Source organism: Chelonia mydas, chromosome 2, assembly GCF_015237465.2.
Source record: "Chelonia mydas isolate rCheMyd1 chromosome 2, rCheMyd1.pri.v2, whole genome shotgun sequence".
Lineage (NCBI taxonomy): Eukaryota > Metazoa > Chordata > Testudines > Cheloniidae > Chelonia > Chelonia mydas.
The window spans coordinates 2,950,358-3,018,814 of NC_057850.1; the positions used below are offsets into that span (position 1 = coordinate 2,950,358).

At 59.1% G+C, this 68,457-nt stretch overlaps 2 protein-coding genes across 4 annotated transcripts; one reads left to right on the forward strand and one right to left on the reverse strand.

Moving 5' to 3' along the window:
• The first annotated feature begins 13,842 nt into the window (after positions 1–13,842).
• Positions 13,843–25,959, forward strand: ADCK5 (aarF domain containing kinase 5). Of its 2 annotated transcripts, none has more exons than XM_037891819.2 (15): positions 13,843–13,983; positions 18,032–18,132; positions 19,968–20,117; positions 20,318–20,393; positions 20,949–21,149; positions 21,644–21,784; positions 22,389–22,502; positions 22,816–22,947; positions 23,641–23,724; positions 24,151–24,232; positions 24,492–24,570; positions 24,710–24,801; positions 25,021–25,273; positions 25,451–25,567; positions 25,662–25,959. In XM_037891819.2, the coding sequence occupies exons 1-15, from the start codon at positions 13,966–13,968 to the stop codon at positions 25,765–25,767; spliced, it is 1,746 nt and encodes a 581-aa protein (XP_037747747.1). In that variant the 5' UTR covers positions 13,843–13,965; the 3' UTR covers positions 25,768–25,959. The 2 variants fall into 2 exon arrangements, with proteins under 2 accessions (XP_037747747.1, XP_037747748.1); XM_037891820.2 differs by having other exon boundaries at positions 13,895–13,983; positions 25,053–25,273.
• A 343-nt stretch (positions 25,960–26,302) lies between these two features.
• On the reverse strand, positions 26,303–60,115 carry CPSF1 (cleavage and polyadenylation specific factor 1). 2 transcript variants are annotated; one of them, XM_037891822.2, is made up of 38 exons: positions 59,994–60,115; positions 57,861–58,030; positions 54,028–54,055; positions 53,489–53,622; positions 52,881–52,961; positions 51,857–52,008; positions 50,778–50,924; positions 49,960–50,099; positions 48,765–48,875; positions 47,332–47,425; positions 46,282–46,369; positions 45,189–45,314; positions 44,493–44,544; positions 44,010–44,104; positions 43,360–43,434; positions 42,566–42,646; positions 41,662–41,751; positions 41,198–41,308; positions 40,554–40,695; positions 40,046–40,224; positions 38,608–38,744; positions 37,997–38,171; positions 36,895–37,101; positions 35,982–36,071; positions 34,170–34,313; positions 33,482–33,634; positions 33,140–33,256; positions 32,652–32,742; positions 32,103–32,187; positions 31,613–31,754; positions 30,932–31,084; positions 30,146–30,322; positions 29,868–29,934; positions 29,442–29,489; positions 28,432–28,587; positions 27,523–27,652; positions 26,597–26,735; positions 26,303–26,490 (listed from the first exon to the last, which is right to left on the reverse strand). In XM_037891822.2, exons 2-38 carry the CDS (start codon positions 58,002–58,004, stop codon positions 26,443–26,445), a joined length of 4,329 nt encoding a protein of 1,442 aa, XP_037747750.1. In that variant the 5' UTR covers positions 58,005–58,030; positions 59,994–60,115; the 3' UTR covers positions 26,303–26,442. The 2 variants fall into 2 exon arrangements, with proteins under 2 accessions (XP_037747750.1, XP_043394873.1); XM_043538938.1 differs by having other exon boundaries at positions 57,861–58,015; positions 59,994–60,082.
• Between the last annotated feature and the right edge of the window lie 8,342 nt (positions 60,116–68,457).

A 68,457-nucleotide genomic window follows, 5' to 3' on the forward strand; every position in this document is an offset into this window, starting at 1 on the left:
AGTGAGGTGTGTGGCATGGGGGGACACCGTAGCAGATATTACGCTGGTTAAAGCAAGTCTTGTCAGGGAGGAAGATTATTTACCAAGTAAAAAGAAAAGGAGTACTTGTGGCACCTTAGAGACTAACCAGTTTATTTGAGCATGAGCTTTCGTGAGCTACAGCTCACTTCATCGGATGCATAGCATATCGTGGAAACTGCAGAAGACATTATATACACACAGAGACCATGAAACAAAACTTCCTCCCACCCCACTCTCCTGCTGGTAACAGCTTATCTAAAGTGATCCTCAAGTAGAGCCATTTCCAGCACAAATCCAGGTTTTCTCACCCTTCCCCCCCCCACACACACATACAAACTCACTCTCCTGCTGGTAATAGCCCATCCCTCTTTGAAACCTCTCTTTATAATGCGCATGATAATCAAGGTGGGTCATGCGCATTATAAAGAGGGGTTTCAAAGGGGGATGGGCTGTTGCCAGCAGGAGAGTGAGTTTGTATGTGTGTGTGTGTGGGGGGGGGGGAAGGGTGAGAAAACCTGGATTTGTGCTGGAAATGGCTCTACTTGATGATCACTTTAGATAAGCTGTTGCCAGCGGGGGAGTGGGGTGGGAGGAAGTTTTGTTTCATGGTCTCTGTGTGTATATAACGTCTTCTGCAGTTTCCACGATATGCTATGCATCCGATGAAGTGAGCTGTAGCTCACGAAAGCTCATGCTCAAATAAACTGGTTAGTCTCTAAGGTGCCACAAGTACTCCTTTTCTTTTTACGAATACAGACTAACACGGCTGTTACTCTGAAACCTGTATTTACCAAGTGAAGGTGTAACTGTTGTAGCCCTCTCTTGAGTATTTTGTCAGGGTGCCTTTGGCTAAAATCCACCTTAAATGGAAGGGATTTGAGGGCACCATGATTGTGGGAATGAAAAACACAATCCCTAAGGATCTTATGATTGAAAATGAGATGAAAGCTATGTTCAGTCAAGTTAACATGAACCAGGCACAGGAGAGGATTAATCCTAAGGTTGTGTCTATGGAGAGTTTTTCCAAAAGTTTGTCTTTGGAAAGTAGCTGTTTGGCTGTGAATGAAGTTTCTGAATGTCTATCTGATGTCTCAGAAGTAAATCTGGAATTAGATCAAGCAAAGGGAGAGGAGAACAAGGAGATTTTGGATGAGCCTAGGCAACCTAGTGAGCTGATGGCTTTGTCTAGTCAGCAGTGTGGGAAGGCGAGGAGAGTGGAAGATGAGCGTCCCTGGACCTTACCTGTTACCTGGGTGGAGAATTGTGACAGGGAAGGAAATGTGCCTGTGTCTGTCAGGGGTATTGACTTGCCTGTGGAGGGAGCCACCCCGGTCTCCAAGCAGTTGTCTGTGACCAGCCTTGTGTGCTGGGACAAGGGGAAAGAGATCCCAAGCTGGGTGTCTGGGAAAGGAGAATTTGTCTCCGGCTCTTTGTCTGTGGAGCAGACAGAAGGGGCCTTCCAGCCTGTGATGGTTGAGGGTCGTGCAGTTGTCTCAGAGCTGGTTCTGGATTCAGCTAAAGCCCAGGAAGGGAAGGACCCTAAGTTTGTGTCTGCTCGGGAGAATGGCCCTGTAACTAGGTCGCATCCAGTTAGTGTCTATGCAAAATCCCAGAGACCAGACAATTCTGGTGCTTGTATTTTGCCTGTTGCTAGTGTGTTGTTGGGAAAGGGTGTCGCAACTCTGTCTAGTCAGGGTGAGATCCTAGCCAGGGCACAAGGAGAGCAGAAAGGTGATTTAATTGTGTTACCTACTGATGGTGTTGTTGCCGGCACCCAGTGCCCAGAGGCAAAACACCAGCAGGGGTTCGTTACCCGGTGTGCTTTACTTAATAATCACAACGGGGTGGAGAAGCAGAAAAGTTTATTTGCAGCTGCAAACAAGGTACAGGGAGAATAGAATTTTAAATCCTGCACCCAGAGCAGGTCATTACACACACTTTTATATTTTTTAATGCTACTGCACTGCACATTAGCCAATTAAAACTTTGCATAAATACTTTGCCTTTTTTTTATGGGTTACAACAATGTTTATTTTCTGCAACCTTTAACAAGCATTTTTAGCAACTTAAACAACCAGCACATTTTGTCTGGCCTCTTAACTGTTATTTTTATTATTTTTAATTTGACGTTAGCAAACCTTACACTATAAGGCATTATTTACAACTGCAACGTTGTTTTAAGAGCAAAAGAGCTTACTTAAATCAGCCAGGCCTGAATTTTATTAAGGGGGGTTGAGAAGAAGCCTTTAGGCCTTCAGCAGAGAGACCTCCTTGGCCCTTATGGCTTTCCATCCCCTCAACTTAACTAGTGGCCATGCCCTGGGGTCTCCAACAATTCCCTTTTTTGAGAATACTCATTTTTATTGCTTGAGTCTTCTCATTTTTATTTATTTACTAGCGGGCTATGCATAAAATTAAAATTTTTAAAACTATGCAAAATAAGCATTTTTACACAGAACCACATATAACACAGTAAACATAACATGATTAATACAGGGAAAAAAAACTTAAATAATAGGCTAAACAATCTACTTAGCCACGGGGAAAGGCCCCAACCAGAAAATAGAGAGCCTAGCCAATTTTTTCCAGTTTGCTGATGAATGCTCTTTGCCAGCTGCTTCAGGCGTTGTAAATTAGCTTTTACGGATGGCCCTGCAACTGTTATATTAAAGCAACATATGCCTGCAAACTTTTGGCATAGGTGATCATGGCATAGAAGCAAATAGTTTACAGCCAGCCTGTTTTGTAGCATATTTTGACGTACTTTCCCTAACTCATGTGAGAGTTGGGCCAGGACGGTTGAGGTTAAATTAATGGCCTTAAAGATACCAACTAAGTTAATGGCCTTTGCCACCGTGCAGGCAAGGTGCTTTACTGTGTGATAATTATGCACCACAAGCCCAGGGATACCAACTAAAGAAAAGGCCAGAGCTGCTGCCTCATTTTTTGAGAATAAAGTTACCTTTGACCTACAGGTGGAATTAAGGGGAATAGCATCCCTTTTATGATGGGCAGATAACTGCGGAGGGTATGGAAAAATTAATGGGGCCACGTGACCAAGAGAGCAGGGACCCCCAGAACTATTGGCCGGGACATAGGAATATGCATGTTTGCCACATATAAGGAACCACCCTGCTGGCAATTTCATGTGCCCGTAGGCAAAGGAGATTTTTACACTGTTATTACATTTAAGTTTTTCCCAGTGTGAGTAGCATTTACAAACCTCATACAAGAGGGGGCAAGGGTTGTATTGGCTAGGAAATAAGAAAACATGGAGGCATTTAACTTGTACTGGGCAGATTCAAGGGTATATAAATCAGTGTAAGTAAATGTTTTATTTATGGTTTTTAACAGGGAATAATGCTGAACCAGGGTTGGGGCTGCACATACACCAATAAAACAAGTCTCCATGATTGCACCCACTGAAAATGGATGTGGCAAACAAAACGATGTTGCGTTTACTGCACTCTGGGCCAGTGCCAGCCAGGTATTTATGGGTACAATGCCTGAAACAGCAGTACCGGTTAGGCATATGGCCAAGAGGGGGAATAAAATATACCCTTTTATCCATTTTCCTGTCTTTTCGGCGGGCTGCCGTTTAAATAGTAATTTTCGTTTAAGATTTTTAGTGGAGGGGGCTGAATGCACGGTTTACCTTTTAGCCGGCGGCGGGGTTGACACTGCTTTTAGCCGGGTATAATGAATTTAATTTTTGTGTTCCTTGACCTTTGCTGCCGTGTGGGAGACCAGCAGGACGGTATAGGGTTTTTTCCACTTTTCCTGGAGGGGCTCGTCTTTTTAGGTACGTACGAGCACTGAATCACCAGGCTGCAGGGAGTGGATGGGCGAATTCAAGGGTAGAGGCTGGGAATTCTTAGTATACCTGTGAAGAGATAAAAGAACAGCAGACAGGGCACACATATACTGCGACAGAAACCCATTTTTAATTTTTACTTTTTTCCTGACACAACCAGTGTACCATTTATAGACCATGCCCTTTCAAACATAATTTTAAAGGGACTGAGCCCTAGTTTACCCTTTGAGAGAGCATGGATCCAGACCAGAACTAGGGGCAGGGCATTAGGCCACCGTAGGGAGGCCTCCTGGCATACTTTTGAGAGATGTTGCTTAAGGGTTTGATTGGTTTGCTTCACTACCCCACTGGCTGGCGGTTTTTAGGGTATATGGAGCCTTTAGGGAATTTGTAAGGCGTCTGAGATGCTTTGGACGATTTTTGACTTGAAGGGTGTTTTATTGTTAGATTTTATTCACTGGGGAAGTCCAAAGCAAGGAATAATTTTTTTAACAAACTTGAGAGCCACTGTTTTGGCAGTGCAATTGCGATGTGGAAAGGCTTTTGGCCATTTACTGAATTTATTCACTATAGCAAGGAGATATTTGAATCCTTGGGTCCGGGGAAACTTAGTAAAGTTTATTTGCCACACCCGTCCGGGGCCTGGAGTGGGTTTCAGGGCCACTGGTGGTACTGGATGTCCTGGTCGGGGGTTATTTTTCCACAGACTAGGCATTCCGCCTGTACCCGGGCAGCCAGGGGTCTGAGTCTGGAGGTTATGAAGTACTTTCCCATTAGTTGGATAAGTGCCTCCCTGCCAGCGTGAGTGGTTTGATGTCATTTTTGTAATACTGGCAGAATTAGGCCCTTTGGTAATAGGACTTTCCCTTCCGGGGAATGAAGCCATCCCTTTTTTTTTTTGGAGACCAAGTTTGTCAGCTAGCTGTTATTTTTTTTAGAATACTGAGGGGTTGGGAGCTCCCCCACTGATGGGATCAGGGCATGCATATAGGTGTTCTCAGTCTGAGGGGACATTAGGGTGGCAGCATGCTTTGCCTCTCTATCTGCTCTGGCATTACCCCGGTCACATCTTGATCCTCCCTCTGATGGGCCTTACAGTGTACCACCGCCCCTTCCGAAGGGAGTTGCACGGCCTCTAGCAGCCGGAGAATTTGGGGCCCGTACTTGACTGGGGAGCCTTGGGCTGTCAGCGTTCCCCTCTGCTTCCACAGGCCAGCATGGGCATGCAGCGCACCAAAAGCATATTTGGAATCAGTGAAAATATTGACCCGGGTTTTTTTGGACAGTTTGAGTGCACGGGTCAGGGCCACTAGCTCAGCCAACTGGGCAGAGGTCCCAGCGGGCAAACTTTTAGCTTTCACGGTGTTATTGAGGGTCACAATAGCATAACCCGCCCTTTTTTGCCCTTTATTACCATGCTGCTACCATTAGTGTACCACTTATAATTTGCATTTGGGAGGGGCTCATTCTTTAAGTCCGGGCGGCTAGAATATTGGGCATTTATGATTTTTAAACAGTCATGTTTTTGTTTTTTACTTTTTGGTAAGAGGGTGGCAGGGTTAAGGGATGGACAAGGCTGCAGCGTGACCTTAGGGTTTTTTAAGAGCTCTGCTTGGTATCTTGCCATACGCGCTTGTGTGAGCCAGAGGCCGCCCTTAACATCCAGTAAAGCGCGTACCATGTGTGGTGTAAAAACCTGTATTGTTTTCCCTAGTGTTAGTTTTTCTGCTTTTGCCAGGGTCAGGGCGGTGGCTGCCACTGCCCGCAGGCACGCTGGCCAGCCCTTGGCTACTTGGTTTAGTTGTTTAGAAAAATATGCCAGCGGACGTTTTCATGCTCCTAGCAGCTGTGTGAGTACTCCCAGGGCCACCCCCTTTCGTTCATGTACATACAACTGAAATGGCTTGGAGAGATTTGGCAGACCTAGAGCCGGGGCTTTTATTAGCTTTTTTTTTTAGGATTTTAAATGCCCTGTTAGCCTCTGGGGTCCAATGAAAGGGGTCATGGTTTGCTCCTTTTACCCAGTTGTACAGGGGTTTAGCCCACAGTTTAAACTTTGGGATTTATATTTTACAGAAGCCTGCCATTTCCAGAAATGCTTTGAGCCGCTTGCGATTACTCGGGATAGGAGCTTGGCATATGGCTTCCTTCCTCTCATTTGAAAGCTGGCGTTCCCCCTGCCATATGTAGAACCCGAGGTACTATACCTGCGGGAGAGCAATTTGAGCCTTACTTTGTGCTACCCGATATTTTCGGAGTTTCACAAAATTTAGGAGACTTACGGTGGTTTTAAAGCAGGGAGTTAAGCCCACAGTGGCAATTAACAGATTATCTACATACTGCAAAAAGAGGGCTTTCTTATTATCCCACTCCTCTAGGTCCCTGGCCAGAGCCTGGCCAAAGAGGGTGAGGGAATTTTTAAACTCCTGGGCTAACACTGTTCAGCAAAGTTGCTTTTTAACTTTGTTTCGGTCCTCCCATTCGAAGGAGAAAATTCCCTGTGATGAGGTGTCAACTGGGATGGCAAAAAAAGCATTTTTGAAATTAAGAACTGAAAAATGGGTATACTGTCCCCCTATAGAAGCCAATAGGGTATACGGGTTAGGGACAAGAGGGTGCAGAGTCTTAACCCGTTCATTAACTGCCCTTAGGTCTTGTACCAGCCGGTACGTGCCATCAGGTTTCTGTACGGGTAAAATGGGAGTGTTCCAGGCTGATTGACATTCCCGGAGAATACCGTACGTTAGAAATCGATTTATGGTTTCCTGTAACCCCTTTCTGGCTTCCTTCTTGATTGGATATTGCTTTACCCGCACCGGGCCTTTCCCCGGTATGAGCTGGACATGAATGGGGGTTTGGTGAGTAGCTTTTCCTGGGTCCCTGATGCCCACACAAGGGGATACACTTGAACTTCCCACTGCTCCCATTCTGGGGCTTGCATAGCCGAGGGTTCAACTGCAAGGGCCATAATCCATGCATTTTCAGGGGGTAGGTAAGAATTATTTCATCTTGAGTAAAATGCAGGGTAGCACCTAGGCGACACAGCGGGTCCCGTCCCAGCAACAGTGTTGGGCATTCAGAGAGGTATACCAGCTTATGGGATATGGTTCTGTTTCCCAAAGCATATTTTGCTGGAGCATACACTAGGCACTTGGTATCTTTGCCTGTGGCTCCTGTCACAGTGAGGGAGTCTGCTACTGGCAACTGAAGGGATTGATTTACAGCAGTTTGCGCCGCTCCAGAGTCCACTAAAAAATCTATTTTTTCATTTCCCACCCACATTTTTACTTGGGGTTCCGAGGGTAGGATGATCCGTCTCCCCTGACACCCCTATTCCTGTTCTTCTATTGCCATCATAGAGGTACCCCCCCTTTCCTTCTTGTTTGGGCACTCATTCTTCCAGTGTCCCTCTTGCCGACACAGGGCACACTGATTGCGCCCCAGTCGTCTCTCCCGCGGGCCTGGACGTCCGCGTCCACGGCCCCTTCCTTCTCGTTCACTTCCCTTCGTGCCTGCCTGCACCGCTGCTACCATCAATCTCACTTGCTTCTTTTTCACTTCTTTTAAACTATACACTTGATTTGCTGCTTCTAAAATCTGTGCCATGGTCATACCCATCAAATCCTCCTTTTTCTGTAGCTTTCTCTTAATGTCGGGGGCTGCCCTGCTTGTAAATACTCCTTTAATAATTGCCTCAGTTTGCGGATCATTAGGATCTGCATTGGTATACTGTCGGATCGTGTCTCGAATGCGCTGTAAAAAGGCTCCAGGGCTTTCCTTTGGGTCCTGCACTACCTCATATGGTTTAGTCCAATTATTCTGTCCGACAGCTGCGTGACGGAGTCCATACAGTAGCAGCTCCTTATAGGAGGTGTCATTTGGGTCCCACCTGATTGTCATTTGGGTCCCACCTAGGATCCTTTATGGGAACCTGATCATCTGGGGTCGGAATATTGTTACGGTCCTGGTCATATCGCCTCTTTGCTTCCTCCCTTGCTTTAGCTATGACCTGTTCTCGTTCAACCTCAATCAATAATGTTCGCAGAAGGACATTACAATCATCCCAGTCTGGCTTGTAGCTACTAAGACATCCCTCAAAAACCGATACAAACTTGCTTGGGTTGATAGAAAATTCTCCAGCCTGTGCTTTGAAAGCGGCCAGGTCCATAGGATTAAAAGGTGCATGAGTATAGACCTGCATGGTTAGGCCTGGTCTACCTTCCGCTGCATTCCGAGCAATTTTAGTCTCGGTAAGTAACGGGTATAATCCAGCAGATGGAGCTCGAACCTCACTATGAGCTTCACTAGGAATCTTACTCTGAGCCTCGCTCTGTGTGGGTGTAGGGGCCGAAGGGGGCACACTCTGTGTGGGTGTAGGGGCCGAAGGAGACACCGGATCTGCCATTACATTTGGGGTGGGGATCCGGGGACTGACATTAATTGCTACCGGGCCAATCGGGGTTAAATTACAGCTTTGTAAAATACCGGTACGAGACCACAAGGTCATAAACAAGTAAGCATACGAATGCTCATTCCAATTCCCCATTCGCTGACAGAACAGGAGTAACTGGAGGATTGTATTATGATTTAGTGATTCTCCGGGAGGCCACTGTTCCTGGTCCTCTAATTGGTACTGAGGCCAGTCAACTGTACAAAATCGCTTCAATTTACCTTTAGTCATTGGATCTGATCCAAATACCTTCCAATTTACTAAAATACACTCTAGGGGCGTGCACCGTACCCTACCTCCCGTGCTCTGTTCCTGTCCCATACCTACAGGGTAACTCTGGGCGTCCCCAGGTTCCAACAGAGTACACAATCTGGATTTCAAAAGGTTCCTAACTTATCCAAGGGACTGATTCCTCACCGTCGCCTGCAGCTGCTCCTCCCCTATGTCCAAGGGACCGGTTCCTCACCGTCGCCCACAGCTGCTTCTCCACTATGTGAGTGCGTTGCACCGTTATGCCCTCCGGGTCGATCAAATCGCGTCTCCTCCGAGGCCCCCAATGAACTCACCGGTGCGCGCTGGGCGTTGGTTGTCGCTGCAATCCTCAACCTCCAGAAGGGATCTGGGCAAGGCTAAATAGCAGCCTCGTCGCCCCACGCTGGGCGCCAAAAGCTGTTGCCGGCACCCAGTGCCCAGAGGCAAAATAACAGCAGGGGTTGGTTACCCGGTATGCTTCACTCAATAATCACAATGGGGTGGAGAAGCAGAAAAGTTTATTTGCAGCTGCAAACAAGGTACAGGGAGAATAGAATCTCAAATCCTGCACCCAGAGCAGGTCATTACACACACTTTTATATTTCTTAATGCTACTGCACTACACATTAGCCAATGAAAACTTTGCACAAATACTCTGCCTTCCTTATATGGGTTACAACAATGTTTATTTCCTGCAACCTCTAACAAGCACTCCTAGCAACTTAAACAACCAGCACATTCTGTCTGGCCTTGTAACTGTCTCTCCTATTATCTTTAACTTGGCGTCAGCAAACCTTACACTATAAGGCATTATCTACAACTGCAACATTGTTTTAAGAGCAAAAGAGCTTACTCAAACCAGCCAGGCCTGAATTCTATTAAGGGGGGTTGAGAAGAAGCCCTTAGGCCTTCAGCAGGGAGACCGCCTTGACCCTTCTGGCCTTCCATCCCCTCAACTTAACTAGTGGCCATGCCCTGGGGTCTCCAACAGTGTGGAAACTTGTAGCAAGAAGGAAAAGATTCCTGAACTTGTGTGTGGCAAAGGGAAGGAGAATGCTTCTGACCTTTTGTCTAGTGAGTCTATAAATTTGCCTGAAAGGGGATTGTGTAGGAATCCGCCTGCCAAAGGTGATCATGGATGTAAGTGAGACCCAGAAAGAGTCTGTTGTTGCTCAGGAAAGTGTTCCTCTAGAGCAAGCCCTCGGTGAAGAGGGTAAGGGCAGAATTTCTGAGAGGGGTGAATTGTTGCTTAGAGAAGCTCCCAGGAAAAGAGATCCTCATGGTAGTCTGTGCAAGCAGTTTGCCACAATTGAAGGGTGTAAAAGTGAGTTAATCAAGGAAGTTTCAGTGCCTAACAGCCAGAAATTTTCTGTGGTAAATAGATCCACTGACTTTCCTGTTGAAAGATCCAGTGTGGATAGCTTTGAGAAGGTCTCAGATGGAGTAAGAGCTGTTTAAAAAATTGAACAGCCCTATAACCAAGTGGCTGTGCTTGACCAGTTTGTTGGGGATACAAGGTTGTTGAGAAAGGAATGTCTCCATGCCAATTCTTTGAGTGAGCAGTCTGTGCTTCAGGGTCTAAGGACAGATTTAGTTACTGGTGTTTCAGAGCAGAACACTTTTATGGCTGAATGCTTAAGGATGCAGGGGAGAGCAAGCAAACTGTTACCCTCAGACACTTTGGATTTGTGCGGTATCTCTTTAAGACAGAGTCCAGCCTTGGAATTGGTAGCAGCTGAAAATCTAAAAGCTAGTGTCTGTGTTGATGCAAAGTACCTGGCTGACAAGGAGAAGAAGGACTTGCTAATAGCTGTTAGCACAGAAAGACCAATTCTGCTGAGCAAGAGAAATCAGGGTTTGATCCTTCAGGACAAGGGAAAAGAAGAGAACTTACTTTTGCAAAGGGAAGCCACAGGTTAACTCTAAAACCGGCAAAACCCCAATGGTATTGAGCGAAAAGCGTGGCATGACGAAAATAATTGTAAATGGACACTTGCAATGAATTTGTTGTTATTGCTCATGGTAATTTTGTAACGAATGTGTTGCTAATACCAAGAATTGTAAAAATGTACAATGTGCCTAATCTTTTGGAAAATCCCTTAAACATGTTGAAAGTGATACATAAGAACACACCTTATGTTAAAAGGCCTTGTAATACGGATGGTGCGCTGTTAATGCCTGTAAACAGTATTGGAACTTTTCACAGGAGAAAAGACATTCCAGACTTGATGTGCTGTATGAAAAGGGAAACTGAGGCACGCTACCATATTGCTTTCACGGCTAAATGCCAAGATTCCTGTACTATGGACAACATTAATATCTACATTGACTTGATGTAAATTGGATTCCAAACATTTGCCAGAGCTTGTATGGATAAAGTAGCTATTTTCTTTAGCTCTTGGCAAAATCACACGAGACATACAGGAACCACGCTGCAAGAGCAGATCCAATCCACTGTTGTTCTAACCAAGTTGTATCTTAAGTTTGTAAAGAGATTCAATCATGTTATTGAACATGACTTTGGAAAAGAATTTTTGTTATAGACTAATACGACTTCTAACCCAGTACAAGCTATAATGAGACAGAACCCAGGATGGGGAGCTCTTGTGATGCACTCAGCGATGTTTGTGTCATCCCCTCCTGCATCAATTTTGCATTGAAGGTGTGACGTTATGAGTGTGATATAATATCTCATTGAAAAGTGACAGGCCAGAAAGAGCTAATTAACTCACAGACTGACCTGACCCATGGCTGGACTGTAGAGACTGGTTAGGAAGATGTGTAAATGAACAGAGCTTTGAAATGCAAGTCTGCATTGTTAGAGGAGTAGATGTTTGCTCAGGTCTTCTGATGTCAGCAAACAAGTCTTGTCTGTTGCTATAGCTTTGATTCAAAGATCAAAAAAAAAAAAAGGAATATTGACATTTAGGAATGGTTTCAGAGTAACAGCCGTGTTAGTTTGTATTCGCAAAAAGAAAAGGAGGACTTGTGGCACCTTAGAGACTAACCAGTTTATTTGAGCATGAGCTTTCGTGAGCTACAGCTCACTTCATCGGATGCATACTGTGGAAACTGCAGAAGACATTATATGCACAGAGACCATGAAACAATACCTCCTCCCACCCCACTCTCCTGCTGGTAATAGCTTATCTAAAGTGATCATCAAGTTGGGCCATTTCCAGCACAAATCCAGGTTTTCTCACCCTCCGCCCCCCCACACACAAACTCACTCTCCTGCTGGTAATAGCCCATCCAAAGTGACCACTCTCTTCACAATGTGTATGATAATCAACCTGGATTTGTGCAGGAAATGGCCCACCTTGATTATCATACGCATTGTGAAGAGAGTGGTCACTTTAGATAAGCTATTACCAGCAGGAGAGTGGGTTTGTGGGGGTGGGGGCGGAGGGTGAGAAAACCTGGATTTGTGCTGGAAATGGCCCAACTTGATGATCACTTTAGATAAGCTATTACCAGCAGGAGAGTGGGGTGGGAGGAGGTATTGTTTCATGGTCTCTGTGTGTATATAATCTTTTATATAAGATTTTCAGTAACCATCATCATATCTGACATGTGTGTCTGGATGGAGGTCTGAGGCTGGGCATTTTAAGAGAACTGCATTGCTTGGACTTGTGACTAACCAGTGAGGTGATACAGAAGCTGCTTTGGGCTGGCTTGGTAAATCTAAGTGTTGGGATATCCACCAGCATTTGGGATTTGTTTGCCCCATTTTGTTTGCAGTTCAACCTGATTGACGTCAGCTGGCTCCTGCGGGCACCATCATCACAGTAGGATACACACCGGGGGGCTGGGGCATGTGGGGGGCTGGGTTAGAATACACGCTGGGGCGTGTGGGGGGCTGATGCAGGATACACGCTGGGGCGTGTGGGGAGCTGGGGCGTGCTGGCGTTGTGGTAGGATACACCCCGGGGGGCTGGGCGTGTGGGGAGCTGGGGTACGATACGCACACTGGGGACCTGGGGTACGATACACCCCGGGGGGCTGGGGAGTGGGGGGAGCTGGTGTAGGATATGCCTCAGCCGCCCAGTGTGTGTATCCTACACCAGCTCCCCACATGCCCCAGTGTGTATCGTACCCCAGGCCCCCAGTGTGTGTATCGTACCCTGGCTCCCCACATGCCCCAGCCCCTCAGGGTGTATCCTACCCCGGCCCCACCCATGCCCCAGCCCCCCAGTGTGTATTGTACCCTGGCTCCTCACACACCCCAGCCCCCCAGGGTGTATCCTACCCCGGCCCCGCCCACGCACCGGGGGTCTGGGGCGTGGGTGGGGCCGGGGTAGGATACACCCCGAGAGGCTGGGGCATGTGGGGGGCCGGGGTAGGATACACCCCGAGAGGCTGGGGCATGTGGGGGGCCGGGGTAGGATACACCCCGAGAGGCTGGGGCATGTGGGGGGCCGGGGTAGGATACACCCCGGGGGGCTGGGGCGTGGGTGGGGCCGGGGTAGGATACACACTGGGGGTCTGGGCATGGGTGGGTCCGGGGTACAATACACCCTGGGGGACTGGGGTGTGTGGGGGGCCGGGGTAGGATACACACTGGGGGTCTGGGCGTGGGTGGGGCCGGGGTACAATACACCCTGGGGGACTGGGGTGTGTGGGGGGGCCGGGGTAGGATACACCCTGGGGACTGGGGTGTGTGGGGGGCCGGGGTAGGATACACACTGGGGGTCTGGGCGTGGGTGGGGCCGGGGTACAATACACCCTGGGGGACTGGGGTGTGTGGGGGGCCGGGGTAGGATACACACTGGGGGTCTGGGCATGGGTGGGTCCGGGGTACAATACACCCTGGGGGACTGGGGTGTGTGGGGGGCCAGGGTAGGATACACACTGGGGGTCTGGGCGTGGGTGGGGCCAGGGTACAATACACCCTGGGGACGGGGGCGTGTGGGGGGCCGGGGTAGGATACACCCTGGGGCACTGGGGCGTGTGGGGGGCCGCGGTACGATACACACCCGCACCCTGCAGGGCTCTGGCTGCTCTGTCCCCTCCAGACACAGCCCCACCCACCCTGAGCCTCCGCTGGGCCCAGCCCCCACGAGCAGCCAGAGCCCCGACCTGCGGAACTCCCCGCCACACGGTGCGCGGACACGCCCGCCCCGCCCCGCCCCGTCCAGCTTCAGGGGCGGGGCCACATCAGGGCCCCGCCCATTCTGCCCACCACTGCGACGGGGGCCTGCGGGCCAATCAGCGAGCGCAATGCGGCTTGGGGGCGGGGCCTGAGTCCGCAGGGGCCCGTCAGAGCGGGGCAGGAGAGAGGCGCCGCGATCCGGGCGGGCCAATCGGCGCTCGCGGTGAGCGAGGGGGTGGAGCCTGGGAGCGGGCGGGCCAATCGACGCGGGGCTGAGTGAGGGGGCGGGGTCTCGGCGGCCCGTGGCGGCGGTGGCGGACGGTGACAGCGGCGGTCATGGAGCTGCGGCGGACGGTGAGGAGAACTGCGGGCCCCGCGCCTGGGCGGGGGCTGCCGGGACCGGACCCCGGGGCCTGGGTCCACCCGGCTGCGGGGCGGGGGGCGGCCGGGACTGGGGCTGGCTCCTCCTCCGCCCGCGGGCTGGTTACTGTGTTTACGGTGTCGCCCCCCCCCCCCCCCCCCGCCGTGCATTCCGCGGGCTGGCTATTGTGTGCATTACGGTACCGCCCCGGTGCTTCCTGCGGGCTGGCTATTGTGTGCATTACGGTACCGCCCCGGTGCTTCCCGCGGGCTGGCTACTGTGTGCATTACGGTACCGCCCCGGTGCTTCCCGCGGGCTGGCTATTGTGTGCATTACGGTACCGCCCCGGTGCTTCCCGCGGGCTGGCTATTGGGTGCATTACGGTACCGTCCGTCTCCCCATGCTTCCCGAGCGCTGGTTGGTGGGTCCATTACTGTGTGCATTACGGTACCGCCCCTCCCCCCGCCCTCCCTAGAGTTGGGTATTATGTGGATTTTACGATATTCCCCCCCCCACACACACACACACCTGTGGTTCCTGAGTGCTCGTTGTTATGTGCATTACGGTACCCCCCCCATGGTACACACACACACACCCATGATGCACTCACACACAACCCCCCCCCCCCCCGGTGCCAGGTGCTGCACTGGCCCGGGGCTCCCACAGTCGGAGAGCCCCAAGCTCTGTGCTGCCAGTTTCCCCCCTGCCCCAGACTGGCCGGGCTGGCACAGACGCCCTTGGGAGTCGGTCTCTGCCACGCCGGGTCCCGGCGGGCTTTGACCACGACAGGCAGCCCCTGTGGCTGGCTAGCGTGGCCGGGGCAGGGGAGGCGGATGCCTGCTCCCGGGCCTGGTCTGCCCCAGACGTCGCCCCAGCTGGGACATGGCCCCGGGGACCCTTGCCAGGCAGGGCTGGTGGCTCACTCCTGGGACAAGGGAGGCCGTTTGCGCCCGGGCACCAGATCCGCCCAGTGTGCCTGGCACTGGAAAAACACCCCGAGGCCGATTAGGAAACAGCTTCCTGAAGGCGACTTGCCAAGGCCGGCTGGGGGGCTGTGCTGGGGTGGGGGTGAGGGGGAGGAGAGGGGGCTGCGGCTGCAGCCTTGAACCACCGCCGCCATGGGACTGGCGGGAGGCCCCTTGATCTCATGTTTCCTCGCTCCCCCAAGGACAAGTTGTTAATCCAGCCTGAGGCTGGAAATGGGGAAACAGCCGCCAGCTCCTTGTGAGTGCCCGTGCTGGGCTCCCAGACAGGGACTGGGGTGCCCCATGGTGCTGCCCGGGGCGGCCCAGCTGTGCACAGCCTGGCAGGGAGCAGTCGGGGTGGCAGATCTGCCACCTCTCCTCCCACTAGGTGGCATGAGGGAGGGTGCGAAGGCAGGAGCCAGGGCAGTGTGCCCGCAGCTTGGCCGGGCTTTGGGCAGTCAGCGCCCATGGGGTGAAGCTGGTTTTGCCTGCTGGCTCCTGGGGGCAGGGACTGCCTGGGCTGGGCACTGTGCCAGGGGACCCTACGCCAGGGATGGGCAGCCCCAGGGCCATGTCGGGTTCCCAGATCATTTTATTTGGCCCACCACACCCCAGCGCGGAGCAGCAGTCTGGTGGTGCCAGGGCCTAAGGCCATAAAGGGGTGCTGCGGGGGGAGGCCCCCTCCGTCTGTATCATGTGATGCTGTGGTGAGAGCCAATGGCCAGAGCCAGGCCCAGCCCTGCCGGACAGGCCCCTACCCGACCCCTCCTTCCCCAGCATCACCCACCATCCTGGGGGCATGACCTGACCCCTCCTCCCCCAGCTTCAGCCACCGCCCCTCCCCCGGCTTCGCCCACCCACTCTGGGGACCTGACCTCCCCGCTCCTGGCTTCGCTCACCCATCCACCCCGGGGGCAGGACCCGACCCCCGCCCCCAGCCCAGCTTCACTCCACCCCCCCCCCCGGCGCAGGCCCAACCCCCTCCTGCTCACAGCCCCTGGCCCACCAAAAGGTGGCTCTCTACCACCTGACAGCTGCCCATCTCTGGATGCCATTGAACTGTAGAGAGAAGTAGTGGCCGGCACACCGGTGGAAGGCGCAGTGAGCACCACGTGAATGGGCGTTACGCTCCCGGTATTGATCTAACCCACGTCTGTGGGGAGTTGGGCGTGACGTTCACCGACTGGAACGGCTCTCCCAGTGTCCGGGTCACCCCAGCAGGTGTCCCTGGCACTTTGCCGGCGTTCGAGGGCGGGCAGGCTGTGAAAGCCGGGAGAGGAAGGGGGCTGTTGCCTCGCCCCCGCCCCGGGCTGGCACTCAGCATCTGCCACGGAGACAAGGTGAGGACAGAGCAGGTTCAGGCCCGGGCGGGCACAGTCTGGTGACTGCAATCTGGCTGGGAACCCGGCTGGCTGGAATGCAGGTCCCCGAGGGGACGGGCTGCGAGGTCCGTCTCCTCTGGGAGCGGGTTCTCCTTTCCCGGGCTTTGCACCCGCGTTTGGCTCCAGCCGCCGTTTGGTCTCTAGAACAAGTCGGCTGCTCCTCTTCGCTAACGAGTGCGGCCGGGAGCCGGCTCAGCGCCCGTGGGGCTTGTTCTGGGCTGCGCTGAGAGGGCTTCTCCGCCGCGGAGGGGTGGGAAAGCGTTCTCCTAGGCCGGCTGGCCCAGACCATGGGGGAGCGGCCTGTTCCCAAACGTCCAGCCAGCCCCCAGCCTGCGCCCGCGTGCTGACTTCCCCAGTGGTTGAAGCGGTCGGCTCCCGAGGCATGAGCTTGCGACATAACACCCGTTTCCCCAGCGTAACGACGCAGTGCTGATCCAAACAGGTCTAGCAGGCCCCTCGCTCTCCACGTCTCAATGCCTCCGCCTGCCCGGGGAGCAGCGAGGTCTCACTGCGTCCTCACCTCCTGCGGCCCAGCGCGGTCGGCTGGTGGGAAGTGGGCCTGGGTTCTGCTGTAGGGTGACCGGCTGGCAAGTGTGAAAAATGGAGACGGGGGTGGGGGGTGACAGGCACCTATGTCAGGCAAAGCCCCGAATATCGGGATTGCGCCTATAAGATCAGGACAGCTGATCACCCGAGTTCGGCGCTCTGCCGCTGTGACGATGTGACGCAGCAGGGAGGGGGGAGTGTTGACCTGGGAATGTGCCCTGGGGACGGGAGACCTGAGAGCCTGTCACCTGAGCCGGGAGGGGGAGGGGGAGGTGACACCTCTGCCCAGGAATGTGAACAGAGGCTGCAGCAGGAAACCTGCTGGGGGGGTTTAGTTTCAGTTTGGTGCTGGGTGGAGGAACGCAGGGAACCCCAGGGCTGGGGTCTAAGCTCCCTGCTCCCCCAGAAGGACTTGACTGAGGGGTCCTGGGGGTCCCCACAAGCTCTGTTTTGGACTGTGTTCCTGTTGTCCAATAAACCTTCTGTTTTACTGGCTGGCTGAGAGTCTCAGTGAATCCCAGGAAGAGGGGTGCAGGGCCTGGACTCCCCCACACTCCGTGCTCTGCCGCTTGTCGTGTGCCCAGGGGCAAGTCACTTCTGGTCCCCCCCTGCAGAATGCAGGTCGTTCCTGGGGAGGGTGGGAGGATGAACTAGAGAGTCCTCGTGCCCTGCTCTGCCCAGCTGCGGGTGTTGTCAGCGAACAGCCACTGGCTGGAGCTGTGCTGTCGAGGGGTCTCGGTGCTCCGCTCTGGGACGCTGTGGTTCTGATGGCAGGCGTTGGGCACGTTCTGGGTGTGGTTGTGACCAGCAGCTCCGTGGGCTGCCCTGTGGGATGGTGCCAAACCCTCGCACTTGGCAGGGCGCATCTAGTGTGGCAGAGAAGGATGGCCTGCAATGCAGCCAGGTGATGGTTTGGGTGCGGCTGAGCGAGGTGGGACGGGCATGCTGCCAGTTCTGTGCCTCTCTGGGTTTCCCTGGGGGCAGCTGGGGATGGGGGAAGCTCTGGCTGGTGTCCCGCGGTTCTGCTCTGGGAACATCCCGGGCCCTGGCAGGTCCTGGTGGCAGTGAGTTCCGCAGGCAGTGCCCAGGGTGGCCGTCCCTCGCCTGCACTCTCGGGGTCCGGCTGATCTTTGCGCCTTGGCCCCCAGGTGCAGCTCTGCCGCTTTCACTCCCTCCTGCTGCAGAGGAGGAGCCCGTGGCAGCCGCCTGCCCTGCACTGCAGACACAGGCCCACCCCTCCGATGCAACGGTAAGCCCGGGGAGCCGGGAGTCCCCAGGACCATCCCCTTCCACCTGGGTGTGTTGGGAACAGCCCTCCCCATGGTGCCCAGCCCCGCCCAGGGCCTGTCTGCACCCGCCTGCCGGGCAGGGTGTGAAATAACGGGGTGGGACGGACCATCGGTGCCTAGGGGGGCCCACACTGAGCTTGCTCAGTCAGGGCAAACTGCAGAGAATGGGGCAGACGACCCCCAAACGGGTGGGTTATTCTAACGCTTCGATTCACCCAGCCAGCAACAAAACAGCCTCTCCAATACCTTGGTGGCGACCCAGGAGCCAACACACACTTCCCTAGAGTGACCCAGCCCGGGGCTCCCCGCCCCCGCAGCCCAGTCAGACGCCATGAGGGTGCCTGAAAGTCTTGTTCATCGTGTAGAAAGTTCTGCCAGTCCCCAGGGATCGGCCACGTCACCCCCCAGCTCAATGGATAGTTCAGATCTCACCCAAACATACGCTTCCAGCCAGCTCATATTAACCACGCTAAGACTGATTAAACGAGACGAGAGAGGAGGTGGGTCAAAGCTGGTTACGCTTCCGGATATGAGCCGAGCTCTTCCAGCAGTTTCACAGCAGACATGGTGAGCTGCTGAGTGCGAAAGGTTCCGCAGGTTACCGTCCATGTGTAGGTTTCAGAGGAGCAGCCGTGTCCGTCTGTATCCGCAAAAAGAACAGGAGGACTTGCGGCACCTTAGAGACTAACCCATTTATCGGAGCATAAGCTTTCGTGAGCTACAGCGGAATGCGTCCGATGCAGTGAGCCGTAGCTCACGAAAGCTTATGCTCCAATAAATGGGTTAGTCTCTAAGGTGCCGCAAGTCCTCCTGTTCTTAGTCCATGTGTAATTTGTTCTAATTCTTCCACAAGGAGGAGCAGGGGCTCCAGACTGGAGCTGGAGATCTCAGTCTTGTGACTCAGGCTTCCCCTGATGAAGCTTAAGCAGATCTGAGCTACAGGATCAGGGCCCTAGAGTTCCTTTATAGATCCCCGGCAGCCTGCGACAGCCTCTGGCCAGCAGGCGTTCCTCGGGTGCAGCGCTGTGGCTTTGCCGTAAAACCTCCTGTTGCCTGTGTATGCGCACGTAACTCGTTGCGTTCACCAGCACAAGGTAATTCTCCACTGGGCACTTCGCAAACTTCACTGAGAACTAGAGCCAGTGACGTCATCCCACCCAGGTTCCAGCTCCACGGTAATGTCCCCGTCTGATCTCGGGAGCAATAGGCTCCAGGGCCAGCCAGGGACCGGCTGGTTACCTGGGTACCCTCTGACAAGAGCGAGGCACACAGCCAATTAGGATTCGCCGCTAATGCTCTCGCAATCCCGGTTTGCGTCTCCAAGCCCTGGTCTCTCTGCCGTGGCTGGAGCTGTTTGTCAGGACGGGCCCAGTGACCATTTACAGACTTTTCTAATATGTCTGTAAAGGTAGAAGTTGGGTCATTTCGCCTGCCAGTGGCATGACCCTGTCTGGCTCCATGTCACAGGGGGTTGGGCACTGCCCAGGCCTGGCAGCCCCGCCACTGCCCTTCGCTAGCAGGCCCCGTCGGTTCGCCCTTGCTGGGCCGCCAGCCGAGGCCTGTCTGGAGGGGGTGTGGCCTGGCTCTGCTGCACTGGGGGGGCATGGCGGGCACTGGGAGTGGGGGCCATGGAGGGTGGGGTGGGGCCGGGCGGGGCAGTCCCAGGTGCCGTGGAGGTCCCAAGAGCGTGGGGCAGTCACAGGGGGGCGTGGTGACCCCGGGGTGGGGTGGGGCAGTCACAGGAGGGGGCGGAGGTCATGGGGGGGCTCTCACCACTGTCCCCTTGTCCCTCCAGCGGGGGCCGGCGCAGGGGGCTGCTGTGGAAAGCGCTGCTGGCTGTGGGGCTGGGGCTGCCCCTGGCGGCCGGGACGCGCTACGGCCTGGCTGACGCCCAGGAGCGGAGGAAGATGCGGCTGCTGGTGGAGGGCATCGGGCGCTTCGGCAGGTGGGTGTCAGCAGTGTCACACACACCCCCCCACCCCGGTACGAGGGGCTCCCTCTGCACGGGCGCCCAGGCGACTCCAGGGAAGGAGCGAGCTCCCAGGCCCCACTGCAGGGGGAATCGGGTCTCCTGGGTTCTCTGCCGGCTCCAGGCCAGTTGTCCTTCCCGTGGCCGTGCTGAGCCGTCTCGCCCTGTCGCTGCAGGTCCCTGTACCTGGGCATGCGGATCTCGTTGGATTACTGGTGGACGGCCCACGTGGTGCTGCGGGGCGTGGACGAGGTATGTTCCCTGCTGCATGGGGACCCGTGTGCCCCTTGGCTGTGACCCAGCGCCAGTCCCCTCCCGAGCCATACGGGTCACTGCCAGGCGCCCCGATCCCACGGTGATGGGCATGGGGTCAGTGTGCAGGGGGTCACAGATGCTGTGTGGAGGGGTTTTCAGAGGGGGAGCCCCTCTCCTGCCACTGCTGCTGGCGTCCTGGGCAGGTCCCATGCAGCCCCCAGGGCGCAGCGCCCCCTGCTGGTGGGCATGTCCCTCCATCGAAGCCCCCTTACCCCTTTGCTTGGGACATGTCTTCTGCTGGCCATGCCCAGGCGCCCCCTGCTGGCGAGGTCCCTATGCCCGCGCCCCCTGCTGGCCGCACCCGGGCGCCCGCGCCCCCTGCTGGCCGCACTCTGGCGCCCGCGCCCCCTGCTGGTCGCACTCTGGCGCCCGCGCCCCCTGCTGGCCGTGACCGGCCACCCGCTGCTTGCTGCACCCGGGCGCCCGCACCCCCTGCTGGCCGTGCCCTGCCGGTGCTAACGGCTGCTCCCCGCCGCGTGTCCCTGTCGGCAGAACAGCCCGGAGTACAAGGAGGTGACGTCAGCCTGTCATCAGCGAGCGGCCGACTGCCTGGTGCAGGGCGCCATCCGCAGCGGGGGCCTGTACATCAAGCTGGGCCAGGGCCTGTGCGCCTTCAACCACCTGCTGCCGCCCGAGTACATCAGCACCCTGCGCGTGCTGGAGGACCAGGCCCTCAAGAGGGGCTGCGGGGAGGTGAGTGCCGGCTCTGCGGGGCTCCTGGAGACGGGCATCGCTTCAGGCACCACCGCTGCCCCCAGGGCGAGGGGCCAGGCTGGCAGCCCTGGGGCTGGAGCCCCCTCTGCCTCTAGTTTCCCCCAGCTGCACCGGGGGAGCTGGGCAGAGCTCTCCATTCTGCACAGCACTGACTGCTCCAGGTACACGTGGGTGCACTGATTGAGCACCCGCCGGCCCCCCCGCCCTCTGGAGCATGGGCGCTGGCTGCTCCTGCAGGCTGGGTGAGGGGGACCCCTGCCCGACAGACACCCCCGCCCCCAACTCACAGCACATGGAGTACAGCTGGAAACTCTGGTTTGGTCTCTGCTGCCCTGGGGCCGCTCAGAACCAGAGCCCCCGTGTGTGGCATCTCCAGCGGCTGAGCCCTCCCGGCCGCCCCTGCCCGCTCTGGGCACGAGCCGGTGCCGGAGGGCAGCTCCCTGATGGCCAGCCCTCCCTGTCCCCTGCTGCAGGTGGATGAGTTGTTCCTGGAAGATTTCAAAGCCACAGCCGACACGCTCTTCCGGGAGTTCAACTACCAGCCCATGGCCGCAGCCAGCCTGGCCCAGGTGCACAAGGCCCGGCTCCAGGACGGCACGCTGGTGGCTGTTAAGGTGCGTGAGCCGGAAGGGCTGGTGTGGCTGACCTCCCTTGCTGGGGCTGGCTCCATACGGGACCCTTGCCTCCCCCACGGTCCCAGTCACAACAGCCGGGCTGGGGTCATGGAGCCAGAGGGGTCCAGCTGCAGCCCTCTTCAGCCCCACAGTCCTGGCCCCAGCCTGGGCTGAGAGCAGCCCTGCGTTGCTGGGTGGGAGCAGGGGCAGGCAGGGTGGAGGACAGGCTAGGACCCGAGGCAACTCCCAGGACTTGCCTCCATGGGAAATCTCCAGCAGCTGCTCCCCTAGGGCTGGGGCCGGGAGGGAGATGGGGGCTCTGCCCCAGGCAGGGGTGTGCGGTGCCCAGCATGGAGCAGCCCCGATCCCTGCTGGAAGCCTACCGGGCACGGATACTCAGCACGAGGAGCCAGGACGCTGCCGGCTCCGTGGGGCTGCAGTCTGAGCCCTGCAGGGGGTGCTGCCAACGCGAGGCGCCCTGCTCTGCAGGCAGACAGGGCAGCATGTGGGGGGGGGCGGCCCCAGGCTGGGGGTGGTGAATTGCATTCTGGGACATGTCGTCCCTGAGGGCAGCCAGCGGCTGAGGCGGGTCTCTGCCCCCCAGGTGCAGTACATCGACCTGAGGGACAGGTTCGACGGGGACATCCGCACGCTGGAGCTGCTGCTGCGCATCATCGAGTTCATGCACCCCAGCTTCGGGTTCAGCTGGGTCCTGAAGGTACCGGCGCCGCCCGAGCCCCTTGGACTGGTACCGCAGCAGCCGCCACACCCCGGGTGCAGGGCCGGTGCTGCTGGGTGCGGGCGCTGGCGCTCCAGGCTCCGTTCGCCCCGGGCGCCAGCCCAGCCCCGGGCTTGGGCTGTTAGCACCCGCCCGTGGGCCCTGCCCCAGGCCAGGAGCTTCCCTTCGTGCCGGCAGGACGAGGCGCTGAGCGGAAATCAGGGCAGTTGGTGCCCCATGCTGCGGGATGTGTGCCCCTCCTTGGCATAGGAACGCTCTGGCTAGCCCAGCTGCCCTCCCTCCCCCTCCGCAGGACCTGAAGGGGACGCTGGCCCAGGAGCTGGACTTCGAGAACGAGGGCCGGAACGCGGAGCGCTGTGCCCAGGACCTGCGCCACTTCCCATACGTCGTGGTCCCCAAGGTGCACTGGGACAAGTGCAGCAAGGTGGGGACGAAGGATGGCCGTGCCCCGGCCATGGCTCCAGCTGCCCACGCTGCGCCCCGGGCACGGGGACCCAGCCACGTCTCCAGCTGCCCACGCTGCGCCCCGGGCACGGGGACCCAGCCACATCTCCAGCTGCCCACGCTGCGCCCCGGGCACGGGGACCCAGCCACGTCTCCAGCTGCCCACGCTGCGCCCCGGGCACGGGGACCCAGCCACATCTCCAGCTGCCCACGCTGCGCCCCGGGCACGGGGACCCAGCCACGTCTCCAGCTGCCCACGCTGCGCCCCGGGCACGGGGACCCAGCCACATCTCCAGCTGCCCACGCTGCGCCCCGGGCACGGGGACCCAGCCACGTCTCCAGCCACCAGCTGGGTGGGACGCCTGGCTGCAGACTAAGCTGCACAGACCCCTCCTCTCCTGTGGCCGGGTGGGTTTAGCCCCAGCCCCAGCCGGCAGCTGGGGTCACCCCCTCGCCCCAGACGTGGGCTCCATGGAGACCAGCTCCTTCCCCCCAAGGGGGCACAGGAGCCCCCCTCGCCCTGGTAACTGGGCCCAATGCCAGGGGAAGGACCCGCCTACACCCCGGCCCCTGGGGCCATAGGGCTGACCCTAGTTCTCTGCTGGCTGCATCCTGGGAGAGCAGGGCCCAAGCCCCGGCCCACCCCCTCCTGATCCCCATCTGCTCCCTGCAGAGAGTCCTGACGGCAGATTACTGCGAAGGCTGCAAAATCAACAACGTGGAGAGCATCAGGGCGCAGGGCCTGGACCTGAAGGACGTGAGTGAGGCGCTGCTGTTCGGTGAAGGGGGAGCTTCCCTGGGGTGATTGGGGACCAGGATGTAGGGCCCAACAGGCAGAGTCCCAGTGGATTCTGTGAACCTGCCCCTGGGCATAGGGCTGCCATGTTTAAGCTCCCCACCCCCCACAGATGCTCATAGTGTTCCTGCAGGTTGGGACTCAGCTGCCACGGTCCACCCCAGAGGTGGCTGCATTCACCGGCAGGCAAAGCACACTGCAGAACGGCGGAATGATGGCACTTGCTGAAGGCCCTTCCCTGTTCAGCGGAGCCCCAGTGCTACCTTGGGCCCAGCTGCCCTTGGCTGGCAGGCACCAGTGTCTGCAGGCTTGGCCCATCTGCTGCCCGTGGGGTGGGTGTCTGCCTTAGGGCACTCAGCGGCTCACCCCCGTCTCGCCCTCTTGCAGACCGCAGACAAGCTGATCCAAATGTTTGCCGAGCAGATCTTCTACACGGGCTTCATCCACGCGGACCCGCACCCTGGGAACGGTACGGGGGCAGGGGGGGCAGGGGGACCCCAGCACAGAGGCTGCGATAAGGGCACTGCCCTCTCCCCTCCATGGGCACCTTTGCCTTAGTGTGCCCCAGGCTGGGCCGGGCCAGGGGTTCTCTCCAGAGCAGGCCGGCTGCGGCCCCCTGCCCCGAGCGCCAAGGGGAGGCGGCCAGTGGCGGAAGCAGGTTTGGTGCCTGTGCCCAGGGCGCCGAGGGGAGGGCTGGGTGCTGTGCAGTGACCTGCTCTGTGTTGCAGTGCTGGTGCGGAAGGGTCCTGACGGGAAGGCCCAGCTGGTGCTGTTGGATCACGGCCTCTACGAGTTCCTCAGTGAGAGGTAGGGACCGGGCAGGGGGCTCGTGGATGGGGGGGCAGTGCACCAGGGCCCAATGTCTCCACCCCTGCAGGCAGGGATGTGGTTACACCCCCCGTGGGGCGGGCAGCCCTGGCTGACGCGGTCCCTCTCCCCGTGGCAGTGACCGGACGGCGCTGTGCAAGCTGTGGCGAGCCATCATCCTGCGGGACGACGCAGCCATGAGGGCCTGCTCCGCCGAGCTGGGTGTGAAGGGTGAGTGGGGGTTTGGGGGGCTCTGGCCTGGGCGTGGGGGATGTGGTGAGAGGGGCCCCAGGCAATTCCCACTGCACTAAGCTCTGTCTCCACCTCGCTCGCCGGGGAGGGGGGGCGCAGAGGCTGGGAGGATTGAGTGGCTCAGACCCTCCGGCTGCTAGCCTGGGCCCCTGGGCTCTGCCCCGGCTCCCCTGACGGCCAGACCTGGCCTCGCCCCAGATTATTTCCTCTTCTGCGAGATCCTGATGCAGAGGCCCATCCACATGGGGCAGCTAAGGCTGGCCAACATCCTGACGCGGGAGGAGACGCTCTACATGCAGGCCATGGCCCGGCACCACTTCGACCGCATCATGCAGGTGCTCAAGGACCTGCCCCGGCCCATGCTGCTCGTCTTCCGCAACATCAACACGGTGCGCAGCATCAACATCGCCCTGGGCGCCCCCGTCGACCGCTACTTCGTCATGGCCAAGAGGTGAGCGGGGCTGCCCCCCAGCTCCCGGGTACAGGCTGCAGCAACAGAGGGGAGCCCGTGGCGCCAGCATGCAGCCCTGCCCGGCCCCGCTGTGCCAGAGTGGGGTTGTGCCCAGTACAGAGGGCGATGGGCGCCGAGGGGAGCCCCGGGCCTGACCTGGCTCCTCTGTCTCTGCAGTGCCGTGAAGGGCTGGAGCAGGATCGCTGGCCACAAATCCTCAGGCATCCGCAGCAGCAGCCTCTTCTGCTGGCTCCGGGTGAAGTGGGAGAGCCTCAAGTTCGAGATCGCCCTCAGGTAGGGTGGGGTGCGGGCTCCTGCACCGGGATGTTGACTCGAAGCAGGGGTGCTGCCGGCACACGCTTCATGGGGTCTCTTTCTTCCTCCCCAGGCTGGAGACGTTCTCCATGAGGCTGATGGCCTCCTTCATTCGCTTCCTCGCCGACGTGGGCTTCCTCTCCGAGAGTGACCAAATCTACGAGTACCTCCAGGCCTAGCTGAGCTGCCAGCGCAGATAAGGGCAGACCCAGGCCTGCTGCGGCCTCGCGGGCTGGCCGGATTGGACGCCAGGGGCAGCGAGCCTTGCCAGCGGGAGCCTGGGCCTTTCCTGTGGCTGCATCAGCTCCGGGGGCCGCGCAGACCCTGGTCTTACACTAATAAAAGGTGTGTGTGCCCGTGGGCACCTCACAGCAGGTGGTCAGTGGTGCTGCAAGGGGAGCGGCGGGGGGAAAGGAGCCAGGCCCCCTCCCTCAATGGCTTACCGTGCAAGGGAGCCTGTACGGTGGGGCGGGGACACCCACTTCTTCAGACAGGCTGCCCTTGCGGCCATGGCCCCTCCTGGCCAGCGCTGGGGCTGGAGGGCAGGGGATGAGGCGCATGCCTGCCCCTTCACCCTGGGGTTGCAGCCAGGGCCATGCTCTGCCCTGGCCTGGCCCCCAGCCTGCTGCAGCCTGGCAGGCCAGCATCTCTCTCTGTGCCAGCCGCCAGCAGGGCCCTGCCCTGTAAGCATCAGCCCCCAGCAAACACCACAGCCACGAGCGCATTGTGCTTTTTCTTTACAAACCCCTCCCAGTTCGTACAAAGCCGGGCCGGGCACTCCCAGCCCGGACTCCAAGGAATTTACAAGAGCTGGGGCAGGCGCTGGCCCTGCGGCCCCGTCTGCCCAGAGTCCATTAGAAATGAGCCGTGACGCGGTCAATTTCCAACAAGTCCTCCAGGATCTGCGGGGAAAGAAGCAGGCAAGTTAGGGGAGGGGTTACTGACTGGGGCGTGGGTGGCTAACCCCTCTGGGGCCAGCCTGCAGTCAGAGCGAGGGGCCTGACTCACGATGTCTGGCGTGGTGCCGATCTTCTTGGCCAGCTCGTTGCGTTCCATGGCACTCAGGTAGAGGTAGCGGGTCAGCAGCTCCCCGTCCAGGATGTTGCGCACGGCATTCTGCAGCGTCCGGCGGTCCACGTGCAGCATCCTGCGGGAGAGGAGCTGCAGCTACCAGCAGGGACAGCCAGCCGAGGCAGGGCAGCGGCCCAGGCTGGCGTGCCGCCCCGCTGCCCTTCCCACGGTCCGGGCACTTCGGATGGCCCAGGGAAAGGCACCGGGTGAAAGCCCCGTGTCCCCCTGAAGGGAGAAGCTAGGGGAGCTCGCTGACCCTGGTGAGGCTGCTGGGATGGCCGGTTTGTGCTATGGCCAACAGGCCATGGGGGACCACATGGAGCCCCAGCTCCTCTCCCCAAGAGCCCTAGCACCTCCTGGGCCCTACCCCAGCGGAGGACACCCCCCTGCATCAAAGCCTCCCACCCTGCACGGAGTCCTAGGAAGAGGCTGGCCCTGCCCCAGGAGCCCCACAGACTGTTTTGAGGTCTATCCCCCCCTTGCTGTAGAGCTGGGGGGCACCAGGGCTGAGTGCAGCCCACGCAGGCTCACCCAGCGCCTCCCTGGAGACACTTCACCACATCTCCCCTGCTACTGGCAGGGGGCAGCTGAGCCCAGGGTCATGCCCGTAGGACACAGCCCTTCCCCCTGACGGAGGGTACAGGGTACTGGCACCCAGCAGCTGATCCCTGCCCCTCCAGGGTCAGACAGGCTAAATGCCATCCTTCCTTAAGGGTCCCCCAGAGCTCAGCCCAGATGCCTCCACCTCTGGGGTGGAGAGCAGCCACCAGGCGCACACCAGGAGGGGGGCGGGGGGGTCTGGCCAAGGGCAGGGGACAAGGCAGAGGCTGGGAGCAGATGGTGTGTGGGGAGCGGGGCAGTACCTGAAGGCCCGGGGGTTGAGGCCGGCATGGTGTGGCAGCATGGTGGTGAGGGCGTTCTGCAGCATCAGCAGGCGTCGGTATGTCTTCTCCAGCATGGGCAGGAGGAGGCCGATCCCACCGTCCAGCGTGGCTGGGGAGAGGAGAATGGCCCAGTCAGGGAAACCCGGAACGCCCCGCCGTGAGGGGAGGCTCCCTGGGCTGGGCCAGCAGCAAGCCCTGGGAGCTCAGGGTAACAGGGAATGGGCCTCAGGTGCCCCCTGCAAGATAACCCCTTTCATTACAGAACCCGGAGCGAGGCCGGCAGCTCCAGCGCCTTCCCCGCCCGCTAGCCCCACCCTGTCCTACTCTGGACACCAGTGCTGGGACGCACTTCCCACAGCCCCAGGCGAGCCCCTTCTCCCATCGCAGGCTGTGCATGTCCCCCGTGGTCCTGACCTGGCCTGCCCCTGGCCCCACAGATGCACCTGATGCCCACTCTGACCCCATCTCCCCCCACAAGCCACCGCATGGCTCCTCCGCTTCCCGGCACCGAACACGAGCTCCTCCACGACCCCATCCGCCGGCAGACCTGCGCCCCACACTGGTCCACCCACGTCTCTTCCTGCTTTGCCTGCCTCCCCAGCCCATTTCAGCCCCTCTCCGTGCCTACCCCCAACCCGGCTGGAAGCCTCCAGAGCACAGCCCCACGCGGAGGGCAGAGGTGCAGGGCCGGGGTGGAGACACACTCGACCTTCACTCCCCCACCCACATGGCAGCTGCCTCCGCAGACGGCCACCTGCTCAGCCCAGGCGCCGTCTCAGGTTGTATAGCCCCTGGCACAACAGGGGTCCAGCCCGGCTGCTCCCCCAGCATGTGGGTGGGTCAGAACTGGGCGCAGCGCTGCCCTCTGCAGGCCGGAGCCCAACCTACCGAACCAGGTGATGTGCTTGCTCTCCCAGGCACTGGACTTCTTGGTGACGCCATCGGTGGCCCAGCGGCACGGCGTCCTCCAGAAGGTGTTGACGTGGGCGCCCACGTGGAAGTCGGCCCTGCGCAGCAGCCGCATCCCACCGAAGCTCTCCTTGGCTAAGAGAAGGAGCAGGAGCAACTCCATCAGGGCGAGGTGTGGCCCATGGAGACTACAGTTCCCAGCATGCTCCGCTCCGCAGGTGATGGAGCATGGCATGCTGAGTGCTGGAGTCTCCATGGAGTCCTCAGGCTCCCACCCAGCTACCAGTGCGGCTCTGGCTGCGCCGGCAGGAAGGAATTTCCAGTCCCAGGTTCAGGGGGCCACAGGTTGTTAGATGTTCCTGTGGGTTCCATGCTGCTCTGTTTACGTGCAGCCCTACAGTATTATTATCCAGCACTGCAACAGGCCAGAAACAGAGCCAGACGGGGAACGACCACAGCGGGGCAGACCAATGGCCCATCTGGCCTAGTATCCTGTCTTCCAGCAGTGGCTGGTGCCAGGTGCTTGAGAGAGAATGAACAGAACGGGGCGATTTCAGTGACCCATCCCATGAGCCAGTCCCTAGTTCTGGCAGTTGGAGGCTCGCGGTGGGTGTCGCTGGCTAATTAGACCCTGGGCTAATCAGAGGCAAGGTGGGTGAACCACAGTGGTCGGTGTAGCTGGAACGCCTGGCTCTCGCCCAGAGAAGCTGGCCCAATAAAAGCTGTTCCCTCCCCCCTGCTGTTTCTGACACAGCTCAGCCAGCAGCCACCAACGGCCTTGGCTCTTCTCCAGCCTATTTGGCTGTGCTCCCAAAGCACCAGACAAATACGAGTGTCATTGTGTCTGTGCTAGAGGGGAAGGGACTGGCCCCCTCACAGCCCCAGAGCGAGTCATTGGGAGAGCAGAGGCTACCCCGGTCCTGTGTGCTGGCCACGGCCCTCCGCAGGCAGGGGCCTGGCTTAGAAGCGGAGGGTGCGGAAGGCCTTACCTTCAGGCAGGTACATATAGACCATGAGGTTGCGATCGCGATCTGACACTGCGAGGAGAGAACAGATCAACAACATTGCTCTGGGCAGCATTTCAGCCCCACCAGAAACACAGAGCTACCCAAGAGCCCCCCCACCCTGGTGGGCACGCTCCAGCTCCCCCGCCCTGGGTCCAAACCTGGATCCAGCCCCCATCCTGATCCGCCCTCAGCTGCTGGCTCTGACCTCAACACCCCGCACAGCTCTCAGTTCTCGGCATGGTCACCACACTGAGCAGAGGGGGCCCAAGCAGTTCCAGCACCACCAGCTCGTCCAGCCGGGACTGGGGTTGCCCACGGGGGTCTCCCTCCCTTGCTGGCCTCCCTGGCTCTGGGCAGGAGGCCCAGCCAAGCCCTATGTGCGGGGGATGGAGAAGGAGCAGCACATACCCAGGAAGCCCAGCTGGTCGGTGTCCACCATGAAGTCCACACTGTACACCTCCAAGGGCTTGGCATCCTGCAGCAGGAGAAGCAGGGATCAGGGAGAGTGCACACAGCCACGGGTGGGGACCCAGCACCCCCCAGCACCACGTCAGGGAGTGACTAAGGTACCAGGCTGAGCCCTGCTCTTGGCCCCGGGCAGACCCCTCCTTCCCGCAGAGCCTCTCCACCCTCCCAGCTCCCCCGTGGGCCAGGCCCTGCAGACACCCCCCGGGCCCAGCCCGCACCCGGCTGACGAGCGACAGCGTCTTGCTCTCCTCCTGGTAGCGCAGCAGCGAGATGCTCTTCATGACGTCAGCCGCCAGGATGAAGTTCTTGACGCTGATCATCTGGTGGATGTAGAGCTGCGTGTCGATGAAGGCCATGCCCGTCAGGTCGTTGTCCTTCAGGCTCCACAGGAAAATCTGCAGGGGGCAAGGGCGCCAGGCTCACGGCCATGGACAGGCAACGCGGCAGGGGGCAGACTGCCTGAGATGGGGCCCGACTGGAACCAGTAACCTGGAATATCCCCCGCCCCGCTCCTATCCCAGGGCTGGGTCAGAGCCAGCGCTCCCAGAGGGGACAGGCCCCATACCCCATAACCGCACCCCCTGAGCCAGCCATTCACCACCCCCCCACACACCCCCTGGGGCTGGATCAGAACCAGGGCTCGCCAGAGGGAACAGGCCTCATACCCCACTCCCTGCCAGCCCACCCGAAAGGCAGCGGCTGCCCTGTGGTGTCTCAGGTTGGCACTGGTTCATGCTCAGACTCCACCGCCCAGGGCACTTGGTCCCCAAGACCAGCTGGAGGAGACGGGACTCTGTTCCCCAGGTGGTGCCCTCCCTGAATCGGGACGGTTAGCCGCCGGGCAGCTGCTGGGATGGGGTGGCACCAAGGGCCCGTTTCTTGCCCACAGCCCCCTCTGGGCCAAGCTCCTTGGCAGAGTTTTGTGCAGTTTCTCTGTGGTGGGGGAGGACAATGAGAGGCTCCTGGCGCCCCCTGCTGGCCCAGCTGGTGAACGGGCCCCTCACCTTCTGGCCAATGGCCGACACCAGGTAGCCGTGGCAGTGACAGAGTGCCGTCACCGGGCCCTTCTGCTCCTTCTCATATAGCACCTTGAACTTGTTCTTGGTAAGCGGCTGCCCCGGCTCTGGCACCACCTCGATGATGTCCATGATGAGGATCTGCAGAGACGGGTGGGACAGGGGGCTGTGAGCGAGGAGCTGCTCCCTCCCGGCTGCCCTGAGAGCCCGGCCGCAGGGCCGCCCGCACCAGGCTCCACACACCGGCCTGGGCTGAGGGAGGGAGGCGACCCCCACCCCCAGGGCCCATCAGAGCCGCAGAGAAAGCGTGCCCCACAGGGAGCCCGGCTCCATGGAGAGAGTCGGGGAAGTGACACCTGCCCTCCTGCCCCCCATGACAGGTATCTCTTGGGCACAGTCCAGCAGCTCCCACACGGCGACCTGGCCAAGTGCTGGGTGCAGATGATGGCTCCGCCGAGGGAGGGTGGGGGCAGCACAGTCCGGCCCCCATCAAGGTGCAAGGTGGAGGGGGCAGCCAGGAGGGCAGAGGGATGGGCTCAGTAGGGGGCACTGTGATGCAGGGAGCGGGGCGGGGGCTTGGTGGGAGGACGTGCAGGGAGAGGGTGGGGGAGGCAAGCCCCAGGCCCCCCAGGGTGCTGCTGGGGCAAAGCGAGGCCAGCCCGCACTCACCCGGCCGCGGCAGGTCACCTCCTCGCCCTGCATGAGACACGTGCCGGCGGCAATGTAACCCTTCAGCCCCGACACCGTCTCCTCGCTTTTCAGCGACACCGTCTTCATGCAGGTCACGTGCTCCCATTCCTCCAGCTCGATCCTGGGCAAGCGGGAGAGGCAGGCACAGGTCAGGGCAGCAGGGAGCCCCACCCCAGAGCAGCCAGGATGGGAACTGGCCCTTTTGGCCCAGGGCACCAGGCTCCTCCTCCCAGACACAACCACTCATGGGCCAGTGTCTTGCCCCATCTCCCTCTGCTGTGGGGGGCAGGGGGAGGCCAGCGCCTGCTTCCCACCCTCTGCCCTCTCGGTGCAGGGCCGGGCCCTTGCAGCACTCCCAGGGCCAGCCTCCTCGTCCCCCTGCCTGGCAGAGCCCCGGGAGCCCGTCTCCAGGAGAGGAGTGCCAGGGCCCAGCCAAGCCCAGCTGCCTGCCCCACTCGCGGGCCCTTACCGGGTGTTGGGGATGGTCTCCCAGCTCACCGGTGAGATCAGCTGGATGGAGAAGGCCTCCTGCTGAGGGTGGATGTAGCGCTCGTCTGGGGGAGAGACCAACGCAACTCCAGTCCCCAGCCGGCCCCCAGGAGAGAGTATGGGGCTGGCACAGGCACAGCAGCCCCCCTGCCAATGTCACGCACCAACCCAGCCCAGGAAGGTTTGATGGCACCCCCCATCCCACAGCTCTGCCCCATGGGAGGACACAGTTGTACCCCGGGGACCCCACCCCAGGATTCTGTGGGCTGGGGGGACCTTCACAGCCATGGGCACAATGGGGAGACCCCCGCGGAGCCCACTGGGACCTGTGCCAAAGGGGGCCAGGAGCCGGGCCATGGGGCCCACACAGGACAGGGAGTGCCAGCCCGAGCCTGGCCCGTAATTGCCCCGCAGGAACCTCTGCCAGCACTGCGCACCCAGTGCCAATGCGCTCCCCACACATCCCTCCCGCTCAGTGGGGCCTGGGGGGGATCCCGGAGGGGCCCCTGCAGGGCAGGTCTCTACTCACCCCGCTCGATGCTCTCAAACTCCTTCTCCTCTCCCGTCATGCGGGGGATGCGGGTGCAGGGGTTGACGACACTGGTGGCCACAGCGTAGACCTGCCAGAGACATGCAGCCGTTAACAGGCCACTGGGGCGCAGCACAAAGACCGGGGGCCCCCTCTCTGACCCCCCTGGCTGCAATCCTCCAGCCACACAGTGTGGACACAGGAGACACCAGCTGCTCCCTGGGGGCTCCCCTCCCCCTCGGCTGGCGTCGTGCAGGCTGCCAGTATGGGGCATGGAGCAGAGCTAGGCAGGACAGGTCTGAAGCACCCACTTTGGGGGCTGTGCTCTGCAAGGCCAGATGCCCCTTGACCAGGATGGGCAGCATCTGCAGAGTGGCGGGTCCTGGGCCGGCAGAGCTGAGCTCTCGGGGGACGCTGTGCCCCAGAAGGGGATCCCCAAAGCAAAGCCCGTTCCCACAGGCAGGGCTGCCCCAGCAGCACCCCAGTACCTTGGACTCCACATGATAAGCCACGTAGTGTGTGGTGCAGCGCAGCGGGATCTTCCTCACAGGCCACGGAGCGTCGTAGGAGAGGTACGCGGGCAGGACGCTGATCCGCAGCTCCCCCTGCGAGCAGAGCCCACCGTCAGCCCCTCCCCTCAGTTCAGCCCCCCCAAACAGCCCCCGCCTTTCCCCACACCCTCGAGAGAAGAGCTGCTGGCCAGATGGCCGTGCCCAGATGGAGCAGTGCGTGCTGGGACCTGTAGGCCTTCCGCACCCCACCTCCACAGTGTCTGTCTGCCCCTTGTGGGGCCCTGGGCTCTGCCCCCAAGCCAGCCGTGCCCCACATACCTGCCGGTTGAAATAGAGAAAGCCCTTGGGGCAGTTGACATTGTGGAAGGGAGCGAAGGACTCGATTAAGCCGTCGATCGTCATGGGGTGCAGGCGCAGGGCCCCCCGGGCCGTCACCAGCAGCCAGTGTGGGGAGGGCCCACAGATGAACACCTGGGAGCAGAGCCAGCACCAGGGTCAGAGTGGGGAGCCCAGGGTCCGCTGCCAGGGTGCTTCGGACCAGGGGCTCCCGCTCGGACTCTCCACGGGCTCTTTCCTGGCCAGCACGCCAGCTGCAACACAGGGCTGACTCACCAACCGACAGCCCCGGCCCTCCCCAGGTCTCCCCTCCAAGTGCCGGCCAAGCCAGCCCCGCTTAGCTTCTGGGCTCTCACAGGATGGCAGCCCGCAGCAGGAGGTCGGGAAATCCTGCAGCGTCACTTCCCCAGTGCAGTAGCCAAAGCCGGCTGCAGACAGCGCAGAGCCCAACCTCCTACCAGCACACTGCAGGGTCTAACTGCCCCAGGGAAGTGCCCGAGTGGGGCTGCCCCACCGGCTCTCTCCTGCTGTCAGCCCCCGATACCAGCAGCTGAGCCTGGGGTCAATCTGAACAGTGAGGGACTGACCCAGAGGCAGCCCCTGCTGCCCTGCCAGCCCCCAGGACAGGCCCTGGCAGTGGTTCTGAGGCAGGCCTGCCCCCGTGGCTCACCCCCGAGTAGCCGTAGATGTCCTCAAAGAAGCGGAAGCGGGCGACCCGGCCCCGCGCTCCCCCTGACTCCTCACTCCCTGCACTCTCCGATTTCTTTTTGGACAGCTTCAGCTTCTTCTCCCGGAAGTTGATGTTGTGGGGGACCTGACAGGGAGGAAAGATGGTCACAGACGAGCCAGGGCCCCCAGGCACCAACGGGACCGGAGCCCTGCAGTTTAGGCTGGGAGGGGCAAGCACCAAGTGGGGGGGGTCCCCACCTTTCCATGTCCACAGGCACGTCACCTGCGGAGGGCACTGCAGACCGCACCCCAATACTCCCTGGCCTTGCCCAGCGCTGGCCCCCAGGGAAGTGGCTGAGGACAGTCCAAGCTGCAGCCATTCAGCTGCTTTGCACCTGGGACACACACTTTAAACCAGGGCACTCGCCCCAGACCAGCCCCCCAGAAAGGAACAAGCTGCTTGGGAGTTTTACCTGCCACAGGGTCAAGATGGTGCATTGTGTGCTGGGAGCTGAAGTCATATGGATGGGACCTCGAGAGATCGTCTAGTCCAGTCCCCTGCACACGTGACAGGTGTTTGTCTAACCTGCTGTTAAACTTCTCCAACGACGGAGATTCCACAACCTCCCTGGGCAATTTATTCCAGTGCTTCACCACCATGACAGTTAGGAAGTTTTTCCTAATGTCCAACCTAAACCTCCCTCTCTGCAATTTAAGCCCATTGCTTCTGACCCTGTCCTCAGCGGTCAAGGAGAACAATTTTTCTCTCTCCTCCTGTAACAACCTTTTATGTGCTTGAAAACTGTTATCATGTTCCCTCTCAGTCTTCCCTTCTCCAGACTAAACAAACCCCGTGTTTTCAATCGTCCCTCAGAGGTCATGTTTTCTAGACCTTTACTCATTTTTGTTTCTCTTCTCTTGATTCTCTCCAATTTGTCCACATCTTTTCTGAAATGTGGCGCCCAGAACTGGACACAATACTCCAGTTGAGACCTAATCAGCACAGAGCAGAGCGGAAGAATTACTTCTCGTGTCTTGCTTACAATACTCCTGCTAATATAGCCCAGAATGATGTTTGCTTTTTTCTTGTAACAGTGTTACACTGTTGACTCATATTTAGCTTGTGATCCACTATGACCCCAGATCCCTTTCCGCAGTGCTCCTTCCTAAGCAGTCGTTTCCCATTTTGTATGTGTGCAACTGATTGTTCCTTCCTAAGTGGAGCACTTTGCATTTGTCCTTATTGAATTTCATTCTATTTACTTCAGACCATTTCTCCAGATCATTTTGAATTTTAATTCTATTCTCCAAAGCACTTGCAACCCCTCCCAGCTTGGTATCGTCCACAAACTTCATCAGTGTATTCTCTGTGCCATTATCTAAATCACTGATGAAGATATTGAACAGAACAGAACCCAAAACTGATCCCTGCAGGACCCCACTCGTTGTGCCCTTCCAGCATGACTGTGAACCACTGATAACTCCTCTCTGGGAACGGTTTTCCAACCAGTTTTGCACCCACCTTGTAGTAGCTCCATCTAGGTTGCATTTCCCTAGTTTGTTTATGAGAAAGTCATGCAAGACAGTATCAAAAGCCTCACTAAAGTCAAGATTACCACGTCTACCACTCCCTCACTATCCACAAGGCTAAACGCTGTCACAGAAAGCTATCAGTTGGTTTGACACATTCCCACTGGCGTGGAGGGTGACTATGAAGCAGAACTTTGTGGGTTGCTTTGGGCCCCCCTGCTCCATATCGGCTGGGTGTGATGGCAGGAGGACACATGGGTGGCCTCAAACACTCCCCGGTTACCTTCTTAAACCGGACTTTCAGGTTACTCTGGCCCAGCTGGGAGTCGTGGCTGAAAGCCTCATAAATCAGCAGCTCCTGGTCCACGTGAACCTGCCAACAGGATGAGAAGAGCTGAGACTCCTGCCCCTCCCGTGCTCACCCAGAGACCACCCCACCCCACCCCCCTACCCACAGGTCACACTTGATCCCTGTTCCAGGCAGCGGAGCCGGGGCAGTGGCAGGAGGCGTATGAAGCTGTGCTGTGAAAGGAAGCCTACCCAGCGATCACAGGGTTGGAGTAACCCCAGCAGGTCCAACCCTCAAGACAGGGCAGGATGGTACCCCTCAGACAGACACCCCAGGGCATGGCAGGCGGGTACCCCTCACACAGAAATCCCAGGGATGGGCTCCCACACTGCGCTGGGGAGTCAATTCCCAACCAGCGCTTCCTTGTGCGGCGAACGTTACCTTAATATTCAGCCTACGTTTCCCTTTGCTCCATCCCCCACTCACCCCCCGACCTCACACTGGTGGGCCAGAGCGCTACAGCCCCCATCCCCTGCTGTGCCCCCCACAGCACACTCAGACTGCCCAGCCGGCCCCTCCCAGCTTGGTATCGCCCACACACTTTATCAGTGTGCTCTCTATGCCATTCTCTAAATCACTGATGAAGATATTGAACAGAACCGGACCCAGAACCAATCCCTGCGGGACCCCACTCGTTATGCCTTTCCAGCATGACTGTGAACCACTGATAACTCCTCTCTGGGAAGAGTTTTCTGCATCCCCCCGCTGCAGTAAGCGGCCATCTGCGCCCCGCCCTGCAGCCCCCTCGCTGCTCCCCTGCCTGGTACGTGCACACAGCGCCAGGGGAGCCCGCCCGGGCAGCAGCACTGCTCCAAGTGCAGCAGTGAGCGCCCACGACCCAGCTCACCAGCAGGTACGGCCGGCTCTGGCGATTGCCCAGTGCCACCAGCAGGACCTCCTTCACCAGGGGCATCTCCCCCTGTCGCGTCACCTCCTCCTTCTTGGCGTCCCCCTGGGCCGCAGGCTGCCCGAACGAGCTGTCCACCAGCACCCGCTGGCCCATGGGGAAGTTCTTCACCAGGAAGACCAGACGCCAGTCGGGCAGCTGATAGATCTGCAGGGAGAGAGACAGCAACTGAGCTAGGCAGGGGCCCATGGAGGCTCCTCATAGGAATCCGCACATGAGATCAGAGCAGGGTCTGCCTCGCCCACTCCCAGCTGTCCCGAGGAAGCTGCAGGGAACCCTGCAAGGGCCATCCCCAGATAACAGCCCATGGAGAAATATCTCCCAAGCCCCCTCCCTCGGCCTGGCACTGACCCGGGAGTAGGATGGCTGGTGTTGTTACTCTCATTAGCCACGTGAATGTCATGGCCTTTCTATGCTTCTGGATTCAGTCTTGTGGCCAGGAGTTCCACAGGTTAATCACACGTGGGGGTCAACATTATTTCCTTGTCTCAGTTTAACTGCTCCCCTTTAGGGGCCCTGCACACTGGACCAAGAGAGTGATTTCATGCAAGGGGGAGCCCTAGAAACGCCCCAGAACAGGCCCAGCAGCAGCATGGGGTCACAGCTCAGTGGGAATCCTGTACCCAGCCGACTCACCGGGGGATTCAGAGCAGAGCTGGGATCTGGCTGGGACTGACCGCCCAACTCTGGGGGTAAACACAAACTAGGCCTTGGTTTCACACCTCACCCACCAGCAGCACAGCACCTCCTGGGGGTCCCCTGGGGTCAGCGCCCCCACAGGCTCACTAATGCCACAGCGTCCCCTAGTACCGCACTGGGGCATTAGTCAGCACTGATTCCAGGGGGAGGATACCTCGTACTAAGCCCCCCACCCCACTCCCTGCAGGCCGTTTTGAACCCGGAGGTCTCCCATCCAAGCCCCGACCAGACTGAACCTTGCTTAGCTTACAAGATCCAAGGGGCTCAGCACTAGGTGGGCAGGGGCTGCCCTCCAGGCAGTGCCAGATCAGGGTCCTTAGGGAGGGGCTGGACCAGGCCTTACCTCCATGGCTCCATTCTCCCGCACCAGCACACACCAGTGCGTGGGCTCCACTTTGTACTGATGGGGGTCCCTGTCAGACAGTGGGAGGCTACTGCGGCGCGGCTCCTCCTTGGTGGGGCTGAAGAGGGAACTGGAGTCCCCATAGAGCATCTCCTCCTCGTCGTCCACCGTGTTACTGTGCCGAGCGGCCGGGGCGGGGGAAGCAGGGAGAGGCTGTTACGGGGGGTCCTGAGCTCCTTCCCACCCTGTGCACACAGGGACACGCCCACGCTTGGGGGGAGACTCGTGCACCCTCTCTTGGCCGGGAGCGGCAGGCGCAGGACGTAGGGATCACTGCCAATGACTCACATGGCACAGAAGCAGCAGCCTGGAGGGGTGGGGGGGCTGCCCCCAGCTGTGCCCTGTCACCCAGATCACCCACCCTCATTCCCTATGCCATTCATGCAGACACGGCTCCTCTCCCCTGCCACGGGCTGCTGGGCACGGCTCGACTGCCGCTCCTGGTCGCTGGGCCAGGACAAGCGGCGCTAAAGCCCCCCTGCCATGTGCACCTCTCCCCAGCCACCTGCCCATCCCCGATGGCCAGGGAAAGGCCCCAGCCTCTCTTGCACCTGATGTCCTGGATGACAGTCTCCACCTCTGAGTGGCTCCTGAGGGAGAGCTCGTCCCTGGAGCTGGTCGTCCTGCTCTCCGTGGTGAACATGCCTCTGACGTCGCGGTACACGCACAGCGCGATCACCTTGGATTGCTGCAAGGGAGAGGCGCTGCAGGTCCCACCCCGCACAGCAAGGAGACGCCCAGGCTGTCCCCAGCCCCTGAGCCCTATGTGCATGTGACAGCACACACCCCTGCATTCACACCCTGCTCGCTACTGTGACCATCTCAGTACAAGGTACGCCTGGTGAGGGACCACTGAAAACTCATCACTTGCTGGTCAGTATTAGCCTGGTAACGTGCATGTGGCAACATTGTGTGATACGATTCCCCTGTCTGGTGTGATTTACACACATGCCAAACCCCACGCCCCTCCCCAGGCAGACGTTGGCAAACAGGCCTGTCCTACAGCAAGGAATGGGTGCTCCGCTTAATTTGCATTTAAGAGTAGACAGAGTCATTGAACAGGGAGGGAAGACAAAGTAAGTTCAAACAGGTAAGGAAAAGCAGCAGGGAATATCCTTCCACACAGACTCTGTGTCTCCTGGTGCCCAGCTGGAAAGGTTTTTCAAGAGGGATCCTGAAACTATAGAACTGAGGGACAAACACCCCCAGCCTCCCTCTCCCTGCCCATCGCATTCACTGCTCCCAAAGAGAGAAGGGAAGCAGGCCTTGGACTCTGGGGGAGGGGGTTGATCAGTAACCTGCTGGAGCATGTGGTGAGAAACTTTGCTTGAATCCAATATAGTTTGTTAAGTTAGTTATTAGTAAATGTCTGGTCTTTATTTTCTTGTGACCATTTCTGACTTTTAGGCCTCATTACTTGGACTCAATCTCTCTCAGTGTCGTTAATAAACTTGTTTTACTGTTTTATCTAATCCCGTGTGTTTAAACAGAAGCGTTGGAATAACTATTTGAGATAATATACAGGCATATTCTTCCCTTAAAGGAAAGTATTTGTCCTGCCCAAGAGTGGGCTGGGCAGTACAGGACGTACAGTTCTGGGAGAAGATCCGGGACTGGGCTGGGGGTGTGTGTTGGGGTCACCCTGCAGCGTAACCGAGGCTGGCAACCCAGGTGTGGCTGGCAGGCTGCAGTCACACACACATTCAGGGGGTGGCTCACATGCTGGCAGGCGGGCTGTGGGCGGCTCTGGGGGGAGCTACAGCAGGAAGGCATTGTGAAGCAGCCAAGGCTGCAGGGCAGGGCTGGGGTGACACAGCTCCCCACTGGTCTGGACTGTACCCTGGTATGTCGCACATGCCCACCCCGACCGACAGCACCTGGGCGTGTCCCTCCAGCCCCACCCCGATGGACAGCCCCAGTGTCACACAGACATCAGGACAGGGGCATGGCAGCCTGTCCCCCACAGCAGCACCGCCTGCTCAGACTCACGTGGTGCAGCTGGGGCTTCTGCAGGGTGAGCCGGTGCGTCCTGCCCCCGTACGTGTCGCTCTTCAGCACGAACATGGTCACCTGGCCCTCGGCACTCATGATCACTACGTAGGGGTCGGCCACGGCGCAGTGCACGATGGGGGAGCCCAGGTCCACAGGGATGAAGTGCAGCTGATTCACTGGAAGACAGAGCCACCCAGCTGAGCCACGGCCATGCCCAGGGCCAAAAAAGGCCCAGTCCCAGCCCAACAACACAGCACCCCCCTTCAGATCGGAGGAACGGGTTCCCCCAGCCCTGCATCCCCCCATGGGGAATAGACCAAGGTGGCCCTGCTCCCAGATCAGAATGGGGGGCATGGAGGTCCCCAGCATGCACCAGTCCCGCCAGCACCAGCCACTGCAGACGGCCCCAGCTGCTCGGTTCCAGTATGGTGACCGGGGCAGGCAGGCCGGCCTGAGGGGGTCGGCAGGAAGAGACGTGGCGGCTCTGCCCACCCGCGGTGCCCACCTCCTTCCAGCAGACGGATGCCCAGGGGCGACACTTGCACGATGTAGCGGTTCTCTCCGATGTTGCCAGCAAACACGGTGGGCCCCTGCGTGGCGAACCCACTTGTGTCCAGCTCCATGATCTCCTGACCCGTCTGCAGGATCTAAGGGGCACAAGACCAGAGGGCAGTCGGCGCGGAGGGTGCCCAACCCTGCCCGAGCCCCTACACTAACCCACCTGCCTGTCGCCTCAGCAGGCATACAAGGAGCCAACCCCGCCCCTTTAAAAACGGGACAGGTACCGATCACTCACCCTCCCAATGCAGCCACCTCCGAGGTGGAGCATGCCAGCTGATTAACAGAGCCCAGCAACACCAGGGAAGGCAGGAGACAAAGCTCCCCATGTCCCGATGAACCCACAGGGAAATCAGGGAGTTGGAACAGAACGATCCAAGCTGCATGGGAAAAGGGCCAGGGCCTTTGTTCTCTCTCACCCGAATACAGCCCCTCCAGCAGCACAGTGCACCCTGGTTCCCTCCACCTGGCCTCTGAGGCAATTTGCTGCTGGGGCGCTTCCCCAGAGACGGAACTGACTCCATGCACACTCCAGTGCCGCGGTCTCTTGGGGACAGCTGCCTGGGCTGGCGTCACTGCCAGGACCCTTACCATGGTGGAGTCCTCGCGGCTCAGGATCAGGAACCCATGTCTCTTGCCATCGTCCTCAGGTTCGGGGTGGCTGGGCTCCTTCTCTGCAGTCTCCCCTTTGGCACTCTCGTCCTGCAGGAGGAGAGAATGAAGCCGGGCCCTGGGAGTCCACAGCATCCCCCAATCCCTAGGAGCCAAGCCCACAGCGATGGGGTGCTATGGGGCACAGTGCTAACCAGCCCAGCCAGGGGCCTTTACCCCAGCGATGGGACAGAGGGGGGCTCCTCCAACAGACATCTCCTGCCTCGCCAGGCCAGACACAGCGAAGGAGCACACCCAGAAGCGAGTCCTTGGCATGCTGGGATCAGCCCGAAGGAACTGGGGCTTGGTGGAAGCCAGCGGATGTGCCAGGAGCTCTAGGGGCAGGCGGCTGATGGGCCAGCCCAGAGCCTCCCCCTCCAAGCTGCAGGCAGCCACCCACTGACCTCTTCCTTCTTCTGGGGCGAGATCACGGTCCACATGTCGTAGCAGCCGGGCAGCTCAAAGGTCGTCACCACTTGGGGGCGGATGCTTTTCTGTTGGGACGAGGCGGAGGCTAGAACTGCAGCTTCCCAGTCCCCCCAGCCCTGGTGGGAGAAGCGCCGAGACCCAAGACTCCCTCCCTGGAGACCCCCCTTGCTCCTGAACACTGGCGCGGAGCCCAAACTCTGCCCAGCCGCGGGCCACCCCTCGCCATGTGCACTGCCAAGGGAGCAGCCCGCAGAGAGCACGCAGCCCTGCATGCCCAGCAGCTGCAGCATTGCATGCGGTCATGTGGCTGCGCCTTTAGACTGGAGAGAAGGGGCCACGTGCCAGCCAGCCCTGCCGTGACAAGCGCCAGACGCCCCCTTCCACCGAGCGACCTGGGGTAGCAGAGCTCACTCCCCCAGCCCTGTCTGCTCCTCCCCACCCCCCTCCCTCAGGCAGGGCCCGTCTCTGCCCCGCTGGGCGCTCCCCCTGTAGGGATTGCCAGGCACCGCACCCCACCCCACCCCTCCCATAGCCTCGAGGCAGATCTGCAGGGCGGGGATGCCTGAAGCCCAGAGCCTGGATGTGGGGCCTTGGCACGGTGACAGCCCTCCCCATGCCACACTTGGACCAGCCAGGGCTCACACAATACCCTCACCCCTGGGCACAGACTCCGCCTCCCCTGCCTGTGCCGGGCTCACTCCAGAGCACAGACATACCCCCCCGCTGGCGCCACGCTCCCCCAGCACAGATGCCCGCCCCTCCCGCCCATCGGGGCCAGGCTCCTCCTGGCACAGATGCTCGCCCGCCCACCCATCCCGCCCATTGGGGCTAGGCTCCCCCCAGCACAGATGCTCCCCGTCCCGCTGGCACTGTGCTCACCTGCAGGACAGAAAGGGCCCCGTTCTTCCCATAGCCTGAACAAACCACGATCTCCAGGTCTGGCTCCGGGCTGTTCTGAAACTGTAACCATGGAGACAAGCACCGGATGTCAGGAGCTGCCCCACCCCCAAAGGGAGGGAAGCCCGCTGTCCCCCCCACCCAGGACTGGCTGCTGCGAAGGGGAAGTGCCACCGCCTCCTGCGGGCCTGTGCTGGAGGGCTGGCACCCAGCCCTGGGGCTGCTGCTCCTGCATGCTGACGGCTCCACAGACCCCAGACCCCCTGTAGCCCCCCGCCCTTCACCCCACTGGCTCTCACCGCCTCGGCTCCGTGGAGCACAGAGGGAGCCCTACTCCAGCCCCTGCACCCATCCTATCAGAGTCCCGACCTCCCGCCCAGCTGCCCTGCAGCGACAGGGACTCGGGCAGGCAGTGAGCTGGGAACGGCCATTGCTAGTGACTTGGCTTTGTGGGGGATCAGACAGGACAGGAGGGAACAGCCGGACTGGACTTCCCAAAGCAGCCCACGTGCTGGCTGTTCTCAGGGGGCAGAGGGAGAAGAATGAGGATCAGAAGGACTGGGGGGTCTTGGAAAACATTGTCAGCTCAGGTCAAATGCCACCCTGGCTCAAGCTGCACAGAGCACAGCCCTCCCGTAGCAGGCAGCAGCCCAGGGAGACTCCAGATCCCAGCATGCACTGCAGCCAGGCCACCTGCAGCACGGCCTGCTGGGACCCGTAGGCAGCACGTGGACGCAAGGGGAGCAGAGCGCCGTCGGCTCTGGCGCGGTACGCACCTCCTCGGACAGGAAGGCCGGCTCCCCCATGGCTGCGTTGGCACAGGGCCCGATGTTGAGGATGCTGTCGCACACCTGCAAGATTCAAGAGGGGGTCAGCGCCCTGCGCCATAGACCAGGCTGGGGGAGTTCGGGGGGGGAGGGCTTCAGGGATTGGAAACTGAGCTTTCAGCCTTGGGGCAGCAGCTCCAACCCAGCCCCAGGGCCAGGAGAACGGGACACAGGGCCCTGCCCCCCAGGGCTCCAGCTCCAGCCTGGCCCCAGCCACCATGGAGCTGGTGGGGATCAGCCCGGTTCCTACATGAGAAGGGTCAGCACCACCAAGTCACTGGCCCGGGCCCCTGCCGGGGACCATCTGAAGGGAGGGACATGAGGGAGGGGGTCAGTGTGGGAGGGGAAACAGAGCCCCCACTGCCTAGCCGGGGCCCTGGGCATGTCAGGCTGCTGGGGAACTGGGGGGGACTCACTCCCTGGGCCGACACCGATGAGCAAGCGGAGCAGCCTAGGGAGAGCTCGGCTCAGGGAAGAGCTCAGTCCTTTGGGGCAGCAGGGGCCTGCTCCCTTCAGGCCGCTGGGCAGGGAGCCACAGCCAGCCCCCCTGGCCAGAAAGGCAGGTCCAGGGTGTTCAGGCAGCTCCGCAGAGTGCGTACCTCAAAGGAGTAGGTGGCCAGCTGGGTCCCGGACTGGGCCTCGCTGCCGTACACTTCGATCTCATCCACCTCATCCTGCGGGGCCGACTTCCCCCCTGCAACACAACAGTGAGCCGGAGCCTGGGACAGAGCTGCACCCTCCTGTACTCCTGCCCCGAGCCACGCTAGCCTCCCTCTCCTCACACAACACAACAGCGAGCCAGAGCCTGGGACAGAGCTGGGGACAACGCTGTGCCCCCCTGTACTCCTGCCCCAAGCCACGCCAGCCTCCTGCACCCCACTGTGTGCCCCAGCTCCCCCACCCTGAGCCACACCAGCCTCGTGTGTCCCCCGCATACACTGTACCCCCAGCTCCCCTGCACTGCGGTGCATGGGGGTCCGGCCCTAGGCCTGGGCAGCCACTGCCAGGCACCCCCAGCCAATCCTGGGTCGCAGAGACTGGCTCAGTCGGACCCCTTTGCCCCCGAGGAGGCGCCCACCTACCAGCCCAGTTCCCGGACGACTCCGATCGCTTCTTCTTGACAGGGGGCTCCTCCTGTGGGGAACAGAGAAGCCAGCAGTGACTCCCCACCTCTGGCCCCGAGCTAGGGGGCTCCAACCCTTCCAATCACTCTGCGAATGGGAGGAAGGATGGGGCTGTTTGCTGTTTGGTGCTGATGGCCAGGCCAGCAGTGACCCATGGCAATAGCCACTCAGTGGGAGGAGCTGGGGGCTCTCAGGCCTGCTCTAAGGGAAGCCACAGCACATGGGTACAAGCCAAACCCTACACTGGCAGCCTCCAGAGAGGCCAGGGACCAGCTGGAGACAGACACCTGGGCAGAGAAAGGGTGGGCAGGTGGGGTTTGCCTGCCCGGCTGCCCACTGGGCTGTCCATGGTCTGGGACAGGGCTGAGCCTGGCACCTCTTCTGGAGGTTTCATCACCTCCAGTTCCTCAGCTGTCCAGCGGAAGACCACAGGGACGTGGGGCTAACAGCTGCTAGGTCACAGAGCCATGCCCCGTAGCCCCTCGCCACGCTGACCCGCAGCAGCCGCTGGGCCAATCCCCCGAAGGACGGTGCAGCAGCGATGCAGAGAATGTAGCCAGGCTGGCTTGGGCCACAGCAGAAGCCCAGGAGGGGCAGGGCGGGGCAAAGAGCACGTGAAGGAGGAAGCGCCTGCAGGCCCTGGGTTGCCCTGACCTGCTTGTCGGCCGGGTCCTTGACGACGTTCACAGGGGGCTCCTGCAGCTTCTCTGTGTACTTGAGGAGGAGGGAATTACCGAGCCGCGAGCCCAGGAACAGGTAACCCGGCTCCATTGTGATCATCTGAGGGGAGCAGAGAAATGGATGCTCAACAGATCCACCCCTGCACCGCTCTGGGACTCGGACACAAAGGACCCGGCCACGCGGCCCGCGCCAGCCAGCCTGCCCGCCCGCCCCCGGGACCGGCCACGCAGCCCGCGCCAGCCAGCCCGCCCGCCCCCAGGCCCGGCCACGCAGCCCGCGCCAGCCAGCCCGCCCGCCCGCCCCCAGGCCCGGCCACGCAGCCCGCGCCAGCCAGCCCGCCCGCCCGCCCCCGGGCCCGGCCACGCAGCCCGCGCCAGCCAGCGCGCCCGCCCGCCCCCGGGCCCGGCCACGCAGCCCGCGCCAGCCAGCCCGCCCGCCCGCCCCCGGGCCCGGCCACGCAGCCCGCGCCAGCCAGCGCGCCCGCCCGCCCCCGGGCCTGGCCACGCAGCCCGCGCCAGCCAGCCCGCCCGCCCCCAGGCCCGGCCACGCAGCCTGCGCCAGCCAGCCCACCCGCCCGCCCCCAGGCCCGGTCCGCACTGGCACTCCCAGAGCTGCGTAGATGTTGCTGTCAAGCCTACACAGCTCTTTTTAGAGCGGCGGCACAAGCCGGAGTCTGTGGAGCCAGGCTCGGCGGCTCGCTGTCACTGGCTGTGTAGATGTGCCCTGCAGAGGGCAGTGAAACCAGGCCTGGGGCCACGAGCCCCTCTGAGCCCCTGGAGCACCTGGGTCACTCGCAGGGACGCTGACACGGTCAGTGACTGATCCCCCCCAGGCCTGGGCTGGAAGCCCAGCAGCCACCTGGGAAGCATGGCACCTAGCCCCATGGCCCCCATCTGCCTGCTGAGGGTCTCTGTAGCCCAGTTACCCTGGCAAAGAGAAAGGCACTAGCCTGGCACAAGGCAAGAACTGGGATCCCACCTAGCCAGGTCCAGGAGAGTCCCCAGGCAATTACTAGCACCCCCGTGACAGGCCCCCCAGGACACCCCTCCTCAGCCCAGCAGCTTACACAGGTGGTGAGGACGCTGGCTGCTGCCTTGTCAAAATGGAAGGAGCGGACGCTTCTCATCCCGTCTGTGATGAGGGTCAGGACGTAGCTAAGGAGAGACAGGGAGAGCGGTGAGGCCAGAAGCTTGTCCCGGGTCCCGCAGGGCTCCTGTGGGCCAGCTGGAAGCTCTGACGAGCTGCTGAAACAGGCTCCGCAATCAGCCCCCGCTGCTGAGCCGGGCACGGCTCAGGAGCCTGGGGAGGGGCCAGGGCAAGCTCTTGCGCACCACACCGCGAGGGCGGCACCCGGGGCCAAGCTCCACAGCAGATCAGAGCTTGCGCCCTGTGTGGCAGGGGAAGCACACGGGAGCAATGGACGGGGAAGGGGGAAACCCTGCATGGGCACGGACCATGCTGGCGAAGTCACAGCAAGAGCACCAGGGCTTAAAGCTCTGCACAGGTGAGTTTCTAACGCTGGGGTCAGGGGACTCAGTGGAGACTGGCAGGAAAGCGAGTCAGAGTCAAACCATGAGCTCCCCAAAACCGCAGGCACCTGCTGGCCGTTCTCCTAGCCACTAGTGTTCTCTCTTGCCCCCCGGGGGCCCCCAGAGGGCACGCCAAGCAGCGTGTGCAGAGCCCACCCTGTGGCCCTTCGCCCATCCCTTTCCTCTCAGGGGCTGGCCGCACTGTGCACAGGTGCACCACCCAGAAGCACCTCCGACGCAACGAGCCAGTGCCACCATCCCTGCCTCACGCACACGCAGGGCAGGGACTTCCCCAGGGCCGCTGAAGAGAAATGAACAGACCCAGGAGTCCTGCCTCCCAGTCTTCCACTCTAGCCCTAGACCCCAGTACCCCCGCAACAGCTCCTATGAACCTGCAGCTGCTGGGGGGACCGGCTCCTTTCAAACCCTGGCTATTTAGAATCCGTGACCTCCCCACCACCCCCCAGCTAGGAGCGAGAGGGAACAGCAGCAGCTCAAAGCTCCCAGCTCCCTGGGACAGACCCAGCTACCAAAGGCAAGGTCAGGAGAGTCAGGCCAAGCTCCCGGGGCCACCGCTGAGGTCTTACATCTCCCCTCCTTTCAGCGAGATCACCATCTTGTCGTAGGAGATGAACGCCGCCTGCGCACAGTCCAGTGTGACCTTCACTCCGTCCTGAATGCCTGCAGAGAGAGGGCCCTGCTCAGTGGCAGTCCAGGGACACGACGCAGCCCCAAGGCCCAGCTCGGCCGGCCACGCCACAACGACCCCCAGGGCTGTGCCTGAGCTGGGGGAAAGGAACCGGGGCAGCTAACCGGCAAGCACAGCCCACACAGACTACATGTCCCAGCATGCACCGCTCTATGCACTGCATTGCATGGGGCCTATAGGCTGCACCTATGCTGCGGCCCCCTGCTCTGAATGCTGCCCCCTCCACACCCCCTGGCACCACAGATGCAGGGGGCATAGCTCCTCTGTGGCACACACTGATGCAGTGGTCTATCGGAGGGCAAAGGAGCGCACCGATGGGCATGTTAGAGACCGACGGGCACTGCTGCAGTCTCCCCGGGTGAGCAAGGCCACTCTAACCCACTGGTCCCTTGCAGACTAACGACCCCCCACAAAGCACGTCCGCAGCTGGCACCAGAACAGGTCCTCCAGTTGGAGCAGACCCCGAGTCCTGAGGGGAGGTTCACACCCCCAGCCCCACAATGAGAACTGTCGTCTCTAGCCTGACAGCTGCTGGACCGATGGCAGGTCACTTTTACTGTCTCCGCGGCCCTTCCCAGCGCGGCCCTTTCCCAGCACGGCGCTCTGCTCCCCCGCAGGGCCAGGGCGAGCCTGGTGCACACACTCTGGGGAAAGCAGCACTCTGCAGGGACCTGACTGTCGGGCAGGTGGGTGCGGCATCCGGCTGTCCAGAGCAGGCGGGAATTCAGCGCTGGAGAAAGGTCTCAGAGCGGAGAGCTCAGGACGTCTTCCCCCACCCACTGCCCACAGGCCTCGAGCTGGACTCGGACGGGCCACAGGAGAACTGGCAGTGGAGTCGCCATTCAGGGCTGGCCTGTCTGATGACGATGCAGGAGCCAGCTGGCGGGAGCTGGCCTGAGCCCCCGGCTCATCTCACATGCATCACTGAGCGACAGCAGCCCAAGCGGGGACCACACCCCTCTACCCGCCACAGCTAGGCCCCCTCACGGGCTGTCGGCAGCAAACTCCCCACACCCAGAGTGGCCGGGGACAGTCGTTCTCTGGGCTACACGCGCCACGGCCATTGGATTGCTCAGACCCCGGCTCCCAACCGGGCGAGAGTCAGTAACAAGCCCTCAACAGCATCACTGCCATCGCTTCGGCAGCTAGCATCTCCCACTCAGGCCAAGATCGCCCAGCCTATCTCCCCACCTTGGTGCCCATCAGCCCCCTATGCTCTGCCCAGAGAACTGCCTCTCCAGAGGCCCATCCCACACGGAGCCAGGCACAGGACAGAGAGCCACGAAGATGAGGACAGGCACGCCAGCTTACGCAGGGGGAACACCGTGGTCCCGGTGGTCAGGCAGTTGAGAGACACGCCGTACGGCGGGACGCTCTGGTTCAGATACAGCAGGGAGTTAACCGCGAAGATCACCACACCTCCTAGAGAGAGGACGAGCACAGATGTAAGTATCAGAGGTGCGGACACCAGGGCAGAGCAGGGACTGCCCTGGGGACAGAGCTCCTCCACGCTATCCATACATGAGTGCTGACTGGAGGGCAGTTTGCGGGGTGGGCAGCTGGCGTGAGACCCATGGACTCACTGCACACATGGCCCCACGCAGCTCTCCGGGCCAGCCCGGGCACAGTGAGCTGAAGGCGAAGGGCTCCGGATCCCGGCCCAGAGCGCCCCTCACTAGACCTGCAGTTCAGCCCATTCTTCACGGAAGATTTGTCAGGACTTGGGCTCACGTTCCCCGGCATGAGCGGATCAGCTCTCCCAGGACCCATGCAGGGCCAGGGCTGGCGGCAGGGAAGGACACTGTGCAGAGGACAGCCCTGGAGCTCTTGCTCATAGGACCCAGCACGAGGCACCCCTAGGCCAAACTGGGGTGGGTTCCTGCGCTGGGTAAATTAGATCAACCCGGGATCCTTGCCCTGCTTTCAACCCTTCCCCTGGGGCTGGGTGAGGAAGGATTTGCAGAACGCACGGCACCAGTTCCTGGGGAACGGGCTGGGTCTGACCCCTTCCTCTCAGAACCGAGGGGTCTCTCTGCACCAACCCAGGGGGGAACTGGCGGGGCTGGTGATGCAGGCTCACGTCTGAGCTCCAGGGACAGCAGATGGTCGGAGAGGAGTCTGGGAGGAAATGGGGCTCCTTTAGCTCCACCCTCAGCGCCCCCATATCACGCTCCAGGGGAGTGAGTGCCCCGCACAGCAGGTGCCATTCTGTCCGTACGGGTGGCAAGACACTGGGCTGGCCAAACCAGGGAGGCGGTAATAATGCTACGATCCTGCACTTACCCGCCACCCGATGAGCCACACGCAAAGCCCCGCACTGCCGCCCAAGCCCCGGGGGGTAGGCAACCACTGGACTCGTGTTCCAGGGTCTCGAAGAGGCTGAGCAATTTGGCCAAGGCCTCAAAGGGTCAGCAGCGGAGCGGGGACAGAGCCCAGGAGTCGTGCTAGAATCATGCTCTAGCCACCAGGTCGCACCCCACACCTGGGAAGCAGACGCTCGTCTCACCTATTGGCTTGGGCACAGCCAGGGCCTGCGTGCAGTCGAAGGGCAGGTTGCTGAGGGACCAGATGACCGGATGGACCTTCTGCATGATGTTCAGAGAGATGGCCACGATGCTGCACGTGTCCTGGCGCACAGCCACCCGCCTGCACCGAGGGGAAGGAGAGACAGCAGCTCATATACACTCCGCCCCCAGGCCTGCTCAGGGAGCCCAGAGCAAGACAGGCAGCAGCAGCGTGAGAAGCGAGCGGGGAGAGATGCCATGGGAAGTGGGTGGAAGGGGAGAATGGTGGGGTGGGGTCTCCCCCAGAAAGCTGACTGCCCTGTGCTTCACTGTCATTGGTCACATGCTCCCCACCAGCCCCCACGTCCTCCGTTTCCCCAGTGACTACGTCTGTCTCTGCTGCTGCTCAACTCACCTCTGCGAACCCGTCTCCCCTGCTGGGTCCCACGAGGTTTGGTGCCACCACCCCAGCCCCTCCACGCTGCACCAGTGAGCCCCTCCTCCCAGTGCTGCGGGTCCATGCCGGGCAGCGAGTCGTGCCACGGCACTCGCTGGGATTGATCTGCACTCCAGCTCGGCAGGGGCTGCACCAGCGGCCCCTGGCAGCCCAGAGCCCCCTGCAAACGGAAATCATTTCCCCCACCACAGAGACACAGCACAGCGCCCCCCCAGCACCAACTCAGACCAGAGCACCTCCATTCAGCACCTAGCAGGCCCAGCCTTGCATGGGGTCCATCCCGCTCAGTGCCCACAGTGGGCTGGCCGGGACTCCAAGCTGGCAGCAACCCAGGGGGGCAGGAGGGGGGCAGGAGGGACGCACCCCGGCCAGGTCTGATTGGGCTCGAACAGGATGAGCAGAGTGGGTTCATAGTAGCCATACAGGAACTGCATGTCGATGATGTTAAGCAGCTTCTCGTCCAGCTCCCGCACGTCAATGATATAGCTGGGCAGGAAACTCGATTTCTGGCTGCAATTGGGCGGGGAGAGGAGGGAAAACACCGTCACACAGAGTCTGGGAGGCTGAGCCTAGCAGGCCGCCCCGCTCCAGCCCAGCCACCCCCACGGCACTTTCTCCACAGCCTCCAGGCAGCCCCCGGGTGGGTCCCTTGGCACCCCATGCTTGGCCACACTCCCTCGGAAGGGGCCTGCGACCTGGTGGCTGGAGCGTGACCAGAGCCCTATCGGCTGCCGTCCTCTCTGAGGTGCAGCGAGGCCCGTGGGGAATACAGGTCTCAGCTCCTTGACCAGAGAGGCGTGGTAGCACCGCTCCAGATGGAACATTGCACCCTGATGTCTGCAGCCCGCAGGTAATCGGCTCTTTACACGCGCACTGGATCCCCAGCACACTGCCAACGTGGCCACCCTGGGCATATCCGGTGCTGGGCGCATGCACCTTGCAGGAGATGGCTGGCTCCGTTCACGCAGCAGCATCCCGTCCCCACCCCAACCACAGGGTTCCCTGCCTATTCTCGCACCCATTCTGGTACATTTCCCGGCCCAGCCAGCACTGGGAATGGCCCAGCCAAAGTGCAGCCCCTCCTCCCTCCAGAGGGAGATCCGGGGCTTTCAGATCCCATCGCCCTCTTGGTTTTTCCACCCCCGAAAACGTGACTCCAGTGGCCAACTTCACAAAGTGCCGGAGTCCACCCCTGAGGCATCTTGTGGGGGAAAGCTGGGAGCCGGGCTGTTGCGAGGCCTCGCCGCAATCACAGAGCTCAAGTGCAGGGAAGCCAGGTGGCGAGCAGAATGATGGGATCCCGTGAGCCAGCAGGGAGCTGGGAACGCTGCCAGCTTTGGAATGGGACAAGGGGCATGTCCTAGCCCGGGAGTTCATAGGCTCTCACCCTGTGCCCATCAGTGCAGAGGGGAGTCCTGCCAGGGCTAGCTCTGGGACCTTACCCCTCTCCCATGACCCCCTCATGCTCGTCCGTCAGTGTCTCTCTCCGGAAAGGCAGCACCACCAGGCGCGTGCCGTAGATCAGCATGACTGCGCAGCGCCCATCCGGGTCCACCCGCACCTTGGGGATGTGAACGTTCTGCACAAAGCCATCCTGGGAGCACAGACAGCGCAGAGAATGAGTCACACCAGCCTTGCCAGGGCCCAGGAGCAAACACGCCAACCCAGGGCAGCCCACGATAGATCCTCACAGGGAGCTGGGGGGCTGGCACCCCCCCACCACATGAGCTTCACCAGCCCCCACAGCCACCTTGAATGGCGGGTCTCATTCAGGGAACCCAGCCAGACAGCACAGGTCTGCTCTGATGCTCGCTGGGACCCATGGATCTCTCTCCACCGAGGGGGGAGAGAGGGGACGGGATAGGGCACGTGGGGGTCACTCCCCACTCCCCCTCTAGCTCTGGGATGCCCAAGCAGTGGTCTCAGCCTGGGGAACGCAGGCTGTCTCCATTTGAATGCACAGCAGAAAGTCTCAGTCCACACTGGTGGCTCAGATTCAGACTGAATCATTGGTGGCCATTGTGGCAGAGCTGTGCTGGGAGAGGGGGCCTGCCCCATCTCCAGGAGCTGGGCCATCACCCACATCTCCTCTGAGGTTAGGCCTGGAGGCGCTCTCCCCAGTATCCTCAGCACAGCTCAGCCTCCTCCTTTCACAGACACCCCAGCACCGAGACCAGGGTCCCACCTCTTCCTGACACACAGCAGCCTGAGGAGAACAGCCAGCCCCATGGATCGGACACCTGCCCAAACACCTGGGCTGGGCCCTTTCCTGGCCATATTTCACACCCATCCCTCGGGAGCGGAGGGCAGGGCTGTCAGGATAGGAAGGAACACAGAGCTCACAGCACTGAGTGGGCACGACGCCACAGGGCTAGTGGTTGCCACCGAACAGCCGCCAAAGCTGCCTCCGTGCTGCAGCGGGAACAGGAAGGTGCTGACCCCCACAGCCGGCACACAAGGACCTACCTTTAGCTCAGGCTCCTCAAAGTAATGGAGGGAGAGGGTCTTCAGGTCATGGGTGCCAGGGTCGTATTCTACCACTGACAGCTACGGAGGAGGAAGAGAAAGTGGTTAACGAGATGGCGCCCCTCGGTTCAGGTGGGCACCATCCACGTATACAGCATCTCCATGGACTTCAAAGGCCTGCAGGGAGCACTTCGCCCAGGCCTGAAATGCAGCCACCTCCCAGGAGGAGTGCCACCGCTCTCCTGCACAGGGCGTAGGACAGGGCCAGCTGAGTTCAGCCTGCCCCTTGGTTTCATGCTCTGGCTGAAAGATGGGCCCCCATGGCACAGCACCCCCTGAGGCATTGCCTAGGTATGGACAGACTAAAGAACAGCACCCGAGACACTACCCAGCTCTGTTCTGAAGCACGCCAAGCTACTCCCCACGTCTCTGCCCCTCATCTGAGGCCTGCCCAGTCACTGCCCCTCACTCCAGGCCTGCAGCCCCCTCAGCTACTCCAGTCCCAGGCCTCTGAACTGGGGCTGGATCTAACCCCTTCCCCCGCCGGGCTGGGGGGATGGATGTAGCTGCTGATCCATTGTAGGAGCCTGCCCCTCCCGGGAAGTTACCTTGGCATCCTTGAAGCTGAGCAGCAGAGCGTCCCTCTTGGCTCCCGCCAGCTGCACGCTGGCCATGGACATGACATTGCCGAAGAAGGAGAAGGAGGCCACCAGCTCTAACTTCTCCTTGTGACCTTTGCCCTCTGCATGGGCCAGCAAGACAGAGGGGTGAGAGGCCGAGGTTCTGGGGCTGGGCCCTGCCCCTGGGTCAGAGCAAGCCCAGCACGCTCTGCAGGGCTCCGCCTGACCCACTTCCACCCCCTCCCTGCAGACAGGAGTCAATGGCCTCACAGATGTCACCCCCAGATAGTCACTCCATACTGCCCCCTCTCATTCCACCCATGAGCCCTCCTTCCAGCCCCAGTGTGACCACCTCGCTGGGCCATGGCCTCTCCGCCAGCTCATGACCTCAACAGGAAACGGAGGCTGTCCTGGGTTCCATCCCTCCCTGCTCTCATCCCCCACATTCCAATCCCACCCTGGGGCGATCCCAGCAGCTGCAGCAGAGCCCAGACTGGCCCACCCCGGCATGCCCCGGTCCCACGTACCTGTGTTCCTGTCTCCTTTAGTGGAGGGCTGGAAGGAAGAGAAAGAATTTCATCAGTAGGCAGCTACTGCCCTCCTCTGGGGCAATTGGCCAAGGCATCTCTCAGTTCAATGCCAGAATGACATGAGTGCTCCTGAGGCCGAGGGGGTCTGGTCCTACTCAGAGGGGCAGCTCCAGAGCAGGCAAGGGATGTAGAAGCTCCCCCTCCTCCACAGCTCTGCCGCTGCCCCTCAATCTTGGCCTGCAGATCCCCCTGTTATTCCTGGGCTTCCCCCCATACCCCCAGGCTCTGCCCATGCCTCTCAAGCCTGACCCACAAGGCCCAGCCCCCAGGCACATGCACCTAAACCCCTTTGAAAATAAGAAGAGACGTAAGTGCTAAGCACTCTAGTAACCCAGGCTAACCGAGCTAAGCCGAGCACAAGCACCTCTCTGGGTTCTCCATCTAGTCTATGGACCACAGATTTTCTCTAAGATCCACCCTTTCCTATCCATCCACACAGCTAAATCTCTCATCAGCTTGTATCTTGATTACCACAATCTCCTTCTCTCTGGCCTTGCTCCATCCATACCCTAGCCTGTCACGCTGAATGGGCCAGAGCTCTCTCTTCCCGCTGGGGAGAATTCTGCGCCACTGCGCATGTGCAGAATTCATGCCCCACACAGATTGCTTCGCTTCCCCGCAGAAAAATGGGGGGGAAACAAAGGGAAGCCGCAAGAGCGGTCACGCGTCCCTCCCCAGTGGCATGGGTGCGTCGTTTCGGGCGCCCGGAGCAGCCAGCGGAGAGGTAATCATTGTGGGGCTAGGGATGCTCTGGCCAGTGGCTCTTGCCCTGCACCAGGCTCAGCTGCTAGTCCCAGCTGGGCTGGGGAGACGGGACTTTCTCTTCCCCTGCAAGGAGCAGCCGGGGCCAACCCACTCCCAGAAACCTCCCCCAGCTGCAGGAAGCTCTGCACTTCCCCCCACTTCCTGCCCACATTGCTCCTCAGCCGCAGGGGAGGGGTCACTGTACAGGGAGCTGCTCCCCCATCTGTCCAACCCCTACGTATCCGGAACCCCCATACCCAGAACCCCTGCCGAGCCTCACCCTGCCCACATCTAGAACCCCCTCCCCACCAAGCTCCCCATGCCTGAACACCCACCCCACTGAACCTCACCCCCTGCATCTGGAGCCCCCCTGCACCCAGAGCACCCCCCACTGAGCCACACTCCCTGCATCCCAACCACACCCCTCCAACCCCACCCCATCTACAACCAGACCCGCGCCGAGCCCCTCCCCTCTGCATGTGGTTCCCCACTCCTGCACCCAGACCATCCCCCACTGAGTCCCCCACACCCAGACCCCCCCCCCCCCCACCTTCACCTGGATCCCCATGCAAAGTCCTATTCCCCCTTCACCTGGAACTCCCCAAGGAGGCCCTGTGCATCCAGATCTCCCACCAAGCCACTTGCACCCAGAGTGCCCCACACAGAATCCTCTCACCCCACACCTGGATCCCCCCACACTAAGCCTCTCTACACTTGGAAGCTGCTGGGCTGAGCCTGCTTGCCCCACACCTGGATCGGGGGCCAGGGCTGGGTGTGCATGTGAGACTCGGTCCCTCTTGTTTGCTATCTTGGTGCACCTAGTCTGGAGGATTCTCCTGTGGGAATTCTGTGCCACTGCGCATGTGCAGAATTTATGTCCCCTGCAGATTTCTTTGCTTCCCTGCAGAAAAATGACTTTCAGACGGGGAAGCAAAGGGAACCCACAAGAGTGGTCATGCGACCCTCCCCAGCACTATGTTTCGGGGGCCCAGGGCAACTAGCAGAGAGGTAAATCACTGTGAGGCAGGACTCAGGAAGACCCGGCTTGCGGCTCTACCCTGCACCGGGCTTAGTTGCTAGTCTTGGCTAGGCTGGGGAGGATGGAACTTCCTTTTCCCCTGCAGAGCATCTGGGGCTGGGTCAGACACCCACCCCCAGATTTCTCCCCTGGCTGAAGAAAGCTCTGCAAACTCTCCCCCACACACACACTTCCTGCACCCATCGCTCCTCAGCTGCAGGAGCTGGGATCCCTGTACAGGGAGCTGCTCCCCCATCTGCTGTGCATCCAGACCCCCTCATACCCAGTCCCTCCCACTGAGCTTCAGACTCCCGCACTCAAAAAACCCCCATCCTCAATGAGCCCCACACCCCCTGCACCTGGACCACCCTGACACCCAGATCCCCACCCCACCAAGCCCCAACCAGCTGCACCTGGACACTCCACTGAGCCCCCCCCCCCACCCGTACCTCTTGCCAAGCTCTATTCCCCCCACACCCAGACACCCCCCACTGAGCCCCAACCACCTTCACCTGGACACCCCTGCAGAGTCCCATTACCGTTGCACTCAGAACGCCCCCACCAACAAGCCCCTGTGCATCCAGATCCCCCCACACCTGCATCCCCCACTGAGCTACCCGCATCCAGATTGCCCCACACAGAACCCTCTCAACCCACAGCTCGATCCCCCACACATACTAAACCCCTCCACACTTGGGTCCTGTCTTGCTGAGCCTGCCTGCCCACACCTGGTGCACTTGGCACAGAGGGGCATGGCCCTGGAGTGATTCTGGGGCAGGCCTGGTCCTTGCGCTGTGTCAGGATTGGGTGCAGTCTCACTGCCGAGTCCATGTCCCGGGGATGAGCTGCACAGTGATCTCCCACCTCTGTAGAGCCAGAGGCCTGTGCTCTCCAATGCAATGCTCCACATTTATTTGACAAATATAATTTGCAGAATTTTAAAATATTGTGTGCAGAATTTTTATATTTTTGGCACAGAATGCCCTCAGCAGTAGGAGGGGCAGGGCCCCAGGGTGTTTCTGGGACAGGCCTGGCCCTTGTGCTACAGCAGGGTCAGGTACAGCCCCACGGCCAAATCTGTGTCAGGGGGAGGGGAGACTGCAGGGTAATCTCCCACCTCAATGCAGCCAGCAGCCTGTGTTCCCCACTGCCATGCCGGAGCCTCCACATTTATTGTCAAATAAAATATGCAGAATTTTGCAGAATTTTAAAATATTGTGCACAGAATTTTTATTTTTTTGGTGCAGAATTCCCTCAGGAGTAATTTTCAAACAAGCTCCTTCGTGCTTTCTGCCCTGCTGTCCCACATGCTTGGGAGGCACTCGCTGTAAACATCCACAAAACTACCTCATCACCCTCCTTCAAAACCCTCCTCAAAGTTCTCCTTTGCCATGAGGCCTACAAAAATCTTAACAGTTAGGCTGCTGGTGGGCTGAGACCACAGCCTATCATGCTCAACAATGCTGTCTCAGTGCTTCTTTGTACTCTCCCATCTGTCTGTATCCATCTGTTGTATCTTGTCTTATACTTAGGAAGCTTACTGAGATAGGACCTGCATTTTTGTTGTTTGTACAGTCCCTAGCATAGGGGGGTCCTCCTGGTCCCTGACTAAGGCTCCTAGGCACTATGGAAATACAAGTAATAAACAATAATAATAATAATTTACAAACAAACAGTTCCAGATTTTCTCTCTCCTTTGTGATTTATGAATGAAATTTCCTGGAAGGTGTCCAAAGCTTTTATGGTTATGCACCTCCACTCAGAGAAGAATTAGTTCTGAGGTCCCAGGGGTCAAAAAATATAATGTTTTCATTTGATTAAAACACAAATTGGATTTGAGTTAGGAACACAGGACTGTAAGGGACCTCCTGAGTCACTGAGTCCTGTCCCTGGTATCACAGGCAACCCGTAGACGCACATAGATAGGATCTGTAGAAACAGCTGCAGCACAGAAAGACACAGAGGGCTGGGTGGGATTGCTGGATGGTTTGGCAAGAGGACAAGGTACCTCTGAGTCATGGTTGAGCCTATACACATAGAGCTGAGACGTTCCTGCCACTACCAGGTTGCGCTCCGTGTTGGAGAAGAAGTTGCAGTACATGGAGAACTCCACCCCCGTCGGGGGGTGGGCTTGTCTGTACACCGCATACATCTTCGGGGAACGTCAAGGCCACCAACCTGCCCAGGGACACAAAGGAAAGAGAAAGACAAATCGGCTGTGAGAACCACCGATAACCCTAGGGTTGCCAGAGAGACTACTGCTGTCCCAGGCCCTGCGAGATGGTGAGAGAGCCTAGCGCTGCAAAAGAGTGACAGCCCAGAGACCAATCCTTCTCCCCTGCGCACACCAGATCCTTGGCCATAAGAACAGGCCCTGCCTTGGCAGCCTGAGCCTCCTGCCAACCGTGAGGTAAACGTTTCCCCCAGGGAACATCTTCACCCTGCTCCTCTGGGGGAGTCACTGGCTCTTGGGCTAAAGACATTATGGCAGCCAAATTTCCCAAGCAAGATTTGAGACCTGTTTCGAATGGAAACCTCCACACCACCTTAGCCAAGGAATCTCCCGGCACCAATCAGAGCCTGATGCTAGGGCAGAACGAGGGGGGCTGTTAACCCCAAGGCTGCAGGGCGGGAAGGACCATTCCCCAGGGCACAGTCCCACATGTTCATGGCTCAGCATTACACCTTCCCTGGGGCCCAGGACACAGGCTGGGGGTGGGGGGCGGCTATGCCAGTCTGCAACCACCCCTCCCCCCATCGGCTCTGGATGTGAACAATATAGCAAAGGTGCCCTGTCATCTGGGGGGCAGCACCCCACTTCCCCGTGGAGGGACCCAGGGATCTGCACCGCAGCTCCCTGCCAGGGGCCTGACCGCCAGGAAACACGGGGGGCAGAAACCCCTCCACATACCCCTCCCCCCCATGGACCACCGCCTCACCCCACAGACCACCACTACTCCCTCAGGGAGCCCCCGCCCCCCAGGCAGCCCTCCACACACAGCTACCCCCTCACCCCACCCGGGATCACCCCCTCACCCCACAGACCACCCCTCCAGGGATCCCTCCACACACAGCTACCCCCTCACCCCACCCGGGATCACCCCCTCACCCCACAGACCACCCCTCCAGGGATCCCTCCACAGACAGCTACCCCCTCACCCCCCCCGGATCACCCCCTCACCCCACAGACCACCCCTCCAGGGACCCCTCCACACACAGCTACCCCCTCACCCCCCCCGGGATCACCCCACAGACCACCCCTCCAGGGACCCCTCCACACACAGCTACCCCCCACACACCCCCGGGATCACCCCCTCACCCCACAGACCACCCCTCCAGGGACCCCTCCACACACAGTTACCCCCTCACCCCACCTGGGATCACCCCCTCACCCCACAGACCACCCCTCCAGGGACCCCTCCACACACAGCTACCCCCTCACCCCACCCGGGATCACCCCCTCACCCCACAGACCACCCCTCCAGGGACCCCTCCACACATAGCTACCCCCTCACCCCCCCCGGGATCACCCCCTCACCCCACAGACCACCCCTCCAGGGATCCCTCCACAGACAGCTACCCCCTCACCCCCCCCGGATCACCCCCTCACCCCACAGACCACCCCTCCAGGGATCCCTCCACAGACAGCTACCCCCTCACCCCCCCCGGGATCACCCCCTCACCCCACAGACCACCCCTCCAGGGATCCCTCCACAGACAGCTACCCCCTCACCCCACCCGGATCACCCCCTCACCCCACCCCTCCAGAGACCCCTCCACACATAGCTACGCCCTCACCCCCCCCGGGATCACCCCCTCACCCCACAGACCACCCCTCCAGGGATCCCTCCACACACAGCTACCCCCTCACCCCCCCCCCCCGGGATCACCCCCTCATCCCCGAGACCGCCCCCCCTCAGGAACCCCCAGCCCCCAGACACCCCTACGGACCGCCCCACCCCAGGGAGCCCCCACCCCCCAGGGACCCCTCCACACACAACTACCCTCTCCCCCCCCCCCGGGATCACCCCGTCACCCCCCAGACCGCCCCCCCCTCAGGGAGCCCCGCCCCCCCGAGACCCCTCTGCGGCCACGGACGGCCCCCGCTCCCCGGCTCAGCCCAGGCCCCCTCGCCCCTCACCTGCCCGCCCCCCCCGAGTCTCCTCATGCAGCCGCCGCCGGAAGCGCCGGGTCCCGCGCCGGGCTGAGGCCACCATAGAGCGCAGCGACGTCAGAGCTAGAGTGGCCGCGAGGGGGCGGGGCTAGCCGGGACCATAGAGCCAGGGCCAGCCCCGCCCTCTCGCGGGGAGGGGGTGGATTGCGCCTGCGCCGCCCCTCTCCCGCTGGCGGGGGTTCGAACCCGGGTCCCCCGGAGCGTCTCGCCTTCTGCGCCCGGACGCCTGGGTTCCCTGCCCGGCTCCACGAGCGCTGGCCGCGCGCCGTGACGGAGCCGGGGGCTGAGCCCAGTGGCAGGGGGCATGGGGCAGGCCCAGGGGCTGGGACCGGGGGGCGTGGGATTGGGGGAGCGGGGCAGGGGGCGTGGGGCAGGCACAGGGGCTGGGACCGGGGGGCGTGGGGCAGGTACAGGGGCTGGGACTGGGGGTTGTGGGGCAGGCACCGGGGCTGAGCCCAGTGGCGGGGGGGGCGCACGGGGCTGAGCCCAGTGGCAGGGGGCATGGGGCAGGCACAGGGGCTGGGACCGGGGGTTGTGGGGCAGGCACAGAGGCTGGGACCATGGGGCAGGTATGGGGGTTGGGACTGGGGGAGTGGGGCAGGCACAGGGGCTGAGCCCAGGGGCAGGGGGCGTGGGGCAGGCACAGGGGCTGGGACCGGGGGGCGTGGGGCAGGCACAGGGGCTGGGACCGGGGGGCGTGGGGCAGGCACAGGGGCTGGGACCGGGGGGCAGGTACGGGGGTTGGGACTGGGAGAGTGGGGCAGGCACAGGGGCTGAGCCCAGGGGCAGGGGGCGTGGGGCAGGCACAGGGGCTGGGACCGGGGGGCGTGGGGCAGGCACAGGGGCTGGGACCGGGGGGCAGGTACGGGGGTTGGGACTGGGAGAGTGGGGCAGGCCCCGGGGCTGAGCCCAGGGGCAGGGGGGCGCGGGGCTGAGCCCAGGGGCAGGGGGGCGCGGGGCTGAGCCCAGGGGCAGGGGGGCGCGGGGCTGAGCCCAGGGGCAGGGGGGCGCGGGGCTGAGCCCAGGGGCAGGGGGGCGCGGGGCTGAGCCCAGGGGCAGGGGGGCGCGGGGCTGAGCCCAGGGGCTGAGCCCAGGGGCAGGGGGGCGCGGGGCAGGCCCAGGGGCTGGGACGGGGGGGGGTGGGGCAGGCACAGAGACTGGGACCGGGGGTTGTGGGGCAGGCACAGAGGCTGGGACCATGGGGCAGGTACAGGGGTTGGGACTGGGGGAGCGGGGCAGGCACCGGGGCTGAGCCCAGGGGCAGGGGGCGTGGGGCAGGCACAGGGGCTGGTGGCAGCAGATGGTGACGGGGCAGGGCCACTGGCAACAGAGCAGTGGCGTAAACAGTGGCACAACGAACAGCAGTGGCCAGAGCGAGCAGGGAGCAGCTGGAGGAACGAGCAAGGTGCCTTCTTGCCCCCCACCTGGGAGGTGAACTCACGTGAAAGCACCTCTGAACTCTGAGTCTCCACTGACCAAGGACAACACCGGTGAGTGGGGTGCGGTGGAGGGAAAAGTGAGGGGCACGTTAAATAAACGTTTGTTTGGACTATATTTTAGTGACCTTGCTCCGGAATGCTAGATTTGTTACTGGGAATGGAAACTTATAGACATATGTTTCCTAGTGGGCCAAGATTTTTAAAATGCATTGTTTGCTAAGGTTGTTATCTCACCTCCTTGCTATCTTGAGAGGTCATTATGTTGGGGAGTTTCTGTACTAAACATTTTTATTATTATACTTAGTTTTTACATAAGAATGGTCATACTGGGTCAAACCAATGGTCCATCTAGCCCAGTGTCCTGTCTTCTGACAGTGGTCAAGGCCAGGTGCTTCAGAGGGAATGAACAGAACAGGTAACCATCAAATGATCCATCCCCTGTTGCCCATTCCCAGCTTCTGGCAAACAGGCTAGGGACACTCAGAGCATGGTGTTGCATCCCTCCCCATCCTGGCTAATAGCCACTGATGGACCTATTCTCCAGAAATTTATCTAGTTCTTTTTTTAATCCTGTTATAGTTTTGGTCTTCACAGCATCCCCTGGCAAAGAGTTCCACGGGTTGACTTTATGTTGTGTGAAGAAGTACTCCTTTTGTTTTTTTTTAAAACCTGCTGCCTATTAATTTCATTGGGTGACTGCTAGTTCTTGTGTTATGTGAAGGATTAAATAACATTTCCTTATTCACTTTCTTCACACCAGTCAAGATTTTATAGACCTCTATCATATTTCCCCCCTTAGTCGTCTCTTTTCTAAGCTGAACGTTCCCAGTCATTTTAATCTCTCCTCCTGTTTCATACCCCTAATCATTTTAGTTGCCCGTCTCTGTACCTTTTCCAATTCCAATATATCTTTTTTTGGGATGGGGTGACCAGATCTGCACACAGTATTCAAGGTGTGCATGTACCATGGATTTATAGAGAGGCAATATGATATTTTCTGTCTTATTATCTATCCCTTTCCTAATGATTCCCAACATTCTGTTTGCTTTTTTTGACTGCCACTGCACACTGAGTGGATGTTGTCAGAGAACCATCCACAATGACTCCAAGATCTCTTTCTTGAGTGGTAACAGCTAATTCAGACTCCATCATTTTGTATGTAGAGTTGATATTGTTTTCCAATGTGCATTACTTTGCATTTATCAACACTGAATTTCATCTGCCATTTTGTTGCCCAGTCACCCAGTTTTGTGAGATCCTTTTGTAGCTCTTCACAGTCTGCCTGGGACTTAACTATCTTGAATAGTTTTGTATCATCTGCAAATTTTGCCCCCTCACTGTTTACACCTTTTTCCAGATCATTTATGAATATGTTGAACAGTAATGGTCCCAGTACCGACCCCTCAGGGACACCTCTATTTATCTTTCTCCATTCTGAAAACTGATCATTTATTCCTACCCTTTGTTTGCCATCTTTTAACCAGTTACTGGTCCATGAGAGGACCTTCCCTCTTATCCCATGATGGCTTACTTTTCAAAAGTCAATTTAAATTAAATACATTTTTTTAATTTATATTTTTTTAGAAATCTAGACCTGTTATGTGTTTTGGTGTAACTTGCATTATCGTGATGTTAAATTTGCATTATCCTAACAAAACATTTAGTTTATTCATATCTCTTTTATATGTTGCAGGTCAAAGTGAAAATGAAAAGACAAAAAACAATACAACAGGTTTTCCACTCAAAGGCCTCAAAAACTAACCAAGGTGAAGAACGCGTCAAGAACCAAGAATATATCAACATGTCGTCTGAAGGTTCAAGTGGTGGATCTACATCCGACCAGCCCAAAGCACGAATACAGCTACCTACTGAAGAAACCGTGTCTCCAAGACCTAAAGGCAGTTCCCGATGTTTGTCGGTCAAAGTGTTCCCATTTATTGAAGTTACAAAAGATGGCTACTGGTGCACTTCTTGCAAAAAAGCTTATGAAGAAGGAAAGCTTCCCAATGCTACAGTTGGTAAAAGTGGAGGAGCTGGGTTTGTCAGACCGATCAGCAAAACCAATATTGACAAAGTACGTGAAAAGGCTGCAAAACACCAGGCCTCTGGAGTGCATCAACATGCAGAAAGCCTTATAAGCCCCCTTTCAAAGCCAATTTTAGACGTACTTAATGAGGCTGTTAAGAATGCTGGAGACACAACACAGTTCATGCGAACAAACATGGCTGTGGCATCCTACTTTCTATTTAAGCAAGAGACGCCACACACTACAAACTGGAGGCCAATGTTAAGTGCATTGTCACTTGTTCATCCTGGAGTTGAACACTGGTTCCGAACAAGACCAGCAAATGCTCACTGTCTTTCTGCAAGAAGCTCAACTGACTGGCTAGAAGCATGCGGTGCAACAGTGAAAGACTCAGCAGCTGAAAAAGTGAAGAACTCTCTCACCACGTTCAAAAAATTTGCATACATGGCTGATGAATGCACCGGTGCAGATGGGCATCAAGTATTAAGTCATTGTGTGTGTTATCTTGATGGCAGGGGTAGGCCAGTAGATGCATTTCTAGATGTTCAAGTTATAGAAGACACATCGGCTGCATCTGTGACAACCCACATCTTAGGAGAGTTAAATGCTTGTCAATTGGACTCCAGACAGATGGCTGCTTGTGCATTTGATGGAGCTGCAAACTTCTCTGGAAGACATGGTGGAGTACAAGCTTTGCTCAGAGAAAAGTGTAACCCTGTTCTCTCCTATACGCACGGCAGAGGCCATCTACTCCAACTAGCACAAGTACGAGCTGCAAAATCTTCAAAAGACATTTAAAAAGCTGTAAATTTAATGTCTTCATTGTATTCTTTTTTCAGCAAGAGTCCAAAAAGACTGAATATCTTGGAAAATATAGAAGATACACTGGGACTGAAGTTCAAATTAGTCCAACCTGGGAAAACCCGCTGGCTTTCTCATGAGCGATCCTTGGCTGTTGTCTTAAAATTACTCCAGCCATTATTACTGGCTTTGGAAAGTATCTACCAAGGTGGGATGGATCTAAGCAGTGAGGCTGGTGGATTACTTTTGCTACTACATTCAGAGAAGACTATTGCCATTCTCTCTCTCTCTTAAGTCTACTGTTGAAACCACTTGGGTCATTAAACAATGCCATCCAGGAATCTGCTACAACAGTAGTAGATCATTGTCCAGCAATAGAAGCTACATTTGGATCAATCAGAGAGCTATCCATTGAAAAACTACTGGAAGAAGCAAAGACTTCAGTCCAGAAGTTGACTAATGAAGGCATTTATATTGGATCCTTAAGTGAAGAGGACAAAAAGTGTTTGTTAAGACAACTGAAAAAGTACACAGCCTTGATTCTTAAAAATCTACAACAGCGACTTCTAGATTCTACTCACCCTCTATGCAGCTTTTACAGATCCCTGTCCTATAAAACACCGACAGCGGAGTGGAGTGAGGCACGACCAGCCATGGGGCTGCCATGTGCTCAGGACAGAATAGAGAATTCGAACACAGAGTGGAATATCATACGACGAATGAATGAAGATTTGACTTCAACTTCTTTTTTATCATCACTAGTGGCTCGACCCGATCTTTGTGCTCTGTTTCCTGGGATGAAGGAAGTAGGAATTCATCTCTTGCTACTCCCAGTCACAACAGCTACAGCTGAGCGTTCTTTTTCATCATTGACTCAAATTTTGTGTTCTGAAAGAAGTCACCTTCTGCCTGATCCTGTGAATGAACCAGTGAGCGTATCAGTTGAAGGAATGGAAGTACCGGACACACGAGAAGCCACCAAAGATGAACTCATGGCATTCAAGAAGTTCATTAACAGAGTTGTGCAAAATTATAACAAGAAACCAAGAAGTATGTAGATATGCTTCATAGAAGGCTTGAGTAGCCAACTTTAATTTGTGTGATTTTAAAACATGAGTTAAATCTAATAAAATAGTCATGAAACATTTTTCAGTTTTTACTATGGTGCCATACAGCCCACCTTCACCCTCACGGTCTCACCCTTCATCAGCCCTGACACACACCCCCTGTAAATTTGAACACCTCCCCCCCCATTTCAATTCCTGGGGAAACCACTGGTGGGGCAGGCACAGGGGCTGAGCCCGGGACCAGGGGGCAGTAGGTGCGGGGCAGGCACAGGGGCTTAGCCTGGGACCAGCGGGTGGGGGTGCAGGGCTGGGTCCGGGAGCAGTAGGCAGGGCCCACCGGGCTATCAGAGAGGGGCCATCCCTAGCATGGCTCTCACAGAGTGGCATGGGAGGAGGTTATGGGTATGTTATGGAGGAACATGCCCCCCCCCCCACTGGGTGCATTGCAGGGGGGGTGTGCAGGGGAGCACCCGGATTTGTCCCCTAGCCCTGTTCCCCCCGCGGAGGAGCCGTCGGATCGGGGGGCGGGGATTCCAGGTGCCTGCTGATCAGTTTGCCCATGTGGGCTGCCTAAGGGAAGGGCAGGGATCAGCTCCCTCGCAGCTCACGTGGGGAAAGTGACCAGCAGGCACAGAGCCCCTGGAGTCACTGCTTGCCCCTTCCTGCCAGGCCATTAGGGGGGCAGAAGGAATGTGCGGGGGGGGGGGGGGCACTCTGTGCCTGCTGGTCAGTTTCCCACATGGACCATGGCTGTTTTCAGCGAGGAGGGCCAGGCTGCTTCCCAACTCAGCTGCTAGATGGGGGAGACAGGACTTCCCTTGCAGGGAGCCACTGGGGTGGTCAGACCTACCCCCAGGAGTCTCCCCCGGCTGCAGGAAGCTTCGCACTCCCCCCTGCTTCCTGCCCCCATCGCTCCTTACCCATGGGGGGGCAGGGTCACTGTATGGGAAGTTTCCCCCCCTTCTGCCCAACCCTCATGCATCTGGACCCCACCTGCTAAGCCCTCCCCCCCAGCACCCAGACACCCCCCCCACTGAGCTCCAACCACCTTCACCTGGACCCCCCCTGTAGAGTCCCATTCCCCCTGCACCTAGAATCCTCCAATGAGCCCCTGTGCATCCACATCCCCCCCACATCTGAGAACTTGAGTCCTGCCAGGCTGAGCCTGCCTGCCCCGTATCTGGATTGGAGGGCACAGCTGGGCATGCCTGTGAAACTGTGTCTCTTGCTCACTATCCTGGTGCACCTGGCATGGAGGGGCAGGGGACAGGCTTTAGCAATGGTTTGATGTGGGCATTGCATGTGTTGAAGCAAAGCGTAATTACTGGGTGTGACGTTATTGACTTGAACTGGGACCGTACAGAACATTGTTGCAACCAAGATCCTATAGTGGCACCAAATCGTGTATAAAGGGGGTCAAATAAGGCGTCTAAGACGAGGTGATGGTTTGCTGGTTAGGATTATGCGATCTGTTTGCATGTATCATTTTTGTATTTAAAGATATAAGTATTGGCTCTATACTGTCTGTATTCCAAACTTATGCTATGCTTCTGGGTGACTCCCCAGACAAGTTGGTGTCAGCTCTGCCTAGCCTGCTGGATGGCCCATTAAGGACCATCCGCTGTACAACTGACCCATTGAGAGAAGGCAGACACCCCTTGGGACTCAGCAAGGTAGGCAGGGACCTGCCTATGGACAGAACTCTGAGGTTTTTCCAGGCCATGTGGATGGGCAGCTTGTCTTTGGGACAAAGAAAGACAGACCACATGGCAAGAGACTATAAAAGGCTGCAGCAGCTCCTCCATCTGGTCTTCAATCCTGCTTCCTACCTCTGGAGGGACTTGGCTACACTGAAGCTTTGAACCAAGGACTGAAGGACCCATCCCAGCTGTGGATGGACTCCAGAGACTTGCTTTGAACCTGCAGTTTATTCCATCACTGCTGCAAGCCTGAACCAAGAACTTGGCCGTTACTGGATGTCATTGATTCCATTGAACCCATTCTAGCTCTCATCTATATCTTTTCCTTTTATGAATAAACCTTTAGATTTTAGATTCTTAAGGATTGGCAACAGCGTGATTTGTGGGTAAGATCTGATTTGTATACTGACCTGGGTCTGGGGCTTGGTCCTTTGGGATCGAGAGAATCTTTTTCTTTTACTGGGGTATTGGTTTTCACAACCATTTGTCCCCATAACGAGTGGCACTGGTGGGGATACTGGGAAACTGGAGTGTCCAAGGGAATAGCTTGTGTGACTTGTGGTTAGCCAGTGGGGTAAAACCAAAGTTCTCTGTCTGGCTGGTTTGGTTTGCCTCGGTGTGCACAGAAACCCCAGCCTTGGGCTGTAACCGCCCTGCTTGAAGCAATGTGTCCTGAATTGGCACTCTCAGTTGGGTCCCGCCAGAACCAGCATCATTACACTGGGCATGGTCTGTTTTGGGATGAAAAAACAGTTTAGACTTGTTTTACTGAACAGCAACAAAAGATAGCAGCCCTCCCATCCCAGGAGAACGTGACACAGGGAAAGAGAAAATTTATCTCCTGGTCTTTCTGAAAGACATATTTGATCATATGTCATATAAGGGTTTTATTTCCATTTTGTAAGGATAATAAATACAATGTGGTTATTAAAAATATCATTAACTCTGTGGCAAGCGATGCAGGCAGATCTGCTTTGTGCAAAGGATGAGATATGGGTGCCATAAGGAGAACTCAGTTTGGAGTGGACCGTACAAATCTTGTTTTGTAGATGTTTCTTTCCCTTTTCTTCCCTTCCCGCCTGCTTGCTCAGAGTCTGGGGACAAACTGAAAGCTGAATTCAACGGAAGTTCCTGTGATTTCAGGTCCTTGCTCTGAAGCGGACCCAGGTTCGCTGGACACCCAAATGGAGCAGTTGTACAGAATCAAGAGGTGTCTTTAGACACATCCTGGTAGGGCCCTACTAAATTCACGCCCATTCTTGTCAATTTCACAGATGGATCTGCACTGCTGTAGGGGTCTGGAGAAGATAGTTGTCATGGGTCCCCGGGCGATGCTCTGGAACTGCTCCCCATGAAGCCAGGCAGGACTCTGGGGAAGGCTCCTCTCTGGGAGCAGCC

What these genes read in the sequence shown, in the direction of transcription:
- ADCK5 (XM_037891819.2), top strand. An exon ending in GGACCCGCACCCTGGGAACG is followed by an intron (nt 24,233 to 24,491) that starts GTACGGGGGCAG and finishes TCTGTGTTGCAG; the next exon opens with TGCTGGTGCGGAAGGGTCCT. An exon ending in TACTTCGTCATGGCCAAGAG is followed by an intron (nt 25,274 to 25,450) that starts GTGAGCGGGGCT and finishes CTGTCTCTGCAG; the next exon opens with TGCCGTGAAGGGCTGGAGCA.
- CPSF1 (XM_043538938.1), bottom strand. Translation starts at nt 60,069, where the DNA reads ATGGTGGCCTCAGCCCGGCGCGGGACCCGGCGCTTCCGGCGGCGGCTG. An exon ending in GGGAGAATGGAGCCATGGAG is followed by an intron (nt 37,102 to 37,996) that starts GTAAGGCCTGGT and finishes CTCTCCCTGCAG; the next exon opens with ATCTATCAGCTGCCCGACTG. An exon ending in CTTATCATGTGGAGTCCAAG is followed by an intron (nt 32,743 to 33,139) that starts GTACTGGGGTGC and finishes TGTCTCTGGCAG; the next exon opens with GTCTACGCTGTGGCCACCAG.